We start from the raw sequence: 71673 nt of genomic DNA, 5'->3' as shown, positions 1-71673 counted from the left end.
GGTTTATCTGCACGGGAAGGAGAAAGCTGACACACACCCAGCTGTGGAGCACCACAGCCTCCCCTTGCTTTCTGCCATGCTCCATCCCTTGTTTTCAGAGGTGATGGACACATCGGAAGGGTAGACATGGGAGCTTGTCCAGCTTGTAGCCTCACGACAGGGATTTCTGGCCCCAGGACCAGTGACTTGCTGATGGCCAGGTGGCTGCTCAAAGGCAGAGCCCCTTGGCAGGTCTGTTGGGACAGTTCTGTGGCCCAAAAGCTAAACAGCCTGGACAAGCAAAATGGCCTTGTTAGGACTGAAACGGGATTGACTCAGTGGCTAGATTGAAAATATGCTAAGCAGTGATCAGCTACTGTGGCAGCACCATCTCCCCTTCCACCTCCCATTTCTGTGGTTCCCAGGGTCTGGCTGAATGAGAGATATAATTATTATTATTTTTTTAATATGTACCGGAAGCAGGTCCACTATTGCTACTTTTGGGCCCACAGGGACTTTTACTACTGAAAATGTCCCGCTGAGGCCAATACCAGAGCTATTTGCATGAAACAAGGGAGAGAGATTGGAGAAACGTAAAGAGAACTGGCTGTTTAATTTTTGTGTTAAATGTAGCCTTCATATTTCAGCATTAATGTGGGTAAATGTGTCAGGAGTTGGGTAAATGTGTTGAAATTAACTGGATGATTACAGAACAGTGAGATGGGAGCGAGTTCTGCAATAGCTCCATTCCCAACACTGCTGCTGTTTCTCCTTGGCATAAAGAGATAAAATACATTTGCTTCCTGGTCCAGCCAGACCTTACCACCTCCTGTCTGCTCCGATTGCTGAATTTACCACACTATTTTCATTAGCAAATACAATTTTCTGTAAAACAACCTTCTGAACACCAGGGTGGACCAGGAATTAACAGGTGCTGAGATTTCCACGTGGCAGTGGTCAGGCAGAGGGCTGGAAGCGATGGCTGGATCTGCCCGTCCAGGCTCAGTCTTCCTTGCTCACCTTCAGTCTCTGAGTGTGCAGTAAAGTCAAGTGAAGGGACTCTCTGCTGTAAATGCCAGACTGACAATTCCAGTGCTGTTCAACAAACACAATTCAGGCAAAAAGGACTAGGGTTTGATCTTCAAAGTATTTTTCTAACTTACTGCCTGTAAAAGTTATGAACAGTTGTACGATGCTTTGAAAACATAGGTTTTAGCACTTTTGTCTGTGCGAATTAATCACTGGAAAAGTCTGTATCCCAATCAACTACCCTGAAACACTGAAATTTCTGTATCTCATTTCTCTAACAATAATCCATATAGTTTAGAAATTATAATAGAAACAGAAATAGAAGGGAATAGAAATCAGCTTGAATACAGGCTAAGTAAAAATTTCAGTCCTGATTTTATCCCACTATTGTTTTCTCTGTCCTCATGCTGCACATCAGAGCTGTGAGTGAGCTTCATCCCCGAACAGGGACTGCATTGGGCACACATATGGAAGCTGAGAGCTGCAGGAGGCATCCTGCTTGTTTATTACAGCTGTGCTTGAAAAACACATTCAAGCCAAAAGGATAGCCGGGTTTGATCCATACTTATTATCTATAGTTTGACCCATGGAATTTCTGTATATCCTGAAGCCCAGGAATTTTAATCTAACAGTTTACATGTTTAAAGACAAGAGCTTTTGGTTACACATTGTAGCTGCTCAGTCGATGACTATAAATCTAAGCAAATTGCTAAAGACTGAAACTCCAGAAGGCAGGAGGAATGATGCAAACAGAAGGTCCTGTTCTGACTCAGTCACTTACCAACTTGTGTTACATTTTTATTGCAGGTCAAAAGTCGACAGAGTATGCAAATTTTTTTAAAAAAAGGTTCTTGTTTTGGAAAAATACACCATTTTAGTATTTATAATTACACACTAAGGGGCTTTTATGCTCAGCCTCATTTATCTTGGATTTTTGCATAATTTGAACTAAAAGTGGCAATATGTGTAGAGCTCATTTATTCAAATTATACAGGGTTAGTGTTTTCCCTCTCTTGAACATGGTGTGCATTTTGGGATAAGTGCCAGATTCAAGGAGGGAGGAGGAGTATAAAAAGAAGAGACTGGAAAAAGACTACAGAGATACTTGTTCCACTTTTAAAATGTCTTCCAAACCTTCATGAAAAATTAGATGTGTAAGTTAAATCCCATTTCCTTTGTAAGACAAATATATTCTCTGCAGATCTCTATAAATCCAACTGACATTTGCAGTATTACTCATGCCATCTAAGGTGTACAGAAAATTGCTGTTCTCACCCATGTAATTTAATAGAAGGTGGCTTTTCTGCGTCCTCAGACACCAAGTCTTCCCTTTTCACTTGCCATTCTTTAAACTGACATATGTCAAATATATTAGCTTAAGAATTGACTTACCTTGGCTGTGTGCAGGATGTTACAGATTAAGGATTACTCACTGGGCATCCTGTTGTAAATAATGTTGTGAATAGATCTTATCACCCATCACAATCCAGGCAAAACATGTTTACAGTGTGGTTATCCAGTAAATGAAGTGTTTTGTATTCAGTTTTGTGCTATACTAATGAACACTTAACATGGTTCAAATTAAAGGTATGAAATGCCTGCTGAACTAAGATCTCCAGTGCAGCAGAATTACTGTGCTGGGCAAGACGGTGTCAGTCCTTGAAGGATGGTGGTACAGGGCAGTCTTTAAGAGATTTAATTATACACCAGCCTAACGATTGTAGCTTGTATTGTTCTGTCCTCTCATGTTCAAAATGTGATTTTCCCTACCATCCTGTGGGTTTACTTGGGGGGGGACTTATGCACAAATACATCTATTAGGCGAACTGAAATGAAAATGTGCGTTTGCCAGGAGCACTCTGGCAGCTCACCGCTCAGCGAGAAGCGGGTTCTTCACTCCCAAACGCAAACTGGGTGCAGAACATTTTAATATATTTGGAGACCTTAATGATCTTACACTAAAGTGAATTTGCCATGTTCTCCACTGGTGTAAATCAACATTCACCCATTAAGTGCAGCGTGATTTTAAGCCAACATGACGATCTACTTTGAAACTCATAAAAAAAGCACATCCCATCAGCACATAAAAGAGGACTTGTGCTTCTGTGGACACAACGCAGGTTTCATAAATGGAGTCATTTTTGTGAGCCTAAATTTCCAAAATATGCTTCTGTAAGCAGGGACAGATGCAGTCCAGATGTGAGCTGGACATTTAAGCATCGTTCCTCCCTTCCTTGCCCGCAGTCACCGCAGCTCATGGGGCCAGGAGACACATGCTCCTCACCACCGTGCCCTGGGCCAGCAGTGGCTGTGGCTCCCGAAGGGGCTGCTCCAGCCAGGGCTCACCGGAGCCCGACCCAGCTGTGCCTTGGCCAGGAGACAGCCCTGTCCCACCACCACCACCGCCACCACCGAGTGAGTCTTCAGGCTTCCCTGGTAGCTCTGCATCCCACTCCTTTCCCAGAGACCTGCCCCTATCCACAGTCCTGCTCCCATTCCCAGGTCTGTGCTGGTGACTGAATTCGCCTTGAAATACAAAGTGTAATTGTCACTGCTGTGGTTTTTATGCAAAACGGTAATTTCCAAGCTTTCAGCTTGCGATTCCTGTTCTGGGTTTGCATGCCTATTTCCTTCTGCACTTCCAGGTCGTGAACCCAGCTGGGTCACAAGCTCATCTTTGGGAACTGCTGATTTAAGGTATCCACAGAACTCCTGTTGCCAAGCTTCGGTGAAGTGCTGCGATTAGTAGGATTTATTTTTCTTTTCTAATAATACATTTGTTATGGAAAGAACTGAAGTTGATCTTCCATTCCTTAGGAAACAAAGATGCACTGTTCCTTTTGTAATGAGATGGCCTGGAGGAATGGGTAAGAGGGGAAAAAAAGAAAAGCAGACATCCACTTTTTAAGACATCAAGCACTAAATTGTGCTGTACAGAAAATCTTTTAACAGCTCCTGCTATGCTTGTTCTATCTCCATGATGGGCCATGTTGTTGCCCCAAGGAAATCTGTAGAAAACTCCCATTAGAAAGTTGCTTTAGTGCTGCTGAAGGGCAAGTGCTGTACCTATCCGTGTTATGTTTTGAACCATTCTTTCTCTGCGGCTTGAAAAAGAGCGTCACTGCATCCACATGTAAAATATGAACTCCCAGTGATACTCTTCCCAAATGCTAATGCACAGCTGTGGAGTTTGGATATTCCAGAGCTGACTCATTCTGCAACACAGCAGATTCACAGAGATGAAGTGGAGGAGGGGCAGTGCAAAATAGCTCTTTCAGGAATTAAAAGAACTCCTAAACCCCAAAGTATTACTATTCCATTACAGTATTTCTTTCATTGAAAAGTTTGGGTTTTAATGACCCCTAACTGATTTTTTTTTTGGCTTTGCTTTGTTTCAGCATAAAATCTATGTCACTCCAGCGCAGCCTGCCACTCTTTTGTCTGATGTTACAAACAAATCCAGCCAAACATTAAGATTCATAAGGGGGATGGGGGGGAAAGCACAGCTTCTTAAAGCCACATCAAGTACGTTAGAGACAAAACATTTAATTTAAATGGTAGAAACTAACACAAAACAGCTTCAAACCTAGTAAGCAGAGTTAGCTAAGTAGAAACACATGTTCTTTTGACATTTGTTTTCATGACAATTAGAAGCAACTAGTTTTCAGCTAACATTCTTGTTCATCCCTTTGAGGCTTTGGCTAATACATTAATTCAGAATTACTGCAGAACAGGTGCCGATTAGAACATGCAACTTCATAGTATGTAAGGCAAATAAGCCAAGTCTGGTTCAGGCACGTACATAACCATATATTCAATGAGTCAAGCAAATAAGGAACACAAAACGCTTTCATTTTTATGTTGCTTTGACCTCAGTGTATGTTTTGTTCCCATGTGTTTTGCATGCTCTGATCACCCTGATCACATGCATGTGTCTCATTCACTTGCGGAGCATATAGTTTCTTCCCCCCATTTGAAGACAAAGCCCTGTGACAGCTTGCAAAGACAAGAACAGGTTTTTAACTTGGTATCATTAGCTGGTTGGGTTTGGTTGCAACAGTTTTAATGTCAGCCCAGAGCCACTGAGAGGATTAACTTGTCAATAGGCTCTTCCTACCTTTTTTTTTTTCTTCTTTTTTTTCTTTGTCTTAGCCAAGAAGCGAATCCTCACTTTATTGAAGTCAGTGGAAGGTTTCAGACTGATTCCAACAGGGACAAGATTTCACATGCAGTCAGAGACACAGCTGAGGTTTCAAAAGGGCAGATGGGTTTGACATGCCCTGCTGACTGCAGGGAGGTGACCGGGGACAGGGAGCCATGCCCTCTTGGGTAAGGAGGTACATAACTCTCAGGCTTCTGTTCTGGGATGACTATGAAAAGTTCAAAAGAACCAAAATTGCCTCAAAGCTGTTCAGCTACGGGCCAGTCTGAAATTTGTTGCTTCAGGAATTAAGGACCACAGTCTGGCCAAGGCCAGGCTGCTTTTCTCACAAATAAGGGTGGAACTAGTTTGAGGAGACAAGGGGAGAGCAGCGAATGATTTGGCTTGCTATACTCCCGGGTGCCTAAAACAGATAGGAATGACACTGCCAGCAGAAATGTCAGCACATTCACACCCCAGTCCCTCCTGGGGTTGAGCGGCATCGAAGTGCCTTCTTTCCCTTTGGTCTGGCACAGGTGCAGTCCTACGGACTATTTTCCCTGTTTTGCATCGCATTCCTTCCTATCACCGTTGGCAACTGTGTGCCTTATTGATGCTGGTATTGGTCCTAAGCGGCGTGACTTGGTAAGAGGTCTAACAGAATTAGCAGGTTGTGTCCCAGAGCACATGAAACAGGGAGACATCACTGGGAACATTAATAGAAACTATATTAGCACATCTGAATCCGATTTTCAGATGAGCTATGAGAACTAGAAGCACACACTGCTGTTGCTCTCAAGGGATTTGTCTTAGGTGAGATTTTCAAGAAATCCAAGTGACCTATTATTGTTGGCCAATTAATAATTGTTTACTTTGTGTTTGTTTAAGCACGTTTATCATGCTACTGAAAGACAGGAGTAATCTTAAAAGTCTTGCTAATAAATTAGGAAATGCAGAAGCACCACGCCCTGTACTTGATTGACTTCAGCCATACAATGGTTTGGTGCATGATGAAGAACACAGATGGTGTCATATGACAAACCCTTTATGGATCTAGGCAGCAGTAAACATATATATGTGACCTTGGCCCTCAGGAAAGACCAACAAAAAGCTTGGCTCTCTGATCCTGAAATCTTCAAAATACGATTTCAGCATCCATATACGCTCTTGGCATGCAAGCATCTGTATATGCAGAGCTGGGTTTTCTCCCATATAGCACAAAAATATTCCAGAAGGACGTCACAGTCCTCCCAGTATTGCTGTCTATATGGCAGGGCTCCTGCCAGTGCAGCAGGTGGGTGCGGACTGCAGCCCTCCTCAGTTCCCACTGATGCCACTGCAAACCCAGCAGATCAGGTCGTTTGTGCTGGGGTCAGCCGCTGCTGTGCCTCAGATAGAGCTGTACGTTTGCAGTGGTGTGCATAAATTTTAATACTAGTACAGTTTTAATACAACTACGTTAATGAATTTCACTTTGTGCGATAAAATAGGTAAACCCTTAGTAGGAATATGGGACTAACTTTTTGTTAATACTGTTGCTTACACAGAGCAAACAGACTGCAGAACAAGTGAGATTAAGACAATTGGTTTAATAGACTTCAGAAATAAGTGACATTAAATCAGTGTCATAAACTGATTATGCAGGAATGGTTTCACAGGCAGCGAAGGTTTTCCTGTTCAGGCTGTATCAGGACTCCAGTGCTTGCTCACCCTCTGACCTGATCGACTCTCACACACTGTTAAAATGTTTTTCATTTTCCTTTTCTTTCTTTGTTCTCGCTTCTCCACAATAATGTATACACGTATGCATTATATATATTTTGTATTTAAATACAGCAGTACTTTTTCACTTCTAGGACAAGAGAAGAGTGTGGTACTGCCCAGACAAGCTGTATTTGTCCTGGGAGGGGTTCACTGCTCTAAGTGGCGCAGTACAGCGACACGGCAGACCATGTCTCCATCGTACGGACTTGGTCCAAGGTGTGGCAGGAAGCAGAAGTAGCTCAGCGGGTGCTGCCTCCCCAGCTGCATCCAGCCAGCACACTGCATGCTCCCGGCCACAAAACGCTGTCATTGCCATGAAATATCAAGCTGATCCTACCTTACTCTGCTTGTCAGAGTCCCAGCAACAGTTTTTGCAACAACAGGGTGTTCATATCAAAATCAAATTACTTTGATGATCTTTACCTCCAGTTGGGTCTGGCCTGGTGTAATCTCACTAGGAAGAGTGCTGGTTAGACCAGTAGAGAATCTGTCCCTTAATTCCAATTTGCTAAACCTCCAAAACGCTTCAGAATCAGCCAGAGTGAATGCTGGTATACATAAATGCTACCATTATTACTGTTAAATTATGCCTTTTACCTGATGATCCCAAGTATTTTATCAACAAAGAACGAGGCCTCACAACATCACTGTAATCTCATAAATAACCGAGATAAGAGAATGCAAGAGAATAGAAGGAGCTTTACACCAACTCCATGCTTTTTAACAAGCTGTAATAAATTGTGCATCACTGGGTGCAAAAACACTACATAAATGCCCCTTCTTTGCTAATGCTATATTTTGTGCATATGATTCTGATTTAATGTCACTTATTTCTGAAGTCTATTAAACCAATTGTCTTAATCTCACTTATTCTGCAGTCTATTTACTCTGTGTAGCAACAGTATTAAAAAAAATCCCTCTATAAACACATGCCAGCTGGAGCAAGCAACACAAGAACTGAGAAGGGTGACCCACATGTGCAGCATTAACCATATTCTTTTTATTAGAAACATTTTGTCTGGTCCCTCTCAGGAATGCCTCCTCCTGGATGCCCTGCTCTCTCCTGCCCTGCGCAGAGCCAGCAGCTGCGGCAAATCAGGCAGTTTTCATCATGCTCCCCACCCCATGGGGAAGTGGAAATTTCTCTTCCCCTCCCCTTTTCTCTCTGTTCAGCCGGAGGTGATAATCCCTACGGAATGCAGCATTTAGCACTTGTCAGGTATATGGTAATTGCTACATTCCCAGGGGATTAAATCCGTGGAATCTAATTACAGTGGACTGAAACCTCCCTATAAGAGAGGAGCTCTGCTGTATAAGAGGAGTGAAAGTCTGTGTCAGAGTAACAGGGGACTGGGGGAAGGTGAGTGAGGCCTTTGCCTTTTCCCTACTCAACGCAAGCAACGCCGAGCTCCTGCCTGCCCTTTTTGGAGACTGCTCCATGGGAAAGGCTCTGGGTAGCACTGAGCTCTGGCTGCAATTCCCGCAAAGGTCTGCGAGTCCCTGGTGGTGGTAGACTCCTGTCAGGGTCTGAAAGTCCCTGTTAATCCGGGCTTCATCTCACGGCTATAGAAATGCTTGGAGAATGAAGGCTAAGGTCTGTTTTGCCCTAGGTAGGAGCACAGGGCCAGGCTGGTACCAGCCAGGCCGGAGTGGGATGGGGTGGAGAGGCAGAATCAGCCCCTCAGCAGCAGGTGTCCTATGAAGGCACCTCACAGCTTCCCTTGGACGGTTTTCCAGGTGGCCCTAATGGCTACAAGCTTTTTTATTTCTCCTTAAATATACCTATCATGATCGCTTTTATCTCTACTTGTTTTCATAACAGCTCTGGGTTATGCTTAACTAAACTCCTGCTTAATTGCATGTCCTCTTGCATGCGTTTACCCCTGCATTGCAGGTGGGCAGTAGCTCTTAGGTTTGGCCTTGCTAGTGAGGTTTTTCATTCCTTGAATAGTGTGGATGCAATCCAAACCCCAGTGAAGTCAATTGGAATTTTACAATTGACTCCTAAGCCTTGATCAAATACAGTTTTACTAAATCTGATGGCAGTATACACCCAGAAACGTACCCGTATACACTCACCTATGTATGTCCATAAAAATTGTTATTATGGATAGTCTAAAACAGCCCCAGTTGCTACTAATGTATTATTGAGAAGCATTGAAGTTCATTTCAATTTGAAGTCAGCGGAGCATATGGCAGAGGAGGAAAAGAAAATTCAAAAGTACGTAATACAAATATGCTGATATATAGATGATACTGGAAGAAAATGAAGGAGACAGGAAGAGGTTTGTTTATAAGAGGAAAGACCTCTCTGCATATACAAAGATGAAGTGCGTTATGTCAAGATACTAAGTAAGAGTTTTGCTCTGTTTTATTTAGAAAATAAAAAGAACAGATGCTCTGCAAACTTGTCTACACAAGCTTTTTTTTTTTTAAATCAGTTTTCCAGTGGATAATTATATTCAGACAGTAAAAAAATATGTATAACACTTGATACCTCAAATCAAAACCCTTTGCAATTTTGTGTCTGCCTGTTCTAAGGGCTCCATCTTTGATTACGCACTCTCATCTTGATACATGAGCTTCAGGGAGATGAGTTTCTCTGTTCAAATGTACACACCTGCAGACTCTGTAACTGACAAAACACAAGTGGCGAGATTTAAAAAAGTTACCGCCTATCTGCACTACTTGTACAATACTACCAAGACTGTCGCCCAACAACAGCGTTAGAAACAAAGTCATAAGATTGACTTTCCAAAGCCTTAAGTTTTAAAACTAGTTTTCATTTTATTTGTTTGTGATTTTTGAGACTTTATGTATTCTCAGTTCATATTTTCAAGTTTTTGTTTTCATTCAGAAAGACTAAAAGCAATAAAGGAATAACTTTGAGAAAGTACTTACAGTTCTCATGGAAACACATAAGAATGTTTTTGCCTCCCAGAACTGAATCTTAAAAAAAACCAAAACCAATTACTGTAAGGCTTAGTGATGTTGCTAGAGTTGACACACTATGCAAAACATCACTTCTGTTGTCCTTGAATTATTATTTATAAAATAAAGAAACGTACAAACAGTTCTGCAATGAAAATATTAAAAAGAAGTTGTATAATATATTTAAAATTTTATAGGAAAACTTGTGCTGAGAATTAGGAGACCTGGCTACATTACTAGCTCAGCCACTGCATTTACGTATGACTCAATTTCATCAGTCCTTTGCATCTTCAGTTTCTGCATATACGAAGTTGACTTGTAATGCTTAACAAATGAATCCTTATAAAAGTGCTCTGAAATTCTTGGGTGGAAGTCATATACATGTGTAGAGTATTAATGCGTATTATTAATGCTATGACTAAGAAGCATGCATAATTAGAATGTGGAAACATAACTGGACAGTATGTATATAGCCTATTATAGGCATCTCTCCAGCAGGGGAATTATTTCTAACTATGCCACTGATTTATTTTCTCATTTTGGGCTAAATTATATCTGATGCTGATAGTTTGCTCAAAAATGAATAAGGAATACTAATTCCTCCTATTCTTTCCGGAAATGCTTTTCTTCTGATTTGGGAAATGTTGAGCATTTAAGTCACCGTGATCACAGTTAAACATTAGTACCAATGAAATATTCATATGAGAAATGGACTGATAAAATAATTCTTTATTCACTTATTCATAAATCACCAATAAAAATTATTGACCCTGGCATACCTATCAGCTAAGCAGCACAAATAATTTTACATCTGTTTGCTCCATCGTCTTTTTGAAATTTTGTTCAATCTTTCTTTATTTTGCCTGTGTATATTTGGAACAGCATTTTCATACAGAGTCGTGTCCTTTCGTGGTTTCTATTTTCATATTTTTTCTTTTGTATTTTCCTGTGATCACCCTCCGTTACAGCATACAATAATTTTAGACAGGAGGATGCTTGGAAAACAAAGATGCTCATTCAAACCCAGGCAGAAAAGCAAAAGCGTGTTACAATGCAATCTCCATTAGTCCACAACTGACAAATTACATTGCAGTCACCTAAAATTCCCTCTGCTATTGCATTAAATTTTTGCATGTTATTTACGAGCTGTTGCATTTGACTCCCGAAGTGGCTACACTTCCCTCGATAAAAAATTAACTGTACAGTTTTTTAAAAACTCATTAAGTTAGCTCACGTTTAATTTAATCTTTGGGCAGAGTTTGACTGGGTGTAAAAAGCAAGGGAGGAGTTGAAGAGTTAGCCCAATATCTGCAAAGTGTGAAGTGTGGCTTTGTCATGAAAAATGCCTGTGTAAACCGAGAAAAGGCTCTTTGAGAAAAGGCTCTTTGTGGTGATGCCTGTCGGTTAACATAAAATCATGTGTCCTAGAGAGCCGGCTGCGGGGGAAGCGTTAAATGTGGCTGGCACAGCGGGGAATGGACCACAGGTGAGAAGAATGATCTGATGGACTGAATAAAGAGTCCAGAGGTGTTTCTGTTTGATGATGGGGCATTGTGCTTGCAGGAGGTATATCAGCTGCTGCTGTAAACCTGCAGAAGGAGCCAGGAGAGCAGGAGATGGCCAGTGCTGCCAGCAGGAAGCTGGGTGGTGCCTGATGGCATCACCGGAGCTTTTTGAGGAAGGTGGCGAGATGAAAAGACACACACCACTTTCTCTCCAGCAGCCTGCTTCTGTTCTGCAGGCCAAATCTTCCCCCTCACCTGGGTATAAAGTTTTAGCATGTTATCAGTATCCCCCTTGCTTGCTTGTAGGCCACGTGCAGCCCCAGCCTGGTCCTCTTGGCATTGCCCAGGTTCGTGCTGTGCGTGCTGGTCTCTGCCTTGCTGGTCACCCAGCCCCTTCCCAGGCGGATCATAGTGCTTCTTGCAGCTGTTCTGGTTTATGGACCTGTTCCTCCGATAGTTATTGACATGACTCGCTCTGCTTCCCAGGTAAGAGATTCGGTGTTCTCAGCTCCACACACACAAAAACCTATTCCATACTGCTCTTCTGCCAGAAGCCATAGATTTTATCTGCTGATTTGGGGATGTTCAAATTACAGCAAGTCCATTAAAAACTTGCAGTGAAACAGGCACTGAAACCCATTCGTGACACTGATGCCATGTTTAACCTGTGCCCTTACCCCTGCAATCTCCGCAGGGGCCAAATCACAGCAGTGAGTAGTTTTTTGTATGTTTCTATGAACTTGTGCATATTTTTCCACGAGTTAGAATTTATTGTAAGGAAGACTAATAATCAGTAACTTTGCATATCCTCACTAATTATTTTTTTTCTAGTAACTGCACATTATTCAAAATAGTGGGCGTTTTTCAGCCAAATAAAAAAAAGGGAAAAACACATTCTGCAAAATGATCATATGACCTTGTCAGAAAACTTTTCTCCAAGCGTCCTATCTTCATAATTTTATTAACCACTAAGCTATTGCATTTGGTGTGTGTTTGATTTTATTTTGTTCAATCTGAGTCATAATGTTTATGCAATAACAGCCACAGAGCCTACTAGTGAAAACCAATTGCATGTGAATCCAACACAGATTAATTCTGATTGAAAATTGTTGCCTATTGATGAGACTGGCCTATTAATTTAGTGGCTCCAGCTGCATGAGTCTCTACACCTGAGAGCCCTCAGTGGTAGTGGCGATGAGTGAATCCCATGGAGGTGAGCTGGGGGGATATGGTGATTCAGTCTCTCTCTCCAGAGCTGTTGTTTTCAGCTCAAAACTGAGCTTCTGGCTGTGTTTGAATGGTCAGGGTATCTTAGGAGACGTTTCCTCCTTGCTCTGTTTTAAGAGAAAGACCTTTATTTCTCAGGGTTGTGAAGTTTTAATAAATACTAGATTCTTACTTTTCTTCCCTGAGGATTAGTGTTAACTCAAGCAGTAATCTAATACCTGATTACAGATGACTGGAAAGTGTGACCCAAAATCTTGAGCTTGATTGCCAGTAAAATTTGGAGCAGTCCCACCTCAAATGTATACTTTGTCTTCTTGGCAAAACACTGTGAACAGAAGTATATTTCTGATTAATATTGGAAGCACGTATAGATGAAATTACCAACTGTCTACACACATAAAATGAATTTGCTAACTATGAAATTAGCAGTTTGCTACTGAGCTCAGGGTTGCTGCGGATTCAGAAGGCAAAATACACAGCAAACCTTGGTTTAGTCCTCAAACTCATTTACATTAAAAATATGCATATGCATGCCTATTGGGAAACATCTTCAGAAGTCGGCAGTTTAGGGCAAATTTGCAATGCAATATGTAATTTATCTTAGCCGGCTGCGAGATGACTGGCCATCGTATGTTTAAATCGCGCAGCTGTGTATTGATGTGTTCCCGCACTCCTTCTCCAGCCGTGCTCTGAGCAGGGAGATAAGAAAGGCATATGGAAAAACGGAAGGGAAGACCCCGCAGTTCTGCCTGGCCCGGCCACACAGGGAACAAATAGCAATTTTTTAATTTTTTTAAAAAATTTTTTTCAAATACTGCACAGACATTGGGACTATGGGTTTTATAGACATTTTAACTTCATAGGGCAGGTTAAAAAAATGCTTTACCTAAACCCTCCCTCAGATACATACTAATGGAAGGGACTGGAGCTTTGTATGCACACAATTAGCAGCGTTTTAAAGGAAAAGTAACACCTGATGAACAAGAAGTGTACCTGTTATTACAGCTGCTTAATGAACTTTGCTCATGGTGACACAGGTGACTTTAATGGAGAGTTGTGCACAGTTAGTTTTAGAAGCATCAAAGTGATGGCACTGTGACGCTGCACTCACAGGTTCTTGTGTTTCTTTCCTGAAGAGCTCACCAATTCCTTCCTCTCATCAAGACAAACTACTGGAATCATTTAGAAAAACGGAACAAAGGATAAATTGCTCTCTGCTATTGCCAAATTGTTCTACGCTGTTGCCAAACTGTAGGACTTCTTTTTATTTAATTGCTTGACACAGTATTCAAAAATATTTTTTGATTTAAATTGAGCAGAGGAGACGGGAGAAAAGGGGGAAGGGAAGAAAGATTTTGTCAAAACATCTGACGTTGTCCATGTAGTGAAAAAGTACAGCATAATGCTGGACTCTGGTTATAAAACCTGTATTTTAGTAGATTAATTTGCTGCCATGTAACTATTGTCAGGCTAAAGAAATAATTTAATAGTATTTGTCTTTTTTTTTTTCCCCTGAAAAAAAACCCACAGCCAGCTATTCTTCCATTATTTCTAGTCACTACGTATAAGTGCTTCGCTAGGAATACTTTATCTCTGTTTGCAGACTGCAGGCTTGTATTTCTGATGATAAATCTGCTGAGACATTGGCTTAGTTATGAGCACAATGCATGGGTAGCTGGATGATATTTCATGTACTGTTTTATATCTAAATTCAGACAATATGACCCTTATGTTCCTAATATTGCCAATTCTGAAAAGCTTTCACAAATGTTAATATTGTACCTGAAATGCAGTTCATGGAAAAAGCAGGAAAACCATGAAGCTGAAAACAGTCCTATCATGAGACAAAAAAAATCTGTATACTTATCTTTAAGTATCTATTGAAGTCCTGTTGCACTTAATTTTTCTTGAAACAATGTTTTGATGGAATTATAATTTACTGTCTTTTTATTGTTAAAAAAAAGAAAAAAGTTCTCCATTCACTTCTGAATGCAGTGTACCTTTCTACTGATAATAATGACTCAGAGCAGTGGGTATTCACAGCTGGAATTATACTAGATGAGGGGTCCTGTTCGTTACAGCAATCTCTGAGCAGGTACAGCAGTTAATTAGTCCCCTAGTGTGAAGTTTGCAATCAGGTGTTGAAGCAGTTTCAGTTACAGTGTTGTGGTGAATCATTTCCTTCTGATGCTTGTGGTGATCAATCATGTGGGGCCCTCTTCTAGATTTTCACACCAGCTTTAAGACAAAAGACGTTCACAAAGAAAAACAAAATATTATCCATCTGGGTACTCAGCATGTATCTCATATCACTTTGATTATTTTCAAACTACAAGGTTATACAAACACTTTACTTTTTTAAAATTTACATATTTGTCTGAAGCAGGCTTCATAAGGAAATGTTACAGAAAAAATATCAGAGTCTGAAATACAAAAACTATATGTATTTTTGAAACGCTGTTTATTTTTTTTTTTTAATTACTGGCCTTCTTTCTAAGCATGAAATATCTAACCAATTTAACACTCAGGAAAAAAGCCTTTTCCAGAGGTAGCTTTTAAACTGCATAGCACGTAAAACTAAATACTTTCTTTTTTTTCTTAAATAAGTGGCAATACAATACAGGCCTGTACTTGTATGACCACGCATATTTCATTACGTACACAGAAAGCACGTATGAAGAATTTTCACCTGCAGCTATTTTGATAGATTGATTTGGATTCAGGAATGCATCCTTGTTTGAGCCCACACTTAAGCATGTGGTTAACAACACGCACAAGGTAGTACTTAAAGTTGGTCACGCACTTAAATGTGGTCTCGAGGAGGGCAGGATTTGAGCATGTGCGAAAGTGATTTCTTGACTTGTGGCCTTTGTCATTGCAACACAAAAAATATGCATGGGGAACGCCAGCCGCACACGCAATTAAGACAGCCTAACCTCCTGTCCTCAGTCATGTTTTAATATATAAAATAATTGCGTGATGATGAAGACCTTCAGCTTTCAGAGGTTTCAGTGGGAATTAAGGATCATCGGAGGTGGTGAAACTAACAATATTTGCATAAAAATGCACATGGGAAAAAGAGAACATCAACTGGGTAATAATATTCCAGATCTATTTTCAGTGTCTTTTTAGCTGACTGGGATGTTCAGGATGGGTTTTGCTCGAAATGTAAATGAACGTGCATTTCCAAAGACACTTTTTTTCTTTACCTGATGGTAATAAATTATGGAAAACAATTTTTAACTTTTCCCTATTGTTTCCTCCATTTTCCAGATCTGTACCCTGGGGTCTGGGAGTATTATTAACTGGGAAGATTGCTTGCTTTCCACTGCTACTTATAATTATAAAACGGTTAAATGAATAAAGAATAAGGAACGTGACCTTGTCACCCTAACTCATGAGTGATTGTCAAGTGAGGTATCCCAATAGGTCAAATACTGAAGTCTTCATTTATTTTTCTCATTTTATCATGAACTAAAAATGGAAATTCTGATCTCCTAAAGCCTGCCACACATTCATACTTTTAAGCATTAGGAAGAAAAGCCTACGCTGCAAGTATATATGTTACAGAAGCGAGACCTAAGGAAATCAGAAGTCATCCTCATTGACTTCAACGGAGGTTTTCCCATGAAGGATTGTAGGATCGGATTCCTGGGTGTTACAAAGGGAGGTTTACTGAAAGTGCTGGGGGTGGGGGAGCTGTTATTGAAAATATAATTAAAGTTGCAACAGTAGTTACTAATGATCAGTTCCGATGAAAGAGGCAAACTATTTGCCAAGTAAATTTGAAGGTCTCTGCTCTCTTCTCAGTTTAATTTCTAACAATAAGGATCCTTCCTGAAAGCAAGAGGAGGGTCGCTCTGGGGGATGGGTGCATTTGCATTTTCGTAAGAGTGGGGGATATCACTGAGGTAGGGAGAGTACAGAATAGCGATTATGTGGAGACACTGGCACTTGCATGTTATTGCCCCTGCTACAGTATTTTGGATAGCTGGATCAATATAACATTGGCTGTCCTTGCAAAACACAACAGGTCAATAAATAAATTTGTCAGCATTTTTCTAGCTTGCCGTGCTGGGAAATAATACAGGTTACTAAAGAATTGTCACCTTTGATTTATAAAGCTAATTAAATGTAGGTGGTTTGATTTCTCTCAAATCATTTAGCAAATTAAAAGATACAGGAAAAGAAAATTCTACAAGTGAACCAGAGAAATACAGTACATGCAACTACTTCTCAGCTTATGGAGACATCTGACCTTGATTACAACTGCTTTTTAACACAGTGCTTTAGTGTTGCTTACCCTTTGTCTATTGACAGGATATGATATTCAAAATAAATCTGCAATGAAGCAGTTTCAAATTAGCATTTAAGATCCTAGGCATTCATTCCAACTTAAGTCTTGGGGCAACAGATATTTTCCCTAGTGATTTCCTGCTTTTGCAGTACTTACTATTTTTTATTGCTTTGCATGATATTATATTAATAATAGTTGAGTTTATTCATTTCATTAGGATTCATTTCATGTGCAAACTGGCTTTACTCTTGTATTAACAAATACTTCCGTTCAAGACACCACCCTTAGAGCAGACTTTGGAAATATTACACATTATTTTGTCCTCTTCTGTTATAAATGAGTGGTTCCTGCAAACTAAAGGAGCAGTTTCAGGGTTTTTTCTTTAAATCATGGACTTTTTCTAATCAATTTTGGCTTGTAGACAATGAGGGAGTCCCAGACGTGAATCTCTAATACGCAATCTGATTAGGATGCCTTTGTTTCCTTTTGTAAAAAATCTTGGATTAAGGCTGCCTGCATCTGACTGCAGTGGCCCAAACCGTGCTCTCAGTGACACTGTGCAGCCTTTCTCTAGAAGACAGAGCCTGGCTGGTACTTCCTGAATACTGTGGGATGAAAGGGGGTTTGGATTGATTCCATCCTAAAATAAACCTACACAATGAATGGGGGGAAATGAAGCTGACTCATTAATGGAAATTTCCCATATTTCCCCTTGGGATTTTGCATTGGGGATGATAGGTACTGTCTCCGAAGCCATGAGCTGATAAATTCCTCACAGCCAGTGGCTCCCTAATCCACTCAGCCCTTCCTTGGCCATGAAGAGCTAATCTGGGGCTGACACTTTTCTGTCTGGGACATCCTGGACAGAAAGACATAGACATGCGCTGTGTAATGGCATGTAGAATAAACCTGGTAGATCTGGGATGCACCAAACACACTGCATGTGTGTGAATCAACCATGCATCGCATGCTCAATAAATCCAACATTTCCAAGAAAATGGTACAACATCTACGTATCTGCCACACAGATACTGGGAATTTGGGTTATGTGAACATTCACCTGACGCTACTGCACAAAAATTCTAACTGTGCTGCCCTTTTAGCCAGAAATTCCAGAAGGGCAAATCCAGCCCTTGAATTTTTCTTGAACAAAGAAGAAAAGGACAAAAATTACTTTTCCCTTGTTGGTGACAGAAAAGGACATGCACGCAAATATCTAAGCATGGAGTAGCCCCAGCTAATCCCACTGTACTGCATCTTCCCGTTCTGTTCCTCCTTTGGCTAATTACTGACAGATCCATGGTTTTGGTTCATTAGAAGATGTCATATGGCTGTTGTGTAGTATTCTTTAAAGGTTTTATACACTTGGCTGTGTCTCATACTTGTAATATCTTGGGGGAAACACTCTGCCTTTCCAAGCCTCTGTTTCTCCATGTATAATATGGGTACGGTGATGCTTTCCACTATTTGTAAAGTATTTGTACCAGTACGCATCAGTGGTTCTCTTGTTCTTACAGCCATCTATGACTTTTAATTAAATTGTGGGCGGTTTTAAGTAAGACTTGTGCTACCTATGCAGATTGTGCCTCTGTAAGTCACTCACTCCTACACAAAAGATTTTTTGAAAGCTCCACAAAACTCATGTTACCTTTGACCTATCTTGTTTCTAAGACGCGAGACATGAAAGTCTAGGATGTTAACATAGTACATGACCCTCTCTGAGCTACCTTCAGAAATCTCATATAGTCACAGTTATCTTCAAAAAGTCTTTTTCCTCCCTTGAAAAATGATCAAGTAGAAACAAAGTCTGTTAAGATGACAAATACTTCTTACTGAGAATAATTTAAATCAATGAAAATATTTACAAAATTAAGTAGTAGGTGAGTATAGTGAGTCTTTTGACTTTGTGTAACTCATTATTATATTAAATACAAGGCATACTGTTACAACATATCCATTATCATTCACTGTGTGGCTTCTTGTTCAAAGCAGTTAATGCAGTTATGAACCTTTAAAAGGGATTAGTGACTTTCCTGCCTGAGAAAAGAATTCTTTTCCCTTTATTTTACAAATTGTGATTTTATTTTCAAAGCTGAAACAAAGGAAAGGCTGTGCTCTGGCAAGGAGATGCACTGCTTAAGGCTGACAGCTGGAGTACTGTATATAGGATGGCAGTTCTTGATTTGTCAGCATGTTGCTAGGGGTAGGGAAACTGAGACTATAGTAAAATGCCTATTGAGATATTCCTGTATCTCATGGTACATATGCACACTCGCTCTTTCCCTCGTCTATCTATATTCACTGCAACTTCGAAAAGAAAAAAAAATATCCTTTTGACAAACCCAGAAAGACACATCCTGCGTTTCCTTTCTTCTCTTTGCCTCTGTGCACAGGTCTAAAAAGTACCAGAATGAGGGGCAGCACAGAAAACGACTCTGCAAAAAAGTCAGAAGAGAGTCCTGGGATGGAGGAAGAGCGCAGCAAAGCTGTGCTCCTGGCAGGCAGCGTGAAAGGAGAAAGGGGGGGGGGGGGGGGGGTGTCAGCGAGCTGACATGGCTGGGGGCACAGAGAACTGTACGGTTACTTCAAAGATACTCCGGTACGGGGACCCATAGCAGGATACAGAACTCTAGATCTGTTTGGTATTGGTGCAGGTAGGAAATGCAGAGGGTACGTATTCATAGCAACCTCTGCCGATTTCTCCTGAGTGCCTGTACGGGTAAAGGAAAATGAAAATTTGCCCAATTAGCTGTTTCCATGTACAATTATCTGGTTTACATACCTGAATTAAAATAATTACATGCCTAAAGCAGCCATCCAACTTTGCGCACATTTGCAATACTCCATCAAGTTCCTAATTTCTGTTGAAAATCCACTTTTGATGACGAATGTCTAAAGCCATTTTGGTCTCTAACTCTAGAATAGATTTGGAGCTTTTCTCACACTATAAAATGATCACATTCACTATTACCTTTCAACATTTGCTTAAGGTATTTATCTAAATCTACGTACAACACCAGAGGATGGAGCATCAGTGGTTTACACATTTTTCTAAACTTCTGTGTGCTGTATTAAAGGCTTTAATTCACCACGCAGCCTGATAAAAACCTAACGTCTGACACAAACTGGTCTGTGCTGTTCCAGCAGCAGAAGCAGGAAGTCTGCAGTAGGAAGCATTTTTTCACTCTCATGGTTTATAGTGTCACCAGAAGTCCTTGATAAAGCTATGGTTGCATCTGTTGGGCAAGGATTTTGTCAGCACCAAAAGCTGTTATTAGGAGACCTGGGAGAGAGGTCTGCTTCTCAACAATATTAATAGCTAGCTATTGCAGTATGCTTCAGGCAAATATACTTCTTTTTTGCTGTAAAGATGCATGTACACATACTTTCCAATTATTATATATAGTCTATACCAAATGTCCTGCTTTCTTAATCACAGAAACAAGCTGTCTTCTCCCAAACTGCTGATAGAAACTTAATTACTATGTAACTTTGCAAGAACGCTCCCATGTTTAAGAAGTCCCATAGAAAATTTTTCTCCTAGTTAATCTGCAGTGACACCATCTCAGATGAATAAACTGAAAGGAGTTTACATTTCAATTCTACTTGTCATTTCATTTCTGGTGGTTTAGGTTTTGCATTTGCTTCCACAGAACAAATCACCCTCCTCTTTGCCTAATGTCAGTAGTTTAAATTTTAAATGTCCTCAGTTTCACATGTTCCTGTGAGGCTTCAGAGTGTCTTGTTTGAAAAGAGGCTTTTTAACTGTAGAAACATTTCCAGCTATGTTCATAATTTCTTTTTATAAAGTCCTCTCAAAAACTTCAATACGAAGTAATAGCTGATTTCTTTTGAGGAAATAAAAAAAAGGTCATACAGGAAATAATGTAACAATGGCAAAAATGAAGCAAAATCTGATGATTTGCTTTGAATAATATCCTGACACAGACTGCAGAGAAGATATCACTCTGTCCCATACACAATACTACCATTGCAGCAAAACACCAATGTCAAATTTTGAATTTCCACATGCGAATGGAAATCCTGCTTGTTGATGATCAGACTTCAGGGGTCTGCCACGACCGCCTGCCCATCACCGCAGGATTAGGCCTCACAGAGTAGCTAAGGTTTTAAAATCAAAACTCCTCTTAAGCATGCTAAAATGCTGCGGTGAAGTCACAGCTGCTGGAAATTATTGTAGCTCCATTAAAGGCAATAGTGTGATATTGATATGCACCAGCTGAAGCCATGCTCGGAGCAGATCCTGGCTGGCACCATTAGCAGAGAGAGCCCCAGTCCCAGCCTCCAACTGCATCCCAGCAGTGACTGAAGGCTGGCAGGGAAGGCACACCAGGTAAGCAGGAACTCAGTATTTTCTTACATGTCTTACAATTTGGCAGGGTTTTCTGATACTGGCTGGCTCTCGAGAGTTGTCTGTGCCTGAGCCGGAGTATTGGCAGCGTATTGACAAAACTTCCCTTGTGGGATTGTTTGGGAAATTTTGGCGCAAGTCAGTGCTGCAGGAGTTGTGGAAGCCGTGCAAAAAGGCTGTGTTTTGGGCTTGGTTTTGAAAGTTTCTTGAAAGCTTCTTAGATCTGGGAAGTGTGGGTTTTTCTGTTCCCCCTCCTCCTTTAACCCAGAACATAAATGGCAAATGCTCATCACCTGTTTATGAGAGCACCGACTGCCTCGTCTCGCACAGTTGCAAGAACGTTATTTTTGCAAGAAGAAGGAAGCAGAAAAATGTAAATCAAATAAACATAACAAATGTAAGGACAGGGATCAGGTTACTAGTCAGTCATGAAAGGGGAAAAAAAAGCTAATGTGTTTTGAAGTAAAATGATATCTTCTTAAAGTGTCAGAACAATAATTCTCAAAATGGGGAAGCACATTCACTGTGTAAGAACACGCAAGGCAACTCCCGCTCCCTTGGATCAAGGAATACTCGTTCTCCTTAACCAGCATTAGAAACCAGTGAGATCTGGCAACGTACCACCCTTTGTCAACTGTCATGCTAATACCTCATTTTAAACAGTTGCTTGTCTTTTTTTTTATAACCTTTCAAATGCACATTTTTGTCATACCAGCTCTATGGCATTCACAAAGTTAAGAAGCCTCAAATTTTTCTTCCTACCTTTCTGATACAAGGAGGAAGTGTTGATGAAAGTACAATGGGAAGAAACAAATAATGATAACAAAGAACCAAGCTCAGGGAATTCTTTCTGCTATCAGATTAGGAAGAAGAAAAAAACGTTGCAACCCTCCAAGAATGGTAATACCACTTCAGGATTGATCAATATTAGCTTTCTATTTATAGAGCACCTTTCATTCTGAAGCTGTGCAGTGTTTATAAATTAATAAACACATGTGCAAGAATTCTATCATCCATTATTAATGTATCAGCACTTTCAGTTTGAGAGATAATTATTATTTTTAACATAATGAAAGTTTTGGAAAGAATCACAAAATTGTTTTTTTGTATCCCATCCTCTCTGCCCTACAGTTAGGCATTTAAGTGCTGCAGTAGCACTGCAGCTGACTCTGAGGACATACTCTAAAGCACTTTTGCAAAAATACAACTCAAATTAACCGAACTCACCACCTTGTTGCTGGGGCTCACACCTGGGGTAATCTTACATAAAAAGCTTTACAAAATAAATACTTCCTTAATTCTAAATTAATATGCATAGATGTCTTCAGGCTCTCCGCTGTCTTAAGGCAGATAATTTTGTTTCCTTGCCCATGGGTCAGCTCTTAGGGGTCTGCCTCACATCGCAATTACAAGCAGCAGTAACTGCCACCCTTTAAGGCAGTTTTGGTCTTTGAATGCATGTGGAATATGCTATGGAAAGGAAAGGAATTAATGTAGAGATGCCTTCCTCAATCTGGGAATGTCTTGTCAAACACTGAGAGGCTACTTCCATTATTTTGATGATATACCCTGCTCCAGATATTACTGGTGTGCCTGAAATTTTGATTCATTTTAGATCAAAACAAAGAGGAGGCAAACTTCTTTAATGGAAGGCAAAACGGAAAATGACCACCAAAAGGAGAAGTGAGGGGAAAAAGACATTTGAATTACACCTACAGCACAGCATGAATGTCAGAATTGAAATGTGGCTGTAAAACTCTTTGTTTTACAGACTTGTGAGCTCTGTAAGATCTTGGATTTTTGGTGTAGGTCAACTTATTTTGTACCAAGCATGAACAGAGCACACTATTTGAGTGAGGAAAGTTGTATTACCAAATACAGAATTTAAGCATGTAATTGTTTCAAAACAATATATTTGGGCTTTGATTATAGAATGAGTTCAGTGTATACCTACATCTGTATGTGTGAGTAGTCAGCTCAGGGTTGGGCTTTTAATATTAAACTTTTTTTTTAATTGAAGAACGGTGTCAGGTGCTAATTAGCATGGGTGAATATGCTTTTTTTTTGCTATATCCAAGCAATGGGAAGATGTAGTTTATAAACTGAGAGTGAGAAGGCTGGAAGCTCAAACTAATCAAGGAAGGGAGAGGATTAACAGCCAGTCTGTAGATCCCACTCTTGATATTCAGAGTAAAGGCCATGTGATACCGGGAAGGACAATTTGGAAAGTTACAACAAAAGTTTAGGGCCTCTGGTGCTGATAACAGCCATTCGGGGCAGAGGGTATGACTTCATTACCTTCAGTTTGTTTATCTGCTCAAGCAGCCTTTTATTTTTACATTATTTGTATTTCAAATACATGTATCTGTCTTCATTCACTGCACAGCACAAATGTATGCATGCTCAAAGTTTGTTTCTGTTTTCAGTCCTGAGGAAAGGCTTGCATGACTGAAAGCCCTTCTCTCTTCCAACTACATCTAATAAAAGGTATTGCTTCTCCATGCAAATCTTTATTCTCTTTCTATCACAGTAGCAACTGTTGCTGTTATTGCTATTGTGATATACCCTATCAAACAGCTAATGTGTGCTTTAATAAAGAACAGTAAGATCCTGGAGATCTTTCACCCCATGAGTTATAAGAAAAGAGAACATACACATCGTGGTGTGCCATCATTTCGAAAAGGATCCATTTGCAGAGCAAAGTACAGGAACAAAACTGTAGGTTGAGCAAAACGAGCTTCAGGAAAGTGATGTATTTTCTTTCAGCAATCTACACGCTATTAACAAGCTCCTGTTTACATGTCTTTTCCTACCCTGCATGTACTGTGATAAGTGAAAAGAAAAGACATGTCATGCTTCAAGTCTGTTAAAGTTCATACGCAGCAAAAACAAAACAAAATCAAGGTCAAATAGAAAATCTTTAATAGCTGTACTGTCAACGTGCCTCGCAGGATTTGAAATCTATGGGTTTATACAGACAGGATGTATGAAACAGTGAAAGAAAAACCCTGCAATTTCTTTCTCATTATAAAAATAAGATGTTCTGCATTAAATGTGCTGCTTAGAAAGTAACTAAACCTTCAAATTGTAGCTGAGCATAAAAATACCTACGAATGCGTTTTTAAAGAATGCAGCACTTTGGTCTAGAATGCAAAGGGCGGGGGGGGGGGGGGCGCTGCTGCTGCTGAGAGGGAGCCTGGTAACTGAATATGGGCTGAGGAGATAGTTACTAATGCAACAGCCAGGCACATTCTTGGGGGGGAGGGCTCAGAGAGCCTTCTGCATGGTTACTGCACAAAGTCGCTTCATGGATTATCTGATGTTGCAAGAACCTGATTGCTTGCAGCTTTCTCATCACTGTCTCATCTGTGTCTTCATTTAGTAAATCTAATCATGTGAGCATGTTAGTCAAATCTGAGACCGTGTCTAACTACCAGAGTGCCTCCGCAGCAAGCGTTTCCTGTAAACATACTACTGCCTCTGCTTCTGCAGAGGCAAAAACAGGAGAATCATCTGACACGATGGGATTTTCTTTTCTTGCTGCTGAAATAATGCTGAAAGAAGTAATTTGTGCAAAGGGGAAATTCAAAAAAACAAGCCACAAAACACTGATAAAGCCTTCTCATAAGAGATTCTGTCTTTTCTCTAGTCTCGGGTCTCATCTGAACATTGTGCAACTTAGGAACAACTTTGTAAGCAAGGAAGGAAAATGATCCTGATTTTACAGATAGAAATTGTTGTGTACAAATGAAGACTGTAGAATTTTATATTCCAACTCACGACCCAGATGCCTGAAATAATTTTAAAAAGTCCTTCTAAAATTTGCTCCCTGACTTTGAACCATTAGGTTACACTCTATCATGGTTTCAAGCTTATCTCCTTAAAAGCTGAAAACACTGTGTATCTGTTCCTGCCATTGAACGGAAAAATTTCGTGTAATTACTTGATTGCTAGAGCAGGGGCTTAAAAAAAGAAACCTGCTCAATTTTGAGAGCCCTGTGAGAAGACTTGCCCGAGATCATACAGACAGTCTGTGGCAGAGCTGGGTCTGAGCCCAGATCCCCTAAATCCCATTTGTGCCTTAACCACACGATGGGCCAGACTGAATAGCTGCCTAAATATGAATCTAAAATGAGAGGGTCCCTGTGCGAAAGAACAGAACTTAGCTGATCTGCTGCTGCCAGGTATGGAGCGGGTATTTTGCTACTCAGGTCAGTTGTTTGAGACAAACGTTCACAGTAATCCTGAAAGACTTTAAATTTAGGTAAAGGCTTCCTTGTTGCCTGATCAGCTCTGTTTTCATTCTCTCTGCCACGCCACGAGGGTTTTCTCATGTGCACTATGCAGAACAGCAGGACTTGAGCCAGTTTGCGAGAGACTTTTAGTATGGTTTTTTTACATAATGTAAATGTACAGCATGCAATTTAAAAGAACTTATAAATTTAAGTACATTAGGAGTTTGGGGACTGAAACTAAACTTTTCAGCTTTCAGCAATGTTATTTTATTTTCTTCTGTTGTTATGGAGGAGATTATCACAATTTTGGGCATGCTGCCTGGTTCCAAAGTCTAGTTTGGGGCTAGGTTTAATATTGCAAGACTGTGTAGTAACATATAGTGCAGAACAGTAAACACAGGTCTGTCAGTACATTTGTTGTAGAAGTTTTTACTTTATATGTATGGATTGCTGAAGCTTCTCCAGAAAGGCAGCAAATGTCCTCAACACAAGGCAAAACAGAGGGAGAAGAAAATCTAAGATTTATTTTTACAAGTTGGCCCTTGCCTCATATCAAACATTTCCAGTGCCATGAACATAAATCACAGAGGTCATTGTGGCTAATCTGTAAAAATAAATTGGATGTTTTCATTTCAGTCATGTAATGTGATATTATATGATGCGTTTTGCACAAAAAGGAAAAAGAAAAGTTTTAAAATATTCTGAGCCTTTTATTTTTTCCTGAAACTTTTAAAAAATATTTTCTTATGCTTTCTACAGAGGTACCACATCTTAAGTGGATAAAAACCATACAGCTTCTATGTTCTCTGTTAAATCATGTTTACAGTCACCCAGAGTCCTGGCTCCAGTGAAACTCCTCTTGTGATCAAGAAGGTCAGTATATTTCACCTGGAGAAGTACAACCTTTAAAAAAGGGTAAAAAAATGAAAAGGGGGGAAAAGTAATGGGTTTTGGTATGTCATGAGAACAAGAAATATTGCAAAACCTGACTGTGTGAGTCTTCTAGGAGACATAGTTAAAAGCAAAAGCAGAAGTTTACTATTTTTAAAAGTTTGTGGGCCCTGAACTTGTTTGTAACCTTTCAATATAAGGACTCTCAAAATACTAAAATCTGAAGACTTAATTTTTTAACAGTCATGATTTTTGAGAGAGTCATGTGACTCAGGACATTGGTACCTCCCACACCCATTTCCAGCAAAATTCTCCTTTGTTCTTCTTGCCATGCTGTGGTTTGTAGGTAATCGATACTTCAAACTTACATAGCAAGTCCCACTGAAGTGTACTGGCCTACTCCTATGCTTAAACTTGGGAGTGTTTGTGGGATCAGGTTTGGTCACATAGTACAAATTAGTGTGCAGCAAGTTACAAATAAATGTGAAGCTCTTGCAATACAGTGAAATATTTTGCATGCATGTATAAACACCTTGCTGGATACATCATACTGGGGAAAAAAAAAATCAACTTAAAAAAAACAACTGAAATTGTTGCACGGGGGGCAAGCTGTACATCAGTTTCTTCCTGTATCAATTCAAAACTCTTGGACCATTCAGATTCGTGGGAGGACCAAGACCTAATGCCATAAAACCTGTAAAGCAGCAGACTAAGGCAAAAACCTGTGGTTTTGGTTCACACAGCTGATTCACGCAGAGGTTTTTTATCTTTCAAGACGCTCGTAAGGGTGCACCATCTACCTATATGACTAGTTAAAAGGCCAGGTCTTAAACACAGATGTTTTAAAAGTTTGGCCTTACCAGTTTTGACCTTCCTTTTATGAAAAGAATCTTGCCTCACACGAATTAGAAACAGAATTCAAATCTGCCAATGAAAATATTTCATCTTCCAGAATTACCTGGTGAGTATATTACCACATTCTGTAATGTTTTTGATTAATCTTCATTTGCCATGTAAGTGACCTAAATTCCAACGCGTGTAGCGTTGCTTATTTTAGACTGGGAGAACATTTTGAGAAAACTTTAAAAAAACATTAAAAAAAAGAGAAGAAACCCATGTCATTTTAGTTGCAATTATTTTAGGAATGCCCTCCATTCAGGCAGGATGATTTTTATATTGGAGCAAATAAGCCCCTGGGTGTGATGTAAAGCTACTGATGTAAACTGAACTGACTTTAACAGGTCTCGGTGTGGCTTTGGGGGAAAACCAGGACGGAGCACAGGGAAGCTCACCTCTCCGATCCCGCTGGCTTGGGGAAGGTGCTAACCTCGGAGTCTAGCAGAGATTAAGCACTTTGCTAGCAGGGGTACAAGTTGCCTTTAAGCCCTAAAAAGCTCCTCAGTTCCAAGCGGAATACTTGGGAAAAAAAAGATAAATTTTAAGGCTTTGTTTGCTGCATGTAACTGCGCTGCAGCCTGGCATCTCCAGAGCAGCAGCACTAGGCCCGCCGAAAAGCTGGGCGCTGCCGGCTGGCGGAACAAACGCAGAATACGGCCATCCTGGGGGTTTTGGCTATGTTTTTCCTCATGTTTTTGGGTAACGCCGTGGGGTATGCAGGTTTACCCCCTCCAGAGGCCGCTCCGCCACGCGGGGCGCCTCATCGTGACATGCACGACAGAACGGTGGCTCGGGCCTTTTCACCCCTCAACGACCCACCGACGGCCACCGCTTACGACGCGCATTGTTGTTATTTACATGTGCAAAGAGGGGGCTATAGGCGCGGCCCAGGCCGATCCGGCCCGTAATGGCCCCCGCCGGGGTGCTGCTTTATGCCGGGGCGATACAGGGCTTTATACAACCGCCCTCCGCTGCGTTTTGTTATTCAGGCAAGATAGCCATCGCCCTGAATCACAAAACACAATGGGGCCCCGACCCGCCGCCGTTGCGGGGCCGCGCACCGCCGCCGCCTCCCGCGCTCCCCCTCAACGCCGCGGCGACGGCACAAAGGCGGCGATGGCCGCCTCACGGCCCGGCGGGCACCCCGCGCCGCCGCGCGCTGCCCGGCGCCGGAGCCCCGCCCTCCTCGAGCGGGGGCGTGGCTTCGTGACAATCGGGGTGGGCGGGGCCGGGCGCTGGGGCTGCCCGAGCAACAGCTGCCGCGCGAGCGGTTTACAAACAGTGCCCCGAGCGCCAGCGCCGCCGAGTCCGGGCTCCGGCGGCACCGCGGGCGGGCTGGCGGGCGGGCGGCCACCCCCGCTCCCCTCCTCCCTCTGCCCCCACCTCAGGATGCCGGCCGGGGAGGCGGCTCAGGCACAGGTGAGGGAGGGCTGGGGGTCAACTTCCAGGAGGCTCCGGCCCCCGCTCCCGTCCTCCTCCCCCTCACAGGGGGCACCTGAGGGAGGCGCAGCCCCCTTCCCCTCGGGGCGGCCTCTGCCGTGAGGGGCCGGTTGTGTGACTGACCGGGGGGGAGGGGAGGGGGGGCAGCTGCCTTCCGGGACGTTTTAAGAGGGCTGGGGGGGGGTGGGTATACCCCCTCTTTGTGAGGGGGGAGCTCCAGGGTACGGGCCCCCCCCACCCCCGCAGAGCAGGGCCGCCCATCCCCGTGCTGTCCCGGCGCCTGGGAGGCTGGTGAGGCGCACTGACCGCCCCCGGGGAGAGGAGGAGGAAGGGCAGGTGTGGGGGGGGGCGCTCCCGGGGGCGGGGGGCCGGGGAGGGGGCCAGGTGTGTGGCAGCCGGCCCACCCCTGCTCGGCCTCGCCCCCTCACGCGGCGGAGCGGCGGCAGGTAACGAGCCCCTCCCGTCACCCCCGGGGGCCGGCCCGCAGCGCCCGCGGGCGGGCAGGGGAGCCAGCGGCAGCGGCGGGCGCGGAGAGAGGGAGGGAGAAGCCCTTCCCCTGCTCCCTCCCACCCGCAAACTTCTCGCTGTCCCCGGTTTCCTTCTCCTGCCCGGGATCGCCTCCCCCGCCCCTGCTGCCCCCCGCAAGTAGGTGTCCAAACTTGCATTGTATACCTGGGGATTTGCTCTTAAATACTCCGGGCCTCGAGCCTGGGCTGCCGGGGGGGGGGGGGGGGCTGGAGCGGGAAGAGACTTATTTCTTTGTGAGTCAAAGATGTTCCTGGAAGAAGGATTTGTAGTAAGTGGCTCATGGAGGGGGGGGCTTGTGAGTGAAAAGTTTATTGATCCGCATTGCCAGGTTTTGTTTCATTTACCTTTGTCTTCAAAAGACTAAACCCTTCCCGGTAATTTCTTAGGCATCGTGTTTTGTTTTTTTTTTTTTTAAGGGAGTAGGAAGTTTAGAAAATAAATAAATAAGCCTCAACTGACTTCTTAAACAACAAAAGAGGTTGCCAGGCGAGGACAATAAAATTCTAGAATATCTAGAGATTGGATTTCATTCCTGTTCCGTGATACCCACTGGACTTTCTGGGTGTGAGGTTTTGTTTGTTTCCCACACAGAAGACCTGCAGCCAAAGTAAGGTCTGTATGTACTCTAATGAGCCATCCCATAAAATGTGCTGTGTGACTCCCAGTAAGTATTTGAATTGAAGTGTAATAGTTTTGAAGTGGCGGTGAACAAAAATCTTTATGTTGGGTTATTGATCCGCTGATGAAAGGCGTTTGAATTTGAAAAGGGCTTGGTTTAGGGGTTTTGTGTGTTTAAAGGTTTTTTTAAGGCAATAACATTTTTTTTTCCATTTCTGAAATGACCTTGAGCTTTAAAACTACATCAGTTTCTACCAGTGGGTTTGAGGGGGAGGCCGTAGCAGAAGGATCTAGTGAAAATCGAAAATAGAAATAGGAACTGAAGTAGATGCAGTGAAATATTTTCTTATAGAAGTATGTGAAAAGGGAAGTTTTTGTAAGAATGTGTGAAAAAGGAGAGAGGGAAATAACGCAGTTTCAGATACAAGGAGAGAGAGGGAGCATATCATTCTTCACATTTTATTAGGCCCTGAAATGCAAGAGTGATATGATCTGGAAGACACAGAAATAAAACGCCTAACTACAAGTTGAATAGCAGGCATTGACTTGCTGACCAATGCTTACATGCTTGGTGGTTGGTGGGGGCTGGTTTTGTGTCTGCAAAGGTATCAGAGCACAGTGCTATGACAATGGCTTGCAAATGCTTTAACGCCATGTTTTATTGCTCTTAAGAGCTCTTACTAACTGTAGGTTTGGGAATAAGACTAATACTTAAATTAGTGATGTCCACACTAAGGTTTAAGCGTTTCCATGGATAATATAAAAGGACATTTTCAAATAAGTAGGATAAACTGCATTCTTTGGCAGAGGGGGAGGGAAGAGGGAAAGGGTGGAGGTTTTTTTCTTTTTTCTTCCTCTTACTAGTTCTGTAACTGAGACAATATTTTAAGATCTGTAGCAGGAATGTGGCTTTGTGATCACTAATTTTTCTGTAACATGTTTTTCATGAGCAATATTGTAATTCTGTGCAAAATATTTGGATTTTGTATCAAGTTCGTTCTTGAAATCAGTATGAGTTATCAAGTTTTGTTTTTTTTAAGTTTTTAGGATGATGAATATGAAAAACAAATAACTTTAGAAACATGTTATTATAGTGATTATTGATTGGCTTGGCCTACAGCCAAGCAAACTCTTCTGCATGCACCAGAGTTGCTGATTTAAATCCTATAAATTCTTTTTCATATGTTGGCCTTTTTGAATCATTAAACAGTACGTATAGCTAATTTAAGATCAGTAGATCAGTTTTTAGTTAAGGTTGTTCAATTACGTCTTCATCGCTTTGGAGTTGGTTGAATGACTTGACATGAGATTAAGCACAACAAAAGAAAAGGCAGGGGAACAACAGCTGCCTTCCAGTACCAGAGCACTAGTATTCTGAGCAGTTAAGCATTCTACCTTTTAGTATTACGTGGTGTCAGGTTTAAATGTTAATATTTATATTTGTCTTTACAAGAATCTTGGGCATTCTGATAAAACATCAGACACTCAAATCCTGGTTATTCGTGTTTTGGCGTTGTTTGTCTCTTGCATTTGTAAGAAAATTATCTTAAGATCTTATACTGAGTGAATTGATCTCTTAACTTTTAAGACAAAAGTAGCAAACAGTCACCACTAGTTTGTACTTGTTTAGTTACTGTGTGGTAAGAACTTTAAGGTGTGTCCTTAATGGCAACTGACGATTCTTGCTGCGAAGCCTTGTTTATTTTAGGTAGATGTTTTATACAGAATTTCCAGTGGGACAAATTACTACACTGACTGCACTTATTCTTTCTGAAGACTGGCTGTAAGCATAAGAGAATGATTTTGCCATGCTGCAATCAATATATATTTTAAAATTGAAGCCATTAAGTTTTGCTGTGTATTTTGAGGCTTTTCTCCTACTTCCTTTGTTTAAACATTCTTAAACAGTGCATATCATATACGAATTTAAAACATTCATATGGCACTATTGGGGCTGAATTTAAATTTAAAATGAATACTTACATCCTTCTTGATCAAAATAGAAAAAACATTTCTTTAAATAAGTGGATGTTTTCTGGTTTTGAATGTGGTAAGAAGGCTATATTTGTATCTTGTAAACAAAGTTTCATATTAAGTAGTCTTTAGAGAATGGCTTCCAGGCTTTGGATTAGAGAATTTTCTTTCTTTTTTTTTTTTTTTCTTCGTTTTAAGTGAATAATGTTTTTTTTGTTTTGCTTTGTTTTGGTAGGGGTGGGGAGAGCAAGATTTAGGGTAGAGGCTAGAAAGAGGAAGATAATAAACTTTAGCACCTTTTATCAGGCTGTCTTACACAAAAGGTTACTTCATTTTGGTTTCCCCTTTCATTAGATCTCTCAAAAAATTCCTTTTTGAGCACTTATTTCTAATCTTCAGAATCTATCTTCTCCTTACTATATTTTCTTTTAGAACTATGTTGATAGATTAATATCATATTTTATCTGAACAAAGTGCTAAATTATTACTGTAATCAGGGGGAAATAATTTTAAAAGGGAACTGTGTGTTTCACTTAGACTTTCAAAACTGTGATTACAATAAGCTTTTAGTTACAAAAATTTGAGAGTTTGTAATTAAGCTCTGGGGAAATGTTAAGTACATTTTAACTTCCCTTTGTTCTTTGGGACTTTTTGTTGTCCCAACTCTTTCTAACCTGAATCTTGGTTTGGAATTCATTGTCCTAGTAAAAGATTCCATACACTGTATATGTAAATACACTCCCTCTTTCCTGTGTTATGAAATGCTGTAACTACTGCTGGCATATGGAAAGAACAGTCACCCCCCCTTTCCTTAAGGTAAAATGGGCTAAGCTTGCTTTTCTTTGCAAGAAGCTGAAAGAAGAGTTTGACCTTTGAACTCACCCTCACACTTCCACACTGCTTTCAGGATGATTAAATAACCAAGGATATTTGCCCGTGTCTTATGCTTATTTATCTCACTTAAAATGTTCTAATACTTAACTGTTGAGGTATTGTCTTTAAATATAGCAAGACAGTACATTTCAGTTACAGCAGGGCTGCCATTTGCCAGCTCAGCCCTCTTATTTCTGAGACTCTTGATTTAGAACATCAGCGTTCCAATCAGATATTCTTTCCACATCTCATAACTACATTAATTTCAAACTGCTATTTACTTTTAATGGACTTTGAGTAATTTCTGATGACCCCTGACCCCTCTTTTTTAAAGGTGACTTCAGTAACAAAAAAGTTTTTCTTTCTGGTGCATTAATACGATCAGGGGATTCTGCTGACTACTGTATGCATGCTTTTAGAGAGATGTGACTCATACCACAAGAGATTTGCAACTGAATACAAAAGTAAGGAAAAGGATATGACCAAGCTATGTAAGATTCTCAATATGCGTTGTATTTTAGGATTAAAAAAAACAAACACACTTCTCCAGCCTGAATTTACCTAGGTTTTTGTGCACCTCCAAACAGAAAGCTACTCTCAAAACTATTTGCTTTTAGAAATCAACTTTTTTTCAATGAAATTCCCAAATAATCTTGTTTTGTTGCTGATGAAAACTTGTTTATGGCAAACCTGGTTATATGTCAGTGGGGGGAAAAAATATTAAAATTTCTATTGTTGTAGTCATATGATTTTGGTCAGAGCATAGCTTATAGTTTATCATAAATCTAGCTCTTGATTTTTCTTCCTTAACTTTTTTTTTTTAAGGGGGAGCAGTACTTTAAGTGGTATGATAAGAACAGACTTTCAATTTCAAAGTGTAACAATGTATGTGCTGGGAAAAAATGAGTTATAAATCAAAAATACAGGTGACATACTTCTTTCAAAATACAATGCCTTTGAGTTCATTGCAGAAGATTGAATTAGTTATTGGCCTGCCTTGAGAATTTCAAAAGAAAGTACAAGAGGAAATGTGGTTAGAACATGCAGGAAAATTATGTAGATCAGCATGACTTAAAGATTTGAGCAGAAACCCTTCCAAATATAAGTGAATAATTGACTGGATAGGGATTTTCTATGTGCTAAAGATTTTATGTAACTAAAAGTATCAAAGTCTGAGTTTGTTTATGCGCAATGGGTACACTTGCATTTTTCAGTGTAATAAAGTGAGTGCAGTTTACCTCTGCCATAAACTACATACGGGAAGTTAAAGGCACTTGTATTGTGCTTACGCTTTATCATGATAGTTGAGAACTGGTTTTGTGAAATCCTTGGGGTTATGTCAGCCTCTCTTTGTTCTGGTACACAGGTAGGAAGAAGCAAATTAGATGTACTCCAAAGACCATGATGATTAAGTACACTGTAAGGAAAACAGATGTAAAGATGGTCCAGAGAAGCCACAATTTCTGTTTATCTTTACTGGTTTTCTAACCTTTTTTTCTTATGCTAGTAGAATTTGTATGTGAAACTGCCTGTTTGAAAGATCGGTTTCTTGAGGACGCTAACTGCCCTTTCTAGGTCAGTTTGGCACTGTGAAGCCCTGTAGGTTGGAGTACATCATCCCATACATCCCTTCAGTCCTCCAGTGGGAGGTAATGTAATGCTAGGCAATTAAAAGTTTAGTCTCCATCAGTCTATTCGAGTCTGAAGGTCTCCCACCTGCATGGAAGAAAGGAGGCAGCTATTTGAAGTGTCTATTTCTAGCACTTTTCTATTTTAGTATCTTCAGATGCTAGTCCAGGGGATGACTTAAGTAGAAGTAAATGTCTTTCCCTAGGACTGCGTACCTTTTTCCATATTTCAAGACTGATTTTTGTAAATAAATAATTGTGGGTATGTTTGAAAGTGACAACTTCAAAGTGCTTTGCAGAGGGGAGGGGTAAGAAGTTACTGCTTTTTCTTCCAAGGTACAGGGTTTTAGCAGTGTTGGGCAAGAGATTCAGAGTTGAAATCAGGTGAGAGCACTAGGGAAGTTTAATGGCCTTAGCAAAGTGAACTCTTTGGAAGTGACTCCTTGTCTCAAATTCAGGAATAGTAGGAGAGTATCTCTTTTCCTGTTATTTCACCTATGGTGCCCAAAGGGATGCAACTTACCTATAATTGCTATGGAGGAACTCCTGGCTCTTGAGTAATAAGGAATTAAAGTCTAATTTGGTAAACTCTGAATTTACCACTTCTTTGTAGTTGTGGCTACTGGAGAGACCTAACATCCTTCTGCCAAGAAGTAAGAAAGTTGATTGTGCTTTTAAGGTCTCTGAAAATGCCTTCTTTCAGATGAGAACCAAGACTAAACACATAAGGCAGTCTATGTAAGGTGAGACTGACTCAACAGTAAAAATGTATCACTCATTCCACCAAGAGAGTCTTTACCTGCTGTGGAGAGAACAATAAACTGTTTTGTAAGGTAAGGGGTCATTGCCAGTTTAAGTGCATGTAACTTCTTGATTTAATGAAGTTGCATCATCTTATAGCAGTGGTGAAATGTGTCCCAGACTTGTTTAAAATAGGATCACTCTTGTGTCTTTCAGCCTTTCTACAACAGGTATTGGCTGCTTCATGTTGTCTAAAGTACACTTTGGTTTTGTGGTTGCTGAGAAATTCCCTTCTAATCAGAGGGGAAAAAAAGGAAAAAAAAAATCTGGCTGTTAGAGCAGTCCTCCTGAACTTTAGAAGTCAATACTTATTTGTAGCACTTCCTCCTTTAATGCCAAGAATTAGTCTCTTTTATATTTGCTCTTGCTCAGTGGAGGAAAAACATGTGCAAAATGATGTGAGCTTATATGTTCTCTGCTTTAAAAGGAATAATTACATCTTTTGATAGAAGAGGCATTCAGCTCAATGAGGAGACACATTCAGCTCATCCATCCTCTGCCAAAACACTGTTAGACATATAGCCTTAAAGAAAAAGGGACTCCACAGGAAAAGGTTTTTTAGAGAAAGGATATCCTTTGTTTCTATTAGTATAGATGTCTGAAATGTGGGGGAGGAAGTTTTCCTAATATTGTTCATTATTAACTACTAGTTATTTTCCACTGGTGATTAAAATCCTGTTTGCTAGACTTCAGGAGGAAAATTACTTGCATGTATGTCTGTTTTATCTGACTGTAAAAGAGCTTTCAGCACAAAATCTAGTTTCTAAAGTGTTTGTGGAGAAATGCCTGGATAATAACATTCTTGCATTCTGGTGCATATGTCTCTGTCTCTTCACTTTGTTTTTATGAATTGTCTTAGTATCATTGCATTGGAAAGCTTTGCAGTGGTGTTAGAAGGGTGTGTAACTGAGGAAAACAGAGTAGCCTCTCTCTTGGAGAGGATAAAAGATAAGCCATAAAAAACCCTCTTAAGAGTTTAAGTTCAGGATAACTTCGAAAACTTCAAGCCTTGAGGATGAAGACTAACAAGGGGACTTAAGTTTGCAGATTTAGGGAGTGCGAATTCCAATTTGGGGTCATCTTTTATGCTCTCTTTTCAACCTGTAAGTCTTCCGTTCTGATCTTTCTGCAACTGAAACAAACAACTCTCTTCCTCCCCTCCTCCCCCTAAATCTCCATTTCCTTTAAAAGTATTCATGTTAGTTCTTTATCAGACTGAACTGTTAACAAACTATTTAAAAACATTTTTGTTCTTGAGCACTTGGTGTAAAAATCTGTGTGTGGATGAGAATTTTAGGTGTACTCAGGTGCTGCTCCATTAACAAAGAAATACACTGGGAAGTTGTGTTAAAATGATATACTGTTAAAAGCTAGAAGGGAGTAGCTCTCTTCCCTTCCCTAGAAAGCAATAGAACACACAGTAATGAAGAGTAAGTTATTGGCTTCATGTAGTGTTAGGAAGAAAAGCAGATTATTCTGCTACTCTGCAAAATAATGTTTTATCTGTGCTGACTTTTATAGCTTTCCACTGTTTTAACTTAAGTCATAGGCAGATGGACAGTTGTACTCTCAGAAATAAGGCCACAGGCTGTGCAGCAAATAGTGTGTCATCTTCCCTAGATTTAGGGACTATCCTTCCTTCAGATTGGGGTAGAAAGGACGTTTCTGTCTAACAAAGGAAAACATCTTATTGCGTGAGGTGTGATGTGTATATGTTTCTTCTTAAATGGAGAAAGGAAGTTATGTGGTTCCCATAAACTCCCTAATACCTGTAGTGACAAACTTGAAATTTCATGCTGTGGATGTTTGGAAATCTGACTAATGTTTTGGAGCAGTTGGTAAATTAGAACCTCGCAATAACACTTTGCTTCCCTTTCTGACTAAACACAGGAGCCTATGAAGGCCACAGCACACCCGACGTGCTTGTACAATGGAACCATTGTCACCCATGGGTTCTGCAAACACTACGCTATAACCTGGGACACTATAGGTACTATCTGAAAAGTTTGGAGCTCTTGAATATTGTGAGCGACTACTTAGGGATGGTATTTCTGCTTAATAGTCTGTGTGTACACTAGGTGTGGTACAACTGGTTTAACTTTATGCAATGATACATATGTATATATAAAAAAATGCACTACATAAACTAAGTTCAGCCTCTGCTCAGGCTTTTATTTGAGAATTTGAAGTTATATCTATTTATGCATGAGCCACTCTGCCTATGATCAGTATTATACCTGGATATAGATGTACCCCGACAAAATAGATAATACCCATAAGGTAGTTTTTTATTTGCGGTCTCAATGAGGAAAAAGTGATGTTAACTGGTTCATTTTATTTATGTTCATTAGACAGAACTGGAACCACTATTCTGAAAAAGCAAAACTTTTAGACTGAAATAAAGAAAAGTGCTTAAATAACTTGTGGTTTCCAATAAGCAACCAGCAGTATAAAATGTATTTCATTAGCAATGCCAAAGAGCAGCAACCTGTTCTGAGGTATAAACAAAAAAGAGAAAAGAATGTTTCATGTAAAATGACTCTTTATATCCTGAAACATCTTTAAACATGAGGAGTTAGGGGTTTTTTGTTTTAAAGGAGAATTGAGAGTTACCTAAAAATTTCTCAAGTCAAATAGACAGTAAAAATGAAGGTGGTTAATCTGCAGCAGCTGGTGCTCTGGTGGGTTTTTGAGTATGGGTTTCTTGTTCTTTGGCACTGGATTATGTAGGACTTTGAAACTTTGTGGAACCTTAGGGTAGTGAAAGAAGCTCTGGGTGTCTTTTAAATGCTGGATCTGTTAAGAGTTTGTTCAGGTAGTTATGTCTGAGTACTTCTTGTACACAGAAAAGTAACTAATTATCATATAGTTAGTTGTAGCTTTTCTAGTTTTCTGGCTTCTATTTTTAAGGAAGTGTTGCAGCAACTAGGTAACTTCTGTAATTGTTCCAGCTTGCTTTTTATGGCTTAACGATAGTTTTGCTAGCATAGAATTAGCCAGCTATAGGGGTTTTTTTTCCTGGTACTAGCTGTGCAACTTTTATTCCCAGTGCTTTGTAGTGTTTTAAGATGAGAAATTCAATGGTTAGACTTTGCTGTTCTCTGAAAGGTGTGTCTAGAGTTTTTATTACATATTCATGGACATTTTGAAATGCAGGAAGTAGAAATGCAATAAAATTACTACTGATGGGTCATTTCCCAAAGAAATCTTAGAGAGAATGTAATATGTTGTCTTTGGTTGTGTAATTTAATAAAAAGAAATTAAACTTCTCTACAGGCATTTAATTAAAACTTTCTCTGTTTTAATAATCCATTTATATGCAGCAGCTTTTTGGTGTGGTTCTTTGGTTGTGTGGCAAGTGCAATGAAAACAAGATGTTCTCATCTGTCCAGTTCAATCTTTATATATGTTTTGTGGTGTTTATAAATATAATGGGTATCGCTGCAAACCTGTTGAAATATTTGACTAAAGGCCATATAGCCAAATATAAATCAGTTGTGAACTGAAGTTTGCTAAATGCTCAGGCTCTGGACTGTTGGAAGAATAAAGTACAATAGATGGCATCCTGCAGTTAAGAATTTGCTACTTCTGGACAGATTAGTCCAGGAAATGTCCACGTGTGCTGAGCAAGACGGGTTCCTCTGCCAGTCTCATTCACCGCAAGGCAGTTGCAGCAATCACTGGAACATGTGGGCACTGGACTCTGGGGTGACGTGCATATTGACATTTACAAATGGGTAGGGGAATCGGAAGTCAGGGTTTCTTGACTTCACTTTATTGTGGGAAAGGATAGTAATTCTTTATTTTCAACCTTGAGATAATCTGTAGCTAATTTATCGCTTTTCAGCTATTGGAAGGAAGGATTTCCTGTTTTGTTCTGTTCCTTTACTCAGTATCTCTTAATACTGGTGTGTTGTGTCTCTTCTTTTGTTTTCTGAAAGTGAAAGACAACAGAAGAAACCCCAGGTACTGCTGGCTGTGTGTTTGTTTTAAGCTAATATACAGAGCATCAGCCACAAATAGTTACCGTGCTCATCAAAACTGCAGGTTGTCCACTTGCTCAAGAAAGCAATAGTACAGAATTAAGGCAACTCTTGACAGTTTTGCTGCTGCCTACAGGGTTTTGAATAACAGGAATGTAATTAATCAGCATTTTTGGTTCTTAAATCCAAGACATAACATCTTCACTAGGAAGAAAGGCTTTGTTAATAATGGATAAAGTCCTAGTGTAGATACTTGGTTTGTAGCTTTAGCATGTGTTAGCTTGTCTAAACAGTAAGAATGTAAAATCATGCCTACTTATAAAAGCCATATATCTAATCAGTGGTGTGTAATCACCAAATACAAAAATAAGACTAGAACTTTGTAGCTCAACTCCTGACGCTAGTAGTAGTCTTTTTTCCTCTCATTTTAAAGATAATTCTAGTTGCCATCTGCAGTTCTCTTCAGAAATGCTACCTGCAGTTTTTATTCAGTCTGTAAGTACTATCTCCTGTATGTGATGGCATATCCAAGAAAAATAGTTGCCTGAACTGCAAATAGGCATTTCAGACTCCTAAAACTGGAAGAACTGGCCACAAGCTCATGCTCTAGGCAGCATTGCAAAGGAGGGCAAGATATTCCTAAGTGTTCAGAGCCTCCTGTTAAAAACAGTGAAAGCTTGAAAAGCATTCAGCAGCTGACATAGGTTGGTGGAGGTGCGTAAAGTGCATAGAAGAGCTATGGAAGAAGTCTCTGAATGGCTTGTTCAAACCTATTGATATCCACTAAAATTTGCTTCCAAACTCCTGTTAAACTCTTCATGATCCATGTGTTAGTTATATGCTCTGTATTTGTATGTGCAGTTGTGAGGACAGGTTTAGTTTTTTGGACAGCTGCAATAAGATTGAAACAGACCCATTTTCAAAGGGCTTACCAGAGAAAATGTTATTGATTGATTGAGGTGGATTTTTCACACATCAGTGACCAACCTAGGGCCTTCCCTAGGTTTGATCTATGCCCGTCCCTTAAATTCTAATAAATCTCGAAGCATATGGTTTTTACAAAATGTTTGTATTATCCTAGGTTAGGTTTGAGTAGAACCATGTGTGGTGGTCCGTGTTACAAGGATGTCTCTTCTACCCTCACCTCATCCCAGTATGCTGTAGAGGGTAGGGGACTGAGTGTGGATTTCTGCTGCTTTTCATCTGTTTTGTCTCTACAGTGACTTAATTTCTGTTTCTCTGTTTGTATATGTTGTAATGCCACAACGTGGGGAGCGTAATAAGCATAATTGGCTTTTTCTGTATTTGTAGACACTAGCAAGGAAATAGTTGGTGCAAATCTCAGCAGTTCAGTATGTGGGACTTAAGACGCTGGCATTTGTCTCTGACTTCATACCCCAGAAATGCCTCTGGCCTTTTTATAGGATGATTCTTATACCTACTACTGCAGAGCGCTTACCTGTGTGTCTCAAAGTAAATGCATTAAACTCTTAAGTTCAATTTTTTTTATCTTGCCTAGATAGATATTCATTGTTAGGTGTTCAGGAGTCTTTCAAAGTTGAAGTTCATTTTTGGTTTGCAAATACTTTATTTTCAGGCAGATAGTCACCGTTTATGCACATGAGTTTTGCTGCAGCATGTTACCCTGTTGTGTAAAAAACGCCTCTTAAAACTACAGTAGAAATAGAACAAAACAGCAAGTTGAAACATGAAGTAAAACATGCTAACCAGCACCCTTTGATATGTTTTTCCTTATGTTTTACAAAAGGGAAAGCTTTTTGAATTACTTCAGCTTCAAACTTGTGTTATAGCTTCCTCACCTGCCTGTAGGGGGTGAGTGAAAGCCAGAAAGTCGAAACTGAGTAGGGAAGGTAGAAAGGCAAACACAAAGGCTGCAATAGAAGCAATTCCGAAGTGTCACACCATAGACTGAACCTACCTGCCTGTTACAAGAGATTCTTGAGTCATGATGCAGAGAGGAAGTGTTAATCATGGCAGTGATAAAACTGAACATGGGGGTAAAGGGTGTAGTTAGAAAGGAGACTGGCTGCAGAAAATCTAGCTTCTGTTACCATCAACCGGTCAGCCAGTGGCTTGTTCCCTCTTAGACTTTCTACCCTGCCCTGCAAGATCCCTCTGTTCACGCTTAACTTGGCTTATGATGAGTTTTTGGCCCAGGCCTGAAACAACTTGGGTTTAAAAAAAGCTAGAAGCTTCTTGGTATTAGACCTGATTGTTGTTTAGACCTGGATTAGAGGACTGTACAGTGAAGACACAAAGCTCTGAAGGTACAGAAAAAAATGGAAGACAAGCAACTGGCAACAATAATTTTATTCTGTATTGGTGGTCTGGTGTGGTTGTGGGTTTGTGTGTGTTGTGGTGGCTTTTTTTTTTTTTCTTCTTTCCCTTCCCCTTAAACCCATCTTCATGATGGTGGAGAAGGAGCTGCTAACTTTTCAAATTAAAACCAAAGAGTATTCTCGGGGCAAGGCTGTAGTGCAGGGAGTGGATAAAGTGTTTTAAGACGTTAGATCTGTGACTCCTGGCAATGTGTTGTCATGTTTCCTTTCCCAGGTGGTTATCTTGCCTGGACTTGACTGTTCTGTGGTAGGTGAAGGTATCCAATATAGTTGAAGGCATTGTATCACAACCTTATAGTCGCCTTTTCACTTCAGCTGGTTGAAGATCCTGTCCCATCAACCTCCTATGGCTGTTAGATGTTCTGGTTCCGCTAGCAGGCGGCTTTACAGGAGCCTTCTCTGCAGATGTGTTTGGGCCACCAAACTATATAAACAGTTCAAGTCCTGGTGGCTGATTTCTAGTGAAATGGTTTAAGATTTAAGGGCTTAAGACCACCTTTTTCTCTCCAGCTAGCACTGCTGATGGGAAAAGGCAGGAGAAGGTAACCTCAGCTGCATAGATAACCACATCTTCACCTGCTATAATTAGTTGTTACGGAAATCTCTGTAGCCTGAACTATTACAGGGTTGTGGTTGGATTGCAACCCTTTCTTTGGCTTAAGTAAAGCAAAATATTTCCAACCCCCCCCCCCCCCCAAAAAAAAAAAAAAAAAGCAAGGCAGAGGTGGAAGTTGAGATGAATTTTAAAACCCTACTTTGCCTGTACTGTCTCCTGCTATAAGAGCTGTGAAGCCTATTGTATTTTAAGGCATAGTAATTCAAGTAACGTGAATTGCTGGCCAGCTGTCCTTTATGAAATAATTTTCTGAAAGTTTTACGTTTCAGCCAATTTTGAATGCATTCTTTTCATTAGATACTAATTTATTTGGAAATGTGCCTCATTTCAGAATTATTTATCTTCAGTTTATATAGTTTTGTGTTAGTTTGGTAGACTTTTCCTTTATTCAAAAACTTGATCAAGTGGAGTCCTGAGCTCTACAATACTATAATTTGCCAGCTTGAAGAGTGGTGGCCATTAATTGCTGCTAGCAGACATTATAACTCCTTTAGACTTAACTATATTATAAACCTTTTTATTCTTGTGAAACCTTAAACTTTCCCTTTTGAGTATAATTGATAAAGCACACTTTTTTGTTGCATGCAGTTTGAAATGAGAAACATTTCCTTGAAGTAAACTGCTGTTCAGGGAACTATCATTCATTTATTTTGAACTTTGAGATGATCCAATTGTACCAGCCCAAAGCTGTCACAGATTGTAAAATGATAGTAAAAGCATCAGGAGTGGTATCAGTGAATAGTTCTTAATGCAACAGTTTATACTGATTCTTACTGTGCACCGGAACTATGAAAACTAATTCCAAGCTGTCTAGTCTTGGGGGTGTGTGTGTGAAGTCTTCTGCTCAACAGCCTTTAGGGAGCAAACAAGTAAAGTTTTATTGTGCCTCTCAATACTGGTTTCACAGATTTGAGGAAAGGTTACTTTGGCTTGCTGCGTTTGCTTGTTAAGAATTCAGTAGTGCATGTATTGAAATACAGTTTCAGCAGCTTTGCGTAACTGGCTAAGAGTAGGTTTAGAATAGATAGTAGACAAAGTGTTGCTTTTGTATAGTGATCTTAATACAGAAGCCCAGCTTAAGGGATGTTCAAGACCATACTATTTCAACTGCAGCAGGTAGAAAAGTGACCAGAGTGCCTTCTAGCTGTTCCTCATAGACTATTAAAAGCATGCCTTCTGTGTTCAAAAGTATTTGATGGTTCTTTAGCCCTAATGTTTGCTACTTGGTATACTGTATTTTCATTTTCTTTTGAGAAGTCTGACTATTTTTTTTTCTCTTCTCCAGGTGCTGGAGTTCTTTGTGGCACTGAACTTGTCTGTGAGTGTATTTTGGCCAATGCAACTATTTGAAATGCTTATACAGAAAAAGTGCAACTGGCTGTTTCTATAGACTTGAAAAATTGGAAGAAAACTTCCTTCTGTCACTGAGAGAACCGAATAATACACTTGCAGTGACGTGTGAACACAGATAAAAATGAAAAAGAAGTAATTTTTGCATTTTCCTGGCAGAGGTTTTTTTAGCTTAGCAGACTTGTAAGCACATGTTGGAGAACTTTACAAGTGTCCTTATTGAGATCAGCGAGCATCCCCAAAGAACTGAAACTTACATTAAAACACGTAATAGGGAACAGAACGTAGGAAACATGCCAACTCAGCCTCTCTTGGCATACATGGATGGACCGGATGGAATAGCCAGTACTGTTGGTGCACAGATGGAGAATAGTGATGCCTCAATGACAATAAAAGGAACAAACACAATTTCTTACAAAAGCTTGCAAGAAAAGTTTCTCATGCAAGCTGAGGGTTGCATGCCTCTGGACTGCATGTTTTGTGATGAGACTTTTAAACATCCTGAAGAACTTGGTAAGCACGTTTTAACTCAGCATAGGCCCACTCTTTGTGAACCAGCTGTCCTGCGTGTTGAAGCAGAGTATCTTAGTCCTTTAGATAAATGCCAAGTAAGAACAAACTTGCCTTCACCGAACAATGGAAAGGACAGTGAAGAACTTAGTTGTGAAGTTTGTGGACAAACATTTGATGAGGCTTTTGATGTTGAGGCACACATGAAAAAGCATAAAGATTCTTTTACGTATTGGTGTAATGTATGTGGAAGAAGATTTAAAGAGCCATGGTTCCTCAAAAATCACATGCGAACACATACTGGAAAGCCTGGTTCTAGAAACAAGCACCAACAAGGTTCTGAAATCCCCGTAACAATAAATGAGGTGGTGCAGGAGCATGTAACTGAAAATGTAACGTCACCTTACAAAATTTGTATGGTTTGTGGTTTCCTATTTCTCAATAAAGAGACTCTAATTGAGCACAGTAAAGTGCACACCAAAGAATCAGTACCCAGTGGTGAAAGCCCCCAAGTGACTGGTGAATCTAATGCAGAAGAAATGTCTCAAAGAGAGGAATTTATGCGGCTCTTGAACTTAAGACCAAACTTGGGTCCAGCAAATGACAAATCACAAAAACCTGTGAAATGGATAGCTGAACTAGATCCTTTCAACACATATCAAGCCTGGCAGCTGGCTACCAAAGGTAAAATTGCAGTAGGCCATGGTCAAGTCAAAGAATCGGGACAAGAAGGAAGTACGGACAATGATGATTCATGTTCTGATAAAGAAGAACTTGGTGAAATTTGGAATGCAAATAAAGGTAGCCAGACTGAAACTACAGGGAAGTCAAAAGTAAATAAAAACAGCGGTTACACAGGGAATGGTAATTTATCCCAAGACAAACTGAAACATCCCGGTGGTGAAGTGCCTTCTATGGAGATGGATTCTAAATTGTCCCAGAACAAAGAGAAACCAACACACTGTTCGGAGTGTGGTAAAGCCTTCAGAACATACCACCAGCTTGTTCTTCACTCCAGAGTACATAAGAGAGACAGGCGGACTGATGGAGAGACTTCAGCTGCTTCAAGGACATGCTGTACTGATATAATGGCAAGTCTGGATGAAAATGGATCAGGAGAACGAATAGAAGGAGGCTCTGAAGATGGATTTGAAGATGGGCTTCCAGAAACACTTCATTTAGGTGAGTAGCGTTTTGAGCACTTCGGATTGAAATAGCTGTTAGTGTATTTTTGCAGGAACTCTTTAGACCCAAAGAATACATCTTGCCTTTCTTAGTTAGTTTTTCAAAACTTGGCCAGACATGAAATGTTATGGTGGGAGAAGGGGAAAATAGAAAAAATGAGAGGAAAGAAAGGTTCCAGCACTGCCATTTTGATATCTTTGGAGTTCTGTTGGGCCTTGCAGTTATGATTTGTTACGATTTGGGTTACTGGAATCATTGAAATAGGAGGAGTCACTGTTTACTTACCCCTTCTCTTTCTCCCTCATACCTGCAATAGCAAGAATCTTAGTTTTACTGGATGCTTTTGAGTGTTCCGTATCTTTTCTTGTTCAGCACATGTTTTTACAAATACTTGAAGTATGTTTGAAGTCATTGTGGTTTCACTTGTTTTCCCTGCATCTTGCAAGAAAGGGCAAAAAATGTCCAATGCCTGATACCATCAGTTGTTAAGAGCCTGAGGAGTAAAGAATAGTTCCAAACTTTTTCTATTAAACTGCAGGTTCTGTGTTTCTTTTGAACAATATGTAACTTGAAAGCCTGAATGTCAGAACCAGCAATTTGAAATTAATTGCATAAGGACGCGCATACAGGCAGGCTATTAATATGTGGACATCATATATGTTAGAGGTACATAGTTACCTCCTCCTCCTTAAAGGGTTGCTAACAGTTCTCTTTGGCAAAGTAGATGGGCTCAATCTGTATGTTACCCAGGATTAATTCTGCATTTCGCAGTGTCTTAGAAAAACAACTGGTACTGAGCGATTCCTTAATTGAAACAGATTGCATGTCTGGGGACAAAAAGGAATAGCAAGAAGTCTTCTAGCTAATCTAGCACTTGTGTGTGACATGCTTTGAGCCTGCATTTAAAGAACAGACACTTGCATAATCTTAAGAAAAGACGCAACGTACAGAATGTCCTGGCACGGCTGACTTTTCCATTTCTGGTAATGTGCAGCCCTTTATTTTTGCCCTCGGTAACAAAGGAATGGAATTATTACCTAATGTTAACTTGCTTGTTTTGTTTCTCAGGGTCTTATCCTAAACTACAGCAGCTTTCATTGCGTGATGCTGAGTCATGCTTATTGAGACATTATCTGTTTAAAACAGCTCTGCCTTGTCTTAGCCATAGTTTAGCCATACTTAGCATTTCCAGTATAGAAGCTTTCTGACATGTAGGAACTTCAGAGAACCATTTTAAGCTATCTATTATGTATCTCATATCTTAGCCAAGCGAAACGTCTCCTTCCATTTCTTCCCGCTGTAGCTTTCTTAGTCAGTTTTGACTGGATATTTTACTGGAGTTGTCTTGATCTTTTTTTTTTTTTTCTTTCCCAATTCAACCTGCCTGAGCAGTCACGTTGATTGAGTGGTGTGTTGTGCAAGCATTCTCCCAGTTCTTGTGAGACATTTTGCTGTACTTGCCGCCCTCCAGTGGTAGCTGCAGCTGGCTACACTTGAGTGGAACCAGGTTCTAATCTGAGTTTTTCTTGAGTTAAGTCTTTCGGAGAACTAGCAATGCCTGTCACTTTCCTACTCCCATATTTGTCAAAGCTTAAGCATTACTGCTTCTAGTGAAAAAAGATTACTTGTTAGATCTAAGGATGTTGTTATACAGATATGACACTCCATCGATTAGCATAGAAACAATAACAATAATTATTAATAAGAAAAATGTTTCTTCTCGCCTGCCTTCCCTACAACACCATTCTGTGTTTTGCCATGGTGTGCAGAGGAGGTTTTACAGTCTGAATCATGCTCACCCTTACGAATTCAGACACTGCCTTTTATTAAAGAATGCAGTTTATAACCTGAATTTTTGAGATTCTCATTCAAGTTCCTGTAGGTCAGTAACAAAGGCCAACCCTCCCCCCCCCCCCTCTTTTTTTTTTTTTTTTTGAGACCTAGTTTTGTGTTCTTGTTCTCTGGGAAGTTTTCATTACAGTCACTAACCACAGTGTTACTTGACACAGGCAGAAACCTTTTTAACTCTTTCGCTCTGCAGCGGTACAGGACAAAAGATGCTTGTTGACTGTAGGAGTTGACAACAGTTTATCATTCTGTGTTTTTCCTTAAAAAAGGCAGTTAAAATAGGTAGGTAGAGTTTTAAATGGGACTACAAATTTGCATTTGCTCTTCATAATACAGCTGTATTTTCTCCCAAAGATAAAAATGAAGATGGTTTGGAAAGAACAAAAGTTAAAAACCTTGGAGCATCCAGAGAATGCAGCTATTGTGGAAAGTATTTTCGCTCAAATTATTACCTCAATATTCATCTCAGAACTCATACAGGTAAATGGGCTTCACCTTTGTGGGAGGGGAAGGAAGTCTGCTGAATGCAGTTGGATGGTGTGTTTAGTTTTGCTTAAGAAAAACAGAACTTGCCTTCCAAATTATTGAGATTAAGAACAAAGTTTTTGCTCATGTTACAAAAAAAATTTAAATCATTCCAATTCACATTTCTTGGAAAGAACTAATTATTTACATAGGTGTAAATCTTGTTGAATAAGGCTAAATATATTAACTACTGTTAAGAACACAATATCTTTGAAAACTGTCTATGTTTAGCAGTCTAGCAAAAATTCTAGTGTTGTTTTGTTAGTTTCGTTTGACTTCTTGTTTGTGTGTGTTGGTTTTGTTTGTTTGTTTAAAAAAGCCTTTTTCCCCAAGTAGTAAACTGATTGTCTGCTAGTTGCTGCTACCTGGGAAAAAGCTGTGTCTTTTTCTGTTTGTTTTCTGTAGCCAGGCAAACTCCTCCTTCTTCTGTTAATGTATGTCCCTGTTTTTTTGAAACAACTCTATTTATAGATGAACTGTAACATTTGTGTTGTTGAATAGCATACCTGTGGTATGATCAAGGGCTGTAAATTGTTGTTGACCCATGGTTGTACTTCTTGCTTATCTTTGCCAAACATACCGTCAGCTACCATCTCCATGCATAGCCAACGTGTGGAAAATATCTTCATTGCAGCCAGAAGATGTCACTGTAGTTAGTAAAAGCGGTAAGGTGTAGTGGTTTAAATGATTTAGATGAGCTTGGGAGTTACGAGTATGTGGAAAGGAAAAGAAAAATCTATTTTACTGTTTCGTGGTCTACATTATTCCCTTGTGTTTAACTGTATTCAAGACTTAAAATTGTATCAAACTTACTGACAAAACTGTGTTTCAGGTGAAAAACCATACAAATGTGAATTCTGTGAGTACGCAGCAGCACAGAAAACTTCACTGAGGTATCACTTAGAGAGGCATCACAAGGACAAGCAAGCCGATAGTGCAGCAGATGTGAAAAGTGAGAGCAAAGTTTCATCACAGAGTCAGGAGACAGAGCTCTTGCTGGTTGCTGATGGTGCTCAAGAAACCAAAAATTCAAAAAGGCTTTTTGATTGTGCCAAAGATGCTGAGGGCCGCCCACCTACCAAGCAGCAAAAGGAAATTCTGTCCCTGAACAATGCAATAGGCAGCACAGTCTTTTTGAAAAGTAAAAATAATTCTAGGGAATTGAACAGAGGTTCCGTTTGTAACAATTCAAATCAAATACATAAGAATGTGTCCACTCTTTACCTGGAAAAACTGAAGGCTGAGAAGGAAACAAAGGAAGCTCAGCGCAATGTTCCTCATAAAAGAGAGAGGCAGGCCTCTGTGGCATCAGAGGGAGATGACGTCCAGTATGTTGGTGCTTTAAAGGATGGAAAACCCACGAATGATGTGCGAGAGAGCACTGAAAACTACAAATGCAAACCTGTGGTGGACTCTCAAGAAAAGCCCTTGAACTTATCTATTGGGACTTCACAAGACTGTTCAGTGGTTTCAACTAGAGGTCAGCTAGCACCCAGCACCTGTTCATTTTGTACTTACAGAACATTTTACCCAGAAGTCCTAATGATGCACCAGAGGCTGATGCACAAGTACAATCCTGACACCGTTAACAAAAATGGCTGTAGAAACAAGGCTCCAGCTAAAGCCAGACGCACTGGATGCCCTCCAGCTCTGCTTGGTAAAGATGTGCTTCCTCTGTCTTTTAATTCTAAAAGAAGTAAGACTTCCCCATCTACACAGCAAAAGTTGTTGCCAACAGGGAAAGCTAAACAATGCCATCCTCCACAGAACAAAGTCCCTGTCTTTTCAGTGGCTGACTCAAGCAGCGCAGCCCCAAGTAACCTCAAGTTTCATAAACAGCAAAGTAATATTGGAGCTCAGGCAACTAACTATAGACAACCTCAGCAAGAAATGCACTCCAGTTCCAGTATCTCTCCAGTATCGGACAGAGTAAAAAGATCTGAATCTAAAGTAAAAGCTCCCAGTATCCCAGTGTCTCAATCTCAATCTGGTCTTGTAAGCAGCAGTATGAATGGAGCTCTCGACTCTCACCTGAATGAATCTGCCTGGTCTTGTCATCGTGGAAGAGACTATCTTTGTAGTAAATCTGTGAGCAATGTAAATCTAGACTATGGTGAAACGTCTTCTAAACGAATGAAACCTAATGTATTAGCTGTTGAACATACTGACTCTCCAATGGCTAATTACAGAAGATACGAAATGAGCAGATCTCGTGTTGCAAACAGATACCCAAATCTGCTACCTCAGGAATGTTCTCGCACCAAACCTGCATCCTCTGTTTTGCCAACCAAACAAGGGCTTCTGAATTCAGATGATGTTGATCCTCCTAATATGTTGACTGTTCTCAAACCTTATGAGCCATATAGCTCTGGATCACTTTACAGTTCTTGTGGATCTAGCAATGGCCAAGTAACCAGCTCTACAGTAGAAGGTATTGTATCTCTTTCCTAGTTAAATGTCTTGCACCATTACAAAGAAAGGTGAATGAACCATAAATAATTGCGTACCCACCTTGAAAGGGAGAAAATAAAGCTGTATTTAGCATTTCACGAAGTCTGGGCAATGCTTGGATTTTAAATTTAAAATTCAGGTTCAGCAAAGTCCTGGCTTGGAGAATTAGGCATGGAAAGTCTTAAAGACTCTAATTTAAAGTTCCTCAAGTTCCCTCCTCCACCCTGCCATGGTCTCTGATAGCAAACATGTATTGTTTGCTCATCAGAGCACTCCAGACATGCTTACTAATCCAGGATATGGAACGAGCCTTTCTGCTTAATATACAAGAAGTCTGAGACCATCTGGAATGTTAATAAAAACCCCTTTTAAAAAAAAAAAAAAAAAAAAAAAAAAAAAAAAAAAAAAGTGGGGGTGGGGGGAAGCAGTCATGGACAATTGTTTCCTTCAGTTGCAGAAAATGCAGATTTTTAAAACAAATCATAAAGCTATGATTTAAATCTTATACCTGTTCTTCAACGCTTTTAAAATAATGCGTAGTTTTTAGTAGGAACAGAATGCTTTATTAAATCAAGACAACATATTTCTGCTATTCTAATTATGGTGTCTCATTGGACTATGTAGTAATGCTTTGTGGAAAATTCTGGGTCTAGCAGAGAGAAATGTTTTGTGATGCATTTGGAAAACTTTGGTACTTCTATGAAACCCCTTTTTGTTTTTGGTTTTTTTTTGTTTGTTTTTTTTTTTTTTTTTTTTCTTAGTCAACATTTTCAAAACTTAGCAGGAGGCCAAGACTGAAAGGTGCTAGGTCATATTTAAGCAGTTGTCTATTTGTAGAAGTTGGTATTTATGACTAAGCTGAGGTCAGTATGGACTTAGCTGTAAATATAGGACTTTGAATTTTGAAATGAAGATCCTATTATAAAAATGAATAGTGCGTATGTGCTGTGTAGTCTTAAAGACTCTTCTACGTTCTTAAACTCTGTGAATACTCCCATTCTCTGGAAGCAGTAAGATTATTCTAAAGCAGTTTGGGTTTTTAATAAGCAGGGGTGTTACCTTAGGTCAGTGACTTGTAAAATAGTGAATCTGCATTTACTTATGCAGCAAAAAATGTGTTTGCTAACTCTTTTTTTGGTTTGTGTTTGCTTGTTTTAAGGTTGTGGGCTTCATAAATATTCAGGCTTGCTAGTGGGTTATGGAAGGATGAAGGCAAGTGTTACGGTGCTGTTTCCAGTCTGGGTAGGGAGTGGATAAAGGAAAAGACAGCATCACAGCTGACTCACTGAAGTGGTTGTGAAATGGACTTAATTCCTAGTTTCATGAAGAGCGTTGTCTGTGTACCATGAACTGTACCATGAATTGCTGTGAGGAATGTAAAATGGGCACTAGGTTATGCACAGAATGCAGAGGGACGGGCAGAAGGACAAATGGTGCCGATTCCTAGTGATCTGAGAGAATGAAATATGTCCAGGGTTTTTTCTGAGTACAGAAGTCATTCATGCAGTTGTGGAATGTACAATGCTTTGCAAGACTACCTCCCCTTCCCCCCCCCCCCCTTTTTTTTTTTTTTCTTTTTTTCCTCTTTTTCTTCTGTTTAAACTAGTGGTTGATGGTAGCTAAGAACTTCATGTATGATCTCAACATTTGGTGGAGGATTTGACTGTCCTTAAGGACTAAACTATGTTAATTTGACGTGTCTGAGGACTTGTGCTTCATGACATAGCTACCTGTTGAGCAGATAGCATGTTCAGGATTTTGAGGGGATGCTTTTTTAATTTTCACAAAAACAAGAAGGGGAAGGTTAAAAAGTCAGCCAGCTAGATGAGTAGTCTACCCTGAGGACTAGAAGGTGGGTAATGCCTTGCTCCTTTCCTTATTCCCCCTTAGTGTACTTTGGGGATAGGGGAATTATTTTATTTTGCCAGTAGTCTTAGTGAGGTTAGCCTGCTGAAGTAGCAGTTGATGCAATGCTATTTTTAAACAGTGACTTCATTGGAATCCACCTTGTTCTTCTTTTGAAAGCTCCACCTGTCTGCCAGAAAACTCTGTGGTAGGCTTTTCTTCCTCTTCTTTGGTGCTAGCCTGGAGACAGTAGCCTATAGTCAAGAACTTCTACTGTTTCTTGTTATTTAGAGGGCTCAAAACTGGCTGCAGCTAGTTTGACAGCATTGTTGTCACGGAAATAAAGATTTCATTGTTACGTGGTGTTGTCTTAAGGCAAGAAAAGCAACTTTTTATGAACGTTACCTACATTGGAAAGACTTATGAAACAAGACCCCCCATCTGTGGGTTTTCTTAGCAACTTCAATAAAAGCTCAGTGCATGAAAATACAGGTTTTAAAGGTTAATTTCCTAGTTTTCCAACCATTCTGCCTGGAAATACCCAACCCAAACCTTGATAGCTGAGAGGATATGGGGTAGCAGACAGGCAAACTTCTCGGTGTTAAGAGTTTTAATGTGGGTGGAGACAGTGGAGATGAAAGTTTTTCTGCAAATCCTTTTTTTGTTAAAAAGCTGAAGTACAGCTGTTTAAGAGTTGCAACTCCTCAGAGATTAATTTTGTAAGATACCCTATGTAAAATCCTGCAGGTCTACACCTGCAGGTTTCTGTAGCCTTTTTGTTGAACTCTGGTGATACTATAAAACATGATGTCAAAACCTTTTTTAAGGGCCTGTGTGCCTTGTGGCAACATTATTTAGGTCCTATGAACATGTTCTGTCGCATGTTAAAAGCTGGATCAAGTTGTCATGAGAATATGTTCCACTTGGCAAACTTGATTAAAGCACGATGCCTTCCGTTACTGCTTGTAAGCTCTGCCATTCTGTGTTGCCCTGAAGAGACAGAAACATTCTGAAACCACTCAGTTTGTGTTATTTTCAAATTAGTTGCCTTTGCAATGGCAACATGCTATCAAGGATAACCTGTTGGCTGATTGATCTGGCAGAGGCTGCAAATTAAAGACAATTGCTCATGACACACTCCAATGGCTTTGTAGATTCTGTTGAAATATTAATTTAGCTTTGCCATTTTAATTTAATTAAAGCTTGCTAGGTTTTTTTTCAATGCTGCATTTAAAGCTCTTACAGAATATGGATGGCAGTTGGGCTTTTTGTATCCGGTGGGAGTAATGATTCTTGACTTTTTTCCTTAATTTTATGAAGTGTTTTTGACTGCTTGCTTAAGCTAATAAGACTTAATATGGAACAGGCATTGATTTCACATATATAAATCTGAATTAATGGTCTCAGATAAACATGAAAGTACCTGTATACTAGACTGAAAATTGCTTAACAAAGGTTTTCAAGTACATGTGTATTAACGCTCTTTAACACCCTTTAAAGTGTCACAATTGCCATATAATCCATGATGGCAATAATGTAGTATACCTGGTTTTCCTTTCAAATACTTGTATTCAAAAATTTAATTTTCAAACAAATACAGAAACTGGATTATGTAGGCATCATGCTATACATTACTGCAGCACTTAAACCTTCTTGAAGTGAAGCAAGTTTTATGAGTTAAGCAAAAAAATTTTCTTGCAAATAAAATGAGCAAAAGGTGGGAAATGGACATCACATGCATACAGCTTAGAACAAAGCTGTTAAATTAATACTTTTCATTCACCTTGTATTTGTTCTCATACTAACAAGGATACTAAATTTCGTATAATCTTTTACCGGGACTAGGAATATCTGTTGTCTTCAGCCCTGCTCACGAGGTGATTTGTAGTAGTGTCTGGTATTCTGGGATTCTGGATGCTAGCATAGACCTGCTCGCAACTGAATGTCTGACCAGTTAGATTAGCAGGAAATAATTCTAACTCCTCTAAATTTTTGTCAGGAAAGAGATCGGTGTCATACCAACACTTGTCTAGCAGCGTGCTACAAAAGCGAAGCTATGAAAGTTTCATTGGTAATGCACACTTTCGACCAAGTGACAAGAAGACTTAATCATTTACTTCAAGAAACGGTAAACAAAACCTTTTGAACTAATTGTTACTTAAATGTTGCATTATGTACTCCTGGCATCAAAGGTTGCTCACAGCGTGATGAGAGGTTGTGAAAGTCTGAACCAGAATAGCTGAAAATACAAACTCCTCCTCTCTTTTCTAAGCCAACCAAATACTGGTGTAGCAGCATTAGTTAATTAGGGTGGTGGTAAAGGCTTGCATAAAAAGTACACAGACGCTCCTTTTCTAAAAGAAACGGGAGGGCTAACCATAGATGAATGTATTAATTAGTTGCCAGTGGAAGAGTTGAAGGAAAGGACTTTCCCCTTAAGTCAGTACTTGGAGGTGGGGGAGCATCCTGCAGAGAACTAGAAATGAGAGGGTGTCTGTTATCACAGTTCATGAATCCTCTAAGAGGTTACGTTGGTTAGTCCTTCCTGAAAACGTAGACGTTACTCATTTTACAACTGAAGATTGTGAGGATTGCCTCAAATGACAAGACTCTTATTTGGTAGGTTATTTCATGGAGAAGTAAGGGTTTCCTTATACCACCTCGACAGTTTTGTACTGGAGAGGTTATTCCAAATAATTTTTCCTTTGTTTGACTGAGGGGTGAGTGTAGTTTCTTAAAGAAACAGGTCAAGTGAGAAGAATCAGCCTGGTATACTGAATTCCCATGCTTCATCTCTTCAGTCCTGTAGCTGTTTCTCAACTTAACCACCCCATTGTGTTTGCAACATTATTGGCTGCTAAGGAGATAAATACTAAGGCTATAAATAAATGTGTATGCTTTTCTCACACCTACAGCTACAGATAATCTTCCTCATTCAAATTTAAGGAGATGTGTCTTGAATGCTGTAGCACCTGGACCAGCACACACTATTTTATGGAAAGATTTTATATATCTGGGGAGCAGAGCTATCTGACATCAAGTTGATAGTTTTAAAAAATACTTCACTATTTCTTGATGTTCTTCTAATCTTCCAGCTTTTATTGTCCCCCTACTTAAGCGTATTTTTGTCTAGTTCTGCTTTTAAGCTAACTCGGTTTCCTGCCTGTATTTCTACTTGGGGCTTGAGTATCTTCAAAAGCAGACTTGATTGCCAGGTTTTATTTGGCAGGTAGAAGACACAGACCTTATATGGCAGTATCACTTTCTAAATACACTTATGTAAAGGTGCAGAAGAAATTCCCTTTGTGTTTGAAAGATACTCCTCGCAACAAAAAACATGTTGTACTATTGTATAGTTGTATACCATTAAAATATTTTCTTTTTTTTTCCACCCTCTAGGTCTAAGGAAACAAATGCATTTTCTATGGAGTTACACGTGCAGTTCATCCCTTGAGTAAAAATGAATGGTGAAAGCTACTGAACTAAGCTGTGATTGTACTGTATATAAAAACACTACAGTTTTATAATACTGGTTCTGTTAACATTTTGTACCAAATAGCCATAAAAGTAGTCTAAATAATTGGGTTATGAAGGTGTGTGGAGAATGTATATCTTGACATTGACTTTTTGGAATATTTTTCATTAGAATTAATTGACCAAATATTAGGTAGGAATTATATTTTTACATACTTGAGCGCTGCTGAAGAGTTTCTCTTTGAAAGAATATATAATTGCACCTCAGGTAAACTGTAGATGCTGAAGTTGAAATCCTGTTGGCTTAATGCTCCTCTTTCATAAAGGTGAAAGTTTCTCATCTGTTTTTTCTGTTGAACTGTGTTAGTCTTTTTAAACAACTTCCAAATAAACTGTCTGAAACTGTCCAGTTTATGAATGTTGTGAACATCTGTGAACATCAAAGCGATGGTGCTGACATTATGCTGGTCTGCCTTGTGTATGTTAGGACCATTACATGTTGGAGGGATCTGTTTCCCTGGGGTGGTTTCCAGCATATTTTTAAATGCAAGGATGAGGCAATACTTGACATTTGGATTTCAGTGTGGTGTTCCTGAAATATGGTTGGATCCTTCTCTTGGCATTGGTTGCTGTTCTTCAGAGAAGCCTCTTAACCATCTCTACCAACATGCAAACTCTTACAGCAGAAAACACCTAGGACTTGCATGAGAAACGATACTAATCTAAATGTTTCAAATGTTTAGTTTTGTACTAAACTCAATACAGTTACATTTAGAGGAAAACTACTTTGCACCTTTGTCCAAACTGTAAAGTCAGAAACAAAACAGACTTGCAATATGAATATGAGATCTACAGACTTCAAAAGGGATGTGGCTATGGTGTAGCCTGCTTGACTGTGCTTGGAAGCTTCTTGATGTCGAGTTTTAGCATCTACTGGGTGGTTAAAATAAGTGAGAAATAACCTGTAAATGGGAGAATATCTCCTTTTATTTTTTTGCAAAGACAACAAGGGTTTTTTCTAATGCACATGCAGTTTAATTTTTGTAAAGGGAAGATGGCCAGTTACCAGCCAGTAAGCAGAATCGTTGCATATTTTGACTGGTGTTCCTAGTTGCTTCTCATAAAGCCTGTAGTTAAGAGTTAATTTCTTCTGTACCTGGCTTTGACTTCCATATATTTTAGTAAAACAAAAAATGGGAAATTTTGCACTGTTCATTTTGCTCTCTTCCCTCCTACAGCAAATGTAAAATAGCAAGACCTAGAAACTCTTGTTTTTTCATTATGCAACTTGAGATGTTCTAGTTGTACGTCTTAGTTCCTGTATATGGGACCTATTTTTAATGTCTCTGTAAACTGGCGATGTAATGAAGTGCTGTGTATCAGGAAATTGTACACTATTTACCTTTTTTCCTGTTCATAAGCTGAGCCATATGTACATAATCTAGATTTTTGTTTTCCTAGTTTTGCACTTTTATAGCCTATTTTTTGAAGACGAATTCACTTGGAAAATGGTTAATCTATTTTTTTGCGTGATCTTTCAATGAGTCTTATAGAATGCATGCTGTAACTATCATCTGTGTACCTTACAGGGTTCTGTGACAAAAATGTGCCGGGCTGGTTTTTAAGTTGTTTCAATGAACAGACCTAAGACTTGTTTGTTTTTAATCTCCCTTCAAGCTGGTACAGTTTCCCTCAAGGTGCTTTTTTGGTGGGTATCTTGGGGTTGGAATGGAAAAAACGGACATGAGGACTCTTTATTTCGTGACAGCACGGCCCTGTGCTTCAGAATACACTTTGCCCATCAGTATTAACTATTGGGATACTACTGGTTTTGTATGTTTCTTTGGAAATGACAGTGCATATATAGAGGTACAAATTGTTGATTTTTTTTTTTTGTTTATGTATTTATTTCATTCCATTTTGGTTTATTGTAATTGTCAAAACCGGAAGTTGTTAAGCAGTAGGCATACATTACTCATTTAATTTATGATGTATTTCACTTTAGTTGAGTATATTATTACATGTGGATGTAAATATAGACTTGGTGTTTTGCAAAACTGGTTTCTGTGTCTTGCTTTTAAAGCTCAAAGTGAGTTGTGTGGAATTTCATATTCAGTTGACCTTTTGTCATGCTTGCGCTGCTGGGGGAGGGGGAGAAGGAGAACCTGCCAATACCCAAAACCAAATTCATGCCGTGTTCAGTTGGTTATATGAAAATACTGAGTCACTTCCCAGAAAATCCATCTGTGAGGCTTAGAAGGAAAACTCTTCAAAGGTTTCCTCATTGTTTTGTTTCTTCCAGTTACTTTCCTTCAGAAAAGGAAATTGGGTTATTTGTATGCATTTTTTTTTTTTGTGGTAATAAAACTGAGGGGAGTGGTTTTATTTTTTTGGTTGAGTTCAGAATTTGTATGGGCTTAAACTGTTTTTGAAACCAAATACGTTCTGAAAAATTTCTGATGTGTTCTTGGAGCTTACCTGAGGTGTCAGACCTCACCAACACCTCTGGCTGTGTCTCAAAACTAGATTATGAGCTTGGAAGATGGCTAGAGAAGAATTGTCCAAGGCAACTCCTCCTCGAGAGAAAGGGAGCTCATCCGATGAGATCCTCAATATAACCCAACGCTTAAGGGCACTTGTATGAGCGGCCGCAGCCTTGTTGACATCCCAGGTTAAGCTTTTGATTCCTGTGCTAGGCTGGCACTTGCTGCTGTGATAAGGCTTGTAGAAGTTGTTTAGACTAGTTTCTTCAGTAAAAGTGATGCTGTTGGGAAAGATAAAACCCTCAAAGTGTGGGAGCTTAAGAACAAAGTGATGTGGTGTGTGGGTCTGTCACTTGCTTTGGAAGGGGCAAGATCTTGGAGTGTCTGCGGAGCACGGCCAGGGGACTTGGGGTCTTGCTGCTGAAGGCATTTGGCTGGGCTTAGCGTAACTGTTCTGCGTGGTGCTGGGTGGCAGCGTCGTTGGGGTACTAAAGCCCACTGTTAACCACAGCTTCCCTTCAGCACCTCTTGGGAGCGCTGAGGGTCCTCCCGCCTGCTGTTAGTTCCGAGGTAAGTTAGACTGACGATAGCTGTGCATTCCAGGGGCTGCGTGTCGGCTGCCGACGTTGCCATGCCAGTTTGTGCGTTCTGCAAGCTGTGCAATTAAAAGTCAAATTAAAGGGCAAATCTCACTGTCTGACTGAGGGGGAGGCAGTAAAGATACAGAACCAGCACAAGGACATTCAACAGAAGGTGGAAAAGTCTTCGGGTTTCTTGCATCTTCAAACAACGTGGCATTTTGGAGGTGGCTTTCAGTGCTGCCACGTCTGCGGTTTGGTTCCTCAGCGGTGAGCTACATTAACGCTGCTAAAACTTTTTTCCTTCTATTCCTCTGAGATGTTATTCCCAGCCTAACCTGGGTGAATGGAAAGGTTGGGACTTTCTCTGTGGGGGGAAGGCCAAAATCAAAAAGAAACGGAGCCAGTGGCTGAAGCTGGGGTGTCTTGTCCCTGCTGGTGTCAGTAGAGCTGCCCTAGGTGAGGGGTGGGTGAGATGTGCTGCCGCCCCCGTGGGCTGCTCTGCCAGCTGCCCCCGGTGCAGGCGCCCTGTGAGGCTGGCTGGCACAATAACCCACGGGGGGTGGGTTCTGCTGTGGCCCCCAGGCAGAGCAGCAGAGGCCTCAAGGACCGTCCCAAACGCAGGAACGCACAACTAAGGTACAGTGTCTCTCGACTGTTCAGAGCAGCGTTATAAACGCTTGTCTGAGGGTGCTTCCTCCTGTGCTTTACCCGATAAGATACGGACTGCTGTATGTCTTGAAACTATGGAGAAGGAACGCTCGGTTTCTCTTATGAGGAAGATCTAATATTAAATCACCAGTTTCTTCCCCTTTGTGAAAGAGGAAAATATGCAAGTGCGTTACTGAGCAGATTTCTCTGTTCATTTGCACGCACTTGAGAAAAGTGCATTTAATTAGGATTAGCAAGTCTCTAAATTGCAGATGGTTCTCAGGGGAAAAAATAGTTGAGTGCATTCACGACATTAAAATCAGTACATTTAATTCAATTTCATCTTAATATTAATTCATAACATCGAAAGTAGTAGTTTCTACAGAAGATACTCATATGATTTAGGATTACTGGCTAAAGTGAGATCTGGCATTTCCAAACATGCTACAGCATGATTACCACGTGTAATAATGCAGATTGAGTGAGTACATGCTAATTGCAAGAATGGCTGTTTTGACATACGTTGTTATCTGCGACAAGGGTCAGAGCACTGGCAGTTTTATTTCTTTTGTAGTCCATCATTGATAGCTGCCGAGCCCGGCACTGGGTCGTGTGTGGAGCATTGCAAAGCTCGGAGCGTAATTCCAGCGAGAAGGCTGCTGGCTTGAGCGTGGCTTTACAAAACAAACGCTCTGGTTTAACTGCCACGTTGGCCTCTGTCCTGACCACAGACCTGTAGGTAAGCCATCTCTGCCTTTAAAAAGTGAAATGTAAGGTTGCAGTATCTTCCCAGATCATCTATTCTTAATTTTATTATTGGCTGCGGTTGAACTGAGCCTGCTCTGCGCGGGCAGGCACAGCAGCTTCCCCGTCCTTCTGTGCACTTGGTCCGAAAGCGAAGCAACACACCACGCTCTGGACCCAGCTGGATCTCTGCAGGATGCTGGGAGCTGGGAACTCCGGGTGGCGGTGGTCCCGCTCCCTCTTCAGCAGTTTTCAGCCGTTGTCTCCGCTGGGGTTCCCCCTGCCTGGGCTCCGCAGCCGTCGGGGCTTCACCTCCAACCTCCAACACGGAGCCTCTGCGCTGGTGTAAGATGGGGAGAGGCTGTTATGCCCAGTCTGTACGGAGGGCCCCTCATTGCTCCGCTTGCTTTACTTTGCTCCGCTTACTTTACTTTGCTTTTACTAGCGGTGGAAGCTGTAGGGAGCGCCGGGCGTTAGATGGCAGTGTGAGCCAAGGGGAGCCACCAGCCCCCCCAGACAGCCCCGCTGGCTGGAGGTGCCGTGCAGCGTAAGGCCAAGTTGACTTTACGTTCCTCAATTAATTAGCGATCGCATAAAAGTAGAGACACAATAAAACCAACACAGAGCTGCCCCCGAACAGACCGTGCGCGCAGAGAGATGCTGACCTATTTAAATAATCTGTGCAGCAGAAATCACAGCGTCACCAGCAAACTTCACCGACAAGTGAGATGAACCAAAGGAAATCTGTAGATACAGAAACGTTATCTCCGATTTTCTCTTCTCACCCTATCAATATTTACTGAAATGTGTTGCTAGAGAGCAGATTTAGTGTGCAGTTTAGCTGCTGGCTACCATTATTTTTGACTGCTCAAGATTTTTGTGATTAATTAAATGATGCATTTTATAATGTGGTACATATCACTATGAGACAGACATTCCTCTGTGTGAATCTTAGGTACAGAACTATTTGCATGAGCAAATCTGGTCCAATAAATAATTACAGAACACTTTGGCATTTAAAACTCATTTTACACATATGAAATGTTTTCATTAATCCTCTCTGAAAGTCATGACCTAATTACAGATTTTTCGCCTTGTTGAATAATTACTTGCAAAGAACCTTTCCGCGATTTCATCCCTCCAGCTTTGGTGCCATTTATTGGAACAAGCAGTAAGTAGTGAACTGGAGGAGTCTCCGTTACTTGTGCAAGACAGAGGAAACAACAGGTTTCATGGTTTTCTGGTAATCCTGGAAAATCAGGAAGTAATTTTTACTTAAAGTAAAAAATACCCACTCCTATCAAATACATTAAAAAAAAAAGTTTGCATTTTGTCATGAAGTTTAGGGTAGTTCTGAATTGATATATTTATATCTATATCTATATGTTCTCAAAAATCTAATTAAACATTGCTAAATAAAGTAATCCTGAGCAAACTGAATGAGATTTTAATGTCAAAGTTGAGCATAAATAGTTTGGGAAAAGAGAAGATGAGAACAACTGAGTGTAATTATAATTACTTCTGAAATACATTTTCACCAAACTTGCATTTTTTTTCCTCCTGTGTTCTCTCAGCTACCTCTCCCCAAACCCTCCGGGTGCTCCCCAGCTTTCCAGCCGGCAGGCCAAGGTGCCCTCTACATCTGCTTGTGGGTTTCAGTCCCCAGGTACACGAGGAGACATGGCTTTGCACTTCAGTTATCTGTATCGCCCAGGTAAGTTATTTTCCAGGCTCAATTTTTTGGTAAACTTTAGCACGAGTAACACGTTAAGTGAAGCACCTTCCTCGCTGCGAGCATCATGCTGCGCATCCCGCAGGCGGCTGAGGATGGGGGTTGGGCATTTCCTAAATGTTTCCTAAAAAATCCTTCTGTGCCTTTTTGATTTACCTTCAGCATTTCGTTTGGGTTTGTGTTTCTTGTCTGGCTCCCTCTGCAACTGTTACTTGAGGTTACAAGGTAATCGAAATCAACATTTCTATTCAAATTGGGTCTTGTAAAAGGCTCTTTTAGCAGAACCTAAATCTGGGCCTTTGACATTTTGACAGAATCTGTTTTCAGGTTGAAAAATTTCTTTCCCGATAAGAGTTTTGGTTGTTTTCCTGCTTGACTCCAAAAGCCTGAGCTGATCATCTTTAAAGCATTAGCACAATTGCTTACAGATGGATTTTTATATAAAAAAATGTGATTTCCCCCCCTCCTCTAACCTAGCGTTATTGCTGTTTTCCCAAGCTCAGGGGCTTCTCATTTTGTTAATTTAGCCTGAGTGTGTTCTGGGATGAGTTTATCCAGTGCTATTGATATTCCATTAGTTAGTTTGGAAAAACAAGCAAACAAAATTCTTAAATACTTGTAATGCTGCTCAGTTCTTGTCAACTAAATGGGAATATCTGAATGTCCTGGTACAATGAATGTTTTGGGTTTGGGTTTCGTTCTGGCTCTCTGTTTTTTTCACTTGTCAGTGGTTTTTGGCACTGGAATTATGGAGCCCAGTCTTGGGGCTCCCTAATCACACCCTAATTGCACCACTGACCTGCAGGCTCAGAAAACCAGGTTCAATGAATTTTGTTGCAATTGTTTAAAAATGAAGGTTGGTGAGAGTCTGCCAGCAAAAAGGACTTTGTGGTGGAGAGCCAGCTCTGGCAGCCGAGGAACCGGAGCTCTGTTGCATCATTGTAAGTGGAGTATTAACAAAAAGCTGGCATCCATTTCTAAAAAAGAGAAACTTCATATTTAAGGTACATTTCTCTGTTTTATGTAATTTAATGTTTTCTTTGCACCTGAAATGTCCAACTTTGGCCTTGCAGCGCTGCTCCGTCTGGGTAGCTGCAGGAGCGAACACTGGACCAGAGTCTCTCCAGCATCTCAAAGGCGGCGCTCAGCGCCACAGCTATGCAAAGTCCCTAAGTGTGTTACAGCCATAAAAGCACCGTTTCACCAGCAAAGGTATGTCTTTTCTTTATTAAAGACGTTGTAAATACCTTTCCAGTGACAGTACCATTGCAGTAAATATTTTTGGTGTGTAGGCAGTCTTTGTTTCCCAAACGCTCTCATTAGCGATGAGGTTTATCTGTCTCTGCAAGGAGCCTCCTCCTCCTCACCAAGGCCCTGTAGACACGCTGTGCACTTGATGTTTCAAGGCCTGGGGTATATTTTTCAGGACAACCAGAGGAGATATCAAAAGGCTTAGCCCGGGTTGCTGTTTGGACTGCAGAAACTCTGCCGAAGTCCTAAATTTTACAAAATAGAGTGGTCTGGACCTCGTTCCACAAGACTGCAGCGGTCTGATGTGCTGAGAAAAAATAAAGGCGCTATTTGAACTGTGTTTTAGCAAAGCACAGCTTGGTTAAGCACCCCTCTAGGGCACGTGGCTGGTGTCGAAGGTACTGCGCAGTCCCGGGGCAGTGGGGAGCTGGGTACCTGCGGAGAGCTCTCACTCTGTTTTGTGCTTTCTTTACCTGACCACTGTAGTGTCATATGGACTGAATCCCATTCCTGCTTGCTCATTCATGGTGCCCAGTGTGCTGCTGACCATCAAAACCGAGGCACATGAGCAGACATCACTTGAGGAGGGCCCTGTATCGCTGCCCTGGGGGATCTGGTGGGTGGGGGAGGAGGGGGTCTCCCAGCTGATTGCCCTGGATGGGGTAAGCACCCACAGCTGGGTGTCTGTGTGTGCTGTGTCCCGGGAGGATCCCATCGTCATCCTCAGGAGCTTGACTCCCTCCCACGACCAAGAAAGGTCTTTCTGGTAGTAGGGAGCAACTTGATACAGCCTGAACTTTTATACTCCCTTTTGGATTGTTTTTCTTGCAAAATTTGTTACTTCTCTTTCTGTGAGGACAACCTGAAGCCTGGAGCCCAGTTAAAAGCTCGATTTGCTCCAGAATTGCCTCTGAGCTGGGGCTGAGCAGTCAGTGTGAGCCAGGAACAGATGCTGAGGACATGTAGTGTTGCCTTTTGTTCCTCTAAACTTTTGTTTTCCCAACCATAAATCTTCCTAATAAGCTGCCCTGAGTGACATAAACCTCTCGAACCACTGTGTCGAGCGCGGTGTGCTCACAGCAGTGCCCCAAACTGGCTCAGAACCGTGGGGCATCAGCATGTGCCAGCTCCTGGGGAAGCTCAGCCCGTGCTTGGCCCATGCGGGGGATGTCCCCGGCCAGGTACCCCTTGCCAACGGAGGGCATCGGGGTGGTGAGCGGGGCTGTCTGTGTAGGGCAGCAAGCTCAAGTGGCACTTTTGGGCTTTTAAATTTCAGAGCAAACTGTGGGTCCCTCCTGTTTTGTGCCGTCTCAGGAAGGTGAGTCAGACAATCCCACTTCTGGCGTGGCAAACCCCAGCCCCTGGTCCCAGGCTCTCCTTGCCTGCCTCGCGCAGACCTGGTGATGTCCCACCTGGAGTCCTTTGTACCATGACCTTGGTGCCCTTCTGGAGCTAATCGATCTCTCCTTAGTACCCAGACTTCACTGTCAGACCAGCTATTTAAATTGTAAAACATTCAGCAAAGGTAGACAGAATTAAATTTATTCCTGAATTGTTGAATAATGTAATATTCGTGTTGTACATAAAAGAATCACAAACCACCCAGCCTGATTTTCCTATGAAAACATTTAACTTCTATTAAATCAAGACAGTTTTAAGGAGCAGCAAAAAATGAAAGCAAAACCAACAACTGAACCAGCTTTCAAAGTTGCCCCGTAGCCAAAACATCCATCTGAGAAGCTGAAGGGTTGATTTTATTTGTTTGTTTGTTCTTCTGTTGAAGTGTATCACCAATAATTAAAAAAAAAAAAAATACAAGTTCAAACCCTTGGAATAAATTAGAGCAGTCTCTTAAGCCTGCTGAGAGCTGGTTTGGCAGTCTCCATCAACAGGAGAACGCTGCAGCGGGGGTAGGGAGGTGCTCATCCTGCCAGGTGCTGGACCCAGGGCTGCGGGACGGAGGGGACGGGGCTCCTTGCAGACCGCGCTCCTGGCCTCGCAGCCCTGCGGGTGGCACGGGCCGGTGGCCGTGGGCGAGGGCAGGGGGTGAACACGCTCCGGTGGTGCATGTGCTGCTGCTCGTGGAGTAACTAAAATATTTGGGGTCAACGCCCGTGCGCCTTGCAGGTGAGACTCCCTTCAGGCCAGGATTTGGCCCTGTACCTATAAAACATGCCTAAACCATTAACTATTCTTCCCAGGAAAGTGGCAGAGGACCCTGCGTGCTGGAGTTAAGTCAGAAAGGCTAGACAAAGCCCTGGGGAGCGGTCTGCGGGGAACAAACCTGTATTGGCAGACAGCAAGATAAATTGGATGATCTAATAGTCCTTTTCCATCTCTAAGTTTTATGATTCATTTGTTATTTTAGCCATCTATATATATTTTTTATTTTACCCTAGAGGGGTGTCTTGAAATGTGTGCAATATATTCCTTTTTAAAAAAAAATCACTTAAAAAAAAAAAAGTCAGTGTTGTAGGATCCAAGGCACTGTCTCCTAAGTGCATTTGCTAACGAAGTGCCCGGCGTGCAGAAGTTGGAGGGTGGCTCCTGCAGATCGGCCGTGGGTGTGGGATGGTCATGGCAAGGAGGGCGCAGAGCCTTTCATCGGCTTTGGCTCTGCACAGTGGGGATGGGCGGCTGAAGAAGGGCTGAGTGATACCCCGGGGGCCTGTGTCCTCCGTGCCAGGCTGGAAAGACCCCAAGGAGGGCATGGGAAAGGCAGGGCGTTTGGAGCAGATCAGAGAAGGGTGATGGCAGCGAGGGGGAGACATTCAGCTCTTTCCTCCCCTGCACAGTCCCCAGTGGGGACACCTGCCCTCTCCTCGGTGAGCAGAGAGCGTGTGGGTGGGACAGAAGGGCTGGCAGCAGCGTGGGAGGATGCTCTGCCCCGGGATGCAGCCGCACGGCTGCGCTGGCTGGCGATGGGCTCCGCTGCCCAGCATCGTACATGTCATCACGGCAAGGAGCAGCAGCAGGAATTAAATACGGCTCACGGGTGATACTGTACCCAGCAAAGCTGGATGAGTACAAGTCTCAGGCACCTCTGCCACGGGGAGCTTCGGCTCGTCGACAGTAAATAACGCGCCATGGCCAGGCGGCAGCGGCGTGTGCTGCGGTGATGGGGTGCGGGAGGCACCAGCCCGCGCGGGGGGACCTTACGGGGGACCAGGGAGTGCTTAGGGAAACTAAGTGTTAAGCAGAGCCATCCGTCTGAGGTGGAGCGCTGGAGAGAAGGGTGTTTGGTATCTCAATCATGCCTGGTTTATGGCTAGCGAGCCTTGAATTTGTGTGACAGCAGCCCAATGCCTCGCTGTAGATTACACCATAAATAACCCAGGCATGGAGTGGTCAGAGGAGCCAGATGAGGGAAGGAAAAAGATCTGTCGAAACAAATGCAGGGTGGTGTAGTTGGATTTTTTTTCCTGTCTTTTTCTTACTCTAAGTGATTATTATTTAAGGGAAAGGAGGCTGCTAGAAATCGTTCGTGAGTTTTACTGAAACAGGCACATTCCTGTGGTTTTTTTCTTTTACTCCCACAGCCTCTCCAGGTCAGTCTTTTTCTTTCTCTGCAGAGAAAGAAAGGGGAAAAAAAAGAAAGAAAGAAAAGAAAAACCCACACAAAAATCAATCCATCAAATGTCATTACAGATTTATTAAGCCTGATGTAGAAAGACTTTTAACAGTAACATCTTCAGAAAGCATAAAAAGAGCACTTCTGTTCAGTCTTGTGCTTTGAAAATCTAAATATATTTTTATCATATAAATAATTCTTTTCATGTTTTAAGTGCATCTGTTTTTTTTTTTTTTTTCCTTTTCAAATTTCCATTTTACAATTGGCCAAAACTGAAGTCTGCATTGACTGAAATGAAGCCATTTGCAAAGCTAATGATGTTGTGAAGCATGTCTATGGTGAACCATATCAGCTAGATTTCAGAAAGGTAGTTCAATGAGTGCAGCATTAAAATGAGGGACAGCCTCCAGCAAAATCATAATTGAACACACCCAAGTCCTTAATGTCTGCAGTTGGGTTTCCTGATGCAAATTACGATAACATTTCAGATGTGAGCAGTCGCTTTCCAATAGCTGCAGTGGAAAAGAGACATTTTATGCCACAAAGGAAAGAATTACCATGTTTAAAAATGTAAATAATATATGTATAGAAACCTTTTTTATGGAAATGAGGCATTCAGGATTATGTGAACAGTTTGGGCTATTTTTTTTTCTTTTAAACACAACAGATAAAGATGTGTGATCTATTATTCAGGGCTTTAATTACAGTTCTAAAACTGCAGTGATTTTATTAAAAAAAAAAATCCCTGGGCATAAAAAGTAATGTTTTCTGTGGCAAAGTTGAGAGAATTTTTTTTTTTTACAATGTATTTACCATGGTAAAAATACAGAACAAAAAAAATCACCATTAATAGAATTCAATGCTGCAAAATCATACACAGAAATACATCTTAAATGCACTGGAATACAGTCATCTTCTTGTAAATCAGAAAAGGCCTTAGATAAATAGGTTTGACCTGATTTAAATTTAATGAGATACATAGTCCTGATTGTTAATAATTGGTTTGGGGGAACCCAAAACAATAAAAGCAGTAATCTCCTCTAGTATAAATTATACGAATTTATTTAGCAATCAGCCAAAGGAAAAAAAAATATGCCATTAACATTATCAATTTGTTTAGTTTAAGTTAGTTATAACAAGCAAATAATTTGAAGCAAAATTGCCAGCTAGGCTTTGAGAAAGGCAGTAACTGTTGGGCAGGCGGCTGGCTGTGCTGAGCCTGGGGGCCGCTAGGTGGTATGGTCCCCCCAGCAGAAAGGGCTCTTCCACTGTAAGGACCATTCATAATCATCAAAACCAAGTGAAACATGGTTTTGATTAAAACAGCCTGTTGGCTCAATAATCTTAGTAATTTTAAAAACATCCTTAATGTGGAAGAAGAACACTGCAATGTCAGAAATGGCCTTGGGGCCCATTATAAACAGCAACAAAATAAATAAGGAGGAGAAATGAGAGGTCATGAAAACAAAATTAAGCTAATGTTTCAAATTTTGACAATTATGAATTGTTCCTCCAAGAAGACATTAAAAAAAAAAATTCAGGCACTATTAGATAAAATACAAAGAGAATAATTGTACATGTATGAGTTTTCCCATGGGACTAAGCATGCTTTAAAAGCAAAACTTGACTTAGATTCCCCCTCTTCCCCCCGCCCCCCTTTATAGCCAGAGATTGGGCAGGTCTCATGCAAACACAGACTTGCTTCTCAGAGTTCCGCCAAAAACTCGTCTCTAATTCCTTTATGAGCCATTAAAAGATGATGACCAAGAAAACAAACAAACAAAAATTACAAGCATATTTTCTATACAAAAAAAAAAATATCCCCCGTTATGGACCAGTTTTTTGTAGGAAACCGAAACAAGCAAATATAACAAAATCTGTGTTCATAACATGGCAATATAGTTAATATATACAAATATGTACAGTATAAAAATGCATCAAAGGCGCAACTTTTCATCCAAACAAGCTGCAGTGCACAATGAAAAGCAGCTTGGCCCCCCCTCCACTCTAAGTATACAGGCAATATATTCTATACAGCATGCACTTGTTACAAAATTAGTGCATAAGCACTGAAACATTCTACAGATAAAGTCACCGTGAGTCCTCTCGGAAAGGAGTCCCATTTGCGTTGTTAATATAAAAAATGTGTTTAATCTTTCCTTTTTGCAATTTGTAGTATATACAATTTTTTTTAAAGAGAAATGAGCTTTTGATTCTTTTTTTTTTTTAATTTATTTTTTAAACAAAATTCTAGAACTAACACCACGGGTCACAGATGTAACCTGAAGATGCTGCCAATAACAAACTTACTACATACCACAAGCGCTGGGGCAGAGCGAAACCGTCAGATTTACTATTATGGCCAACTATGCTCCTTTATTTAACATGGGGGTGGATCTCTCATGATTCGTGCTGACATATTCACAATAATAAAACCCAAAACAAATGTACAGAAAAAACCCCAAAACCCCAAAAAACAAAGGGTTAATAAGTGGTGCCTGAGCACTAGACAAAAGGGCATAATGTACCGGAGACATATGACAGTGAAGTACCCTGAGCCAAATAAGAACTGTTTAGCTTGTCAGCTTTTGCAACCTGTATTGCACATTCCAGCATTTGCTGCGTTATAAAGCCAAAATACTGCATTGTACATCCTGAAGATATCTGCTGCTTCGCTTGGTGCCAACAGTGCCCAGCTGTTACTTCAGCCACAGAATTGTTGCCTGTTTATAAATAGATACACATACACGCACACGTACAGTGTGCCAGTGTACGCAGGAACGTATATAGGGGGTAGATATCTGCACCTAGCCACATATCTACCAAAATATATACAGATACATATTTTTTTAATGTCACATGGACCAGTTAGTAAGTGAAAACATTGCCCACATAAATCTTCCATATTTGAGACAATTGCATGGATGTTTAAGTACTGTAAATACATCCCTCACCCGGGGCTGATGCCCACGTGGGGATGTGGCTTTCAAGGGAAAGCATTCCTTGCATTTAATGTAGCTGCATTTTTGCTTGATGCTATTTTCATTTTATTTTTAAAATATTGATCTCTTTCTCCTGTTCTCTCATCTAGGAAGTCTAATGAAAGAATTTGTTGCCTTTACTTAGATGAAAAAAAGGAAAAAAAAAGGAGTTTGCTCAGCTAGATGGTATGAACTCAAGTGGAGATGTACGATCTGCCAGGATTAGTATTTAATCTGTTGTCTCAAACAGGGCTTTTTACAAAGGCCTGAAGACATTTCATGAGCTGAGAGTGATGATGAACTGGAAGTTTATTACCCTGCAGTTAAGTCCAGAAGTACAGCTATTTCACTTTTAAAAAGACTCTCAAAGAAAATATTGTACAGACACTTCGGTGCAAGAAACAACAGTGTCATCTTAAACTTTATCTACTCTTCGCATTTTTGCTGGCATAGTTAAACCAAAAAGTGACCACCAGTGTAGATTGAAGTATACTGGGATAAAAGTGCCTGCACTGGTATAAAAGTGGTCCAGCAAAGCAAAATAAGCTGTACCAGTATAAAGTGCTTTATAGTGATACAACTGTTTTTACATTAGGACTTTTACCAGCATAGTCACATCAATAACAAAGTTTTGCAATCACTTCCCTGACATAACTATAAACCTTCTGAAGTGCAGACCGTGCCTTAGATTTAATCTGCACGGAGCTTCAACTGTTTGTTGAAGCTGTTTTCAAAACCATCTAAACACGTTAGGAATCCAGGGTTCGGACCTTGTGGGCAGTGTTTGGAGCTGTGTAGACAGAGGGTAAATTTGAAGGAGTAGCTCTGGATTTACACTGGGATAAATGCATTCAGAATCTGGCTTCTGTTTTTTAGATGTTGGTGTAAAGCTGAAGGCTGAACTGAAATCAGAGGGAGGCGGTTGCAGGGAAGATTAGAAATGTGCTGGTGGGATGCGGCACAGCATGTGCAGGACGCACACCCCCTCCCCGGGCTTTTACGCTTGGCATGTGCTCATTTGCAAAGCTATATCAGCTTCTGTTGTCACTGTAAAGCCATTATTTTTATTTTTTTATTCTTTCACTTTCCTTCAAAAGACAATTGGAGAATAAAAAAATCCTAAATTCCGTGCGCTTGTGTGAAGTCAACCACTGCAGGAAATAATTAAGAAAAGAAGAAAAAAGAAAATCCAGGAAGCATTTCTTTCGGGAATAACTGCCTAGTTACCTCATCCAGGGGCATCGACAGAAAGACTTATCTCAACTTCAGGCGATGACAAATTAGGACCTCAGTTTGATGAAACAAGCGTTGAAATCTCTCTTTAGATGCATGTCATTTATTCCTTAGTTACAAGTTTCAAAATGTTACATTCGCTGTGGTCCAACCTGTCACATATAAAAAAAGGACGTTTGCAACTACCAATGCCCAGCTCAAACTCTGCAGCACCATTACTGAAAAGTTCTTCGTTTTAGTGAAGTTCGACAACTTCTTGCTGATCGTTTTCAACCGAGGACAAAAAGAAAAGCTGTAACCTGTGGGATGAATTGTGAGGGGGAGCAGGAAAACCCAGCCAGCAACACCACAGCGTCCCCGACCCTGGTGTGACTTTGCAACCCAAGAAGAAGCTGGTCCGAGTTGTCCTCTTGGGTGGCCAGTGACTGGGAATTACAACTCTATGTAGCTCCTAAAGACAACTTCCCAGGAGCAAAAATAATATGTCAGGGTGTACGGTAAGAAGACGGGCACATACCAGTAGCACTTTTTCAAAATATATAGAGGTGGTTATACCAGCGCTCCTGCTCGGGGACAGATGGCCTTTAAAGCCTGCTGTAATTGCAACATATTGATCTGGAATCTGTGATCAATACTGTCTTTATAGAGAGAATTTTAAATATAAATTGCATCGTATATCTGTTTGGGAAGACAAAAGCCCCATGTGACAGAGCCCCACCTCCACTTAGCCAGGGCGCTCTCTCCAGCCCCAGAGCTACGATGGCAAGTGGAGTGGGGATGGGACCAGGGACGGGGATGGGAATGGGGATGGGGATGGGGATGGTGGCCTCAGCCTTGCCTGGCCTTGGGTGCTGAACAGGGTCATTTCTTCGCTGGGAGGAAATCTCTGCCAAAAAAATGAGGTTGCCATCTCTCATTCCCTTGTGCTTCCCTAGCAGGTTTGATTGCAAGACAATATTCACAGCAAGACCAAAAGAGCAACGCCTTGCTGGCAGGGCCAGGCCATTAGCAATTAGCAGCGCTGAGGAAAGCCCATCTCCCCTCCGTAGCTCCCACCCCGAGGCTGCCCCGGGCCAAAACTCTGCTACTTTTGTACTTTCCTGATCCCCGAGGGCAGCTGGCTTTCCATGCAAAGCCTGCGTGGATGCTTCCCAGTGGGAATAGCCCCTTCT

General features: G+C 40.8%; 2 protein-coding genes and 1 long non-coding RNA gene across 5 annotated transcripts in view; 1 reads left to right on the top strand and 2 right to left on the bottom strand.

Moving 5' to 3' along the window:
- Positions 1-9331: 9331 nt before the first annotated feature.
- LOC129737018 (uncharacterized) lies at positions 9332-14994 on the bottom strand. Its single transcript, XR_008734318.1, has 3 exons — positions 13570-14994; positions 12795-12901; positions 9332-12683 (listed from the first exon to the last, which is right to left on the bottom strand). It is a non-coding gene; the product is annotated as an uncharacterized LOC129737018 (long non-coding RNA).
- Positions 14995-28530: 13536 nt separating this feature from the next.
- On the top strand, positions 28531-57334 carry ZNF217 (zinc finger protein 217). 2 transcript variants are annotated; one of them, XM_055722200.1, is made up of 6 exons: positions 28531-28687; positions 43375-45131; positions 47337-47462; positions 48340-49938; positions 53803-53931; positions 55203-57334. In XM_055722200.1, exons 2-5 carry the CDS (start codon positions 43631-43633, stop codon positions 53910-53912), a joined length of 3336 nt encoding a protein of 1111 aa, XP_055578175.1. In that variant the 5' UTR covers positions 28531-28687; positions 43375-43630; the 3' UTR covers positions 53913-53931; positions 55203-57334. The 2 variants fall into 2 exon arrangements, with proteins under 2 accessions (XP_055578175.1, XP_055578177.1); XM_055722202.1 differs by lacking the exon at positions 28531-28687 and adding an exon at positions 29169-29353.
- Positions 57335-66344: 9010 nt separating this feature from the next.
- TSHZ2 (teashirt zinc finger homeobox 2) overlaps positions 66345-71673 on the bottom strand; it is a 232055-nt gene continuing 226726 nt past the window's right edge. For both annotated transcript variants that reach the window (XM_005444919.4, XM_055722012.1), the window contains exon 3: positions 66345-71673. This exon is cut by the window's right edge and continues 4184 nt beyond it. The gene's annotated coding sequence lies outside the window, so the exon portion shown is untranslated.

This window comes from Falco cherrug, chromosome 10, assembly GCF_023634085.1.
Source record: "Falco cherrug isolate bFalChe1 chromosome 10, bFalChe1.pri, whole genome shotgun sequence".
Classification (NCBI taxonomy): domain Eukaryota; kingdom Metazoa; phylum Chordata; class Aves; order Falconiformes; family Falconidae; genus Falco; species Falco cherrug.
Note: the sequence above shows the minus strand (reverse complement) of the source record. Positions and strands in the feature narration are given on the sequence as shown.

Excerpts from the sequence above, each read along its gene's own strand:
- ZNF217 (XM_055722200.1), top strand. The coding sequence starts at position 43,631 with ATGTTGGAGAACTTTACAAGTGTCCTTATTGAGATCAGCGAGCATCCC. Across the intron at positions 45,132-47,336 it reads TCCAGAAACACTTCATTTAG|ATAAAAATGAAGATGGTTTG; the intron begins GTGAGTAGCGTT and ends TTTCTCCCAAAG. Across the intron at positions 49,939-53,802 it reads AACCAGCTCTACAGTAGAAG|GAAAGAGATCGGTGTCATAC; the intron begins GTATTGTATCTC and ends AATTTTTGTCAG.